Genomic DNA, 72,089 nt, shown 5'->3' with positions numbered 1-72,089 from the left:
ACGCCGTTTGGCTGGATTCCATGTTCCAGGCAATAGAGTTCCCAGCAAGCGTCCCCAATCTGGATGCCAGCTTGACCGATGTGGATGGAAAGGCACTCCCTCTGAAATAAGTCATGGTGAGTTGGAACTGAGCAGGTGTTTAGACAACAGGAGATCTGTTACTCAGCACTTCTGGTTACAAATGACAGAAACCTAGCTAGCTTAAGGCCATGGAGGAATGTGTTATAAGGATAATCAAAAGTGTTTCATGGAAACCAAGACCCAGGGTCCAGCTAAGCTTCAGGGACAATTAAACCAGGGATTTAAATTCCATTAAAAAGTTTATTTTAACAACATAAATTAAGCACCTACTCTGTACTGGGCTAAGAATTGAATTAAGACAAATACACACACACACAAAAAAAAAGCAAATCAAAATACAACTCATTTCACTTTATTCTTTTAATATGAGTGAGATGTGTGTGTGTGTGTGTGTGTAATTATATATATATATATATATCAGGTGGACTTGTCTAGAAAGAAAATTAGCTAGTTATTGGAAAGAAATAAAACCAAAATCAATATATAGTCTTGTCAGGTACTAAAACTCATTGCAGATACATTTAAAATATTATCTTTACCATTCATATGCACTCTGAATAAGGATGGATACACTAAACTTAAAACTAGTGGGAAATTTTACAAGGCAAAATGCAATCGATTTAACAATTCCAAAATGTAAAAGTTTTATAACAAACATATAGAGATAAAAATGGATTTTATATACATCAACTTTCTAAAAAAAAAAAAAAACACTTAAGACATCCACTAGATAGGCAAATGATATAAACAAACAAATTACAAAAGAAAGACTCTAAAATGCAAAGATGTAGGCTGATGGCATTCACAGCATCATAATTCATAAGCAGGAAAACCAAAAACCAATCTATTTAATCTAACCATTTATATATTGTTGGGCATTTAAAGGATGATACATCAACACAATGGCATGTCATGCAACCCTTAAATGTTTACCCAAAAAAAAAGATGAATGACATGGGAAATGCTTATAACATATTAAGTAAAAAGCACATAAGATGCATAATTGTATATAGAGTAAGATATCAAATCTGTTCAAAAATAGGCACAAAAATCTAAAAGAAAATGCATCAAGATATTAAGTCTAGTAATACCTGGGTAGTGATTTTGTTTTCTTGTCTAAACTTTACTATTTCTTCCACCTTCATCAGCCTTCATATTCCCCTATCCCACTTCAAATCATCCTTTTTTTTTTTTTAAGGCAAACAACTATTCTGTCAAACAGACAATGACCTACTTTTTTTAAGAGAAGGAAAGAAAAAGCTAAATCCTAAGAAATCAAGGTAATAGCAGTTGCTGATCTTAATATTGGCGTGGTTTGATTGACAGTGGTGCTGAAACAAATCTATTTGGGGCGTCTTGGAGAGTGAGACCCCCATGTCTTCCGCATCATCAGGACCCTTTGAGCTGTTCAACTACATAAGCTGAGGGGAAACCCTGCCCTTGTTCATGGCTACACTGCCCCAAAGCCTGAGATTCAACTACTGAAAGACCTCAGACCTCCTGTCAATCCCTCATCTGTGGTCTACACAGGGGTCCCCAACCCCCGGGCCACAGGCCAGTGCCAGCCTGTGGCCTGTTAGGAACTGGACTTCACAGCAGGAGGTGAGCGGCAGGTGAGTGAGCATTACTGGCTGAGCTCTGCCTCCTGTCAGATCAGTGGCAGCATTAGACTCTCATAGGGGCACTAACCCTATTGTGAACTGTGCATGCAAGGGATCTAGGCTGCAGGCTCCTTATGAGAATCTAACTAATGCCTGACAATCTGAGGTGGAACAGTTCCATCCAGAAACCATCCCCCACCACCGACTCCATGGAAAAATTGTGTTCCACAAAACTGGTTCCTGGTGCCAAAAAGGTTGAGGACCAGTGGTCTATACAGACCACTAGTGAGAGGGAAGTAGGAAGAGGGCTCTGGTCGGCCACACCCCTGCAGTCTGACTTGGACTCTGCTCATGTTTAGTGGCATCAAACCTTTGTACTTTGTCTCTGTGATTCACAAGGCATAATACAGCCCTCTTTGCTTCATGACCAATTCAAGTTCACTATCTTAGTAGGGCTTCCTTCTTGTTTCTTTTCTGTGCAACTATCAGTCTCTCTAATTTAGAAAGCACTTCACTTAGGACATACTAACATTCCACCTCTCAAAACAGCACATTCTGTTATAAACAGGCTTTGGATACCCCTTATCAGGCTTCAGATAACCTTAATCTTATTCTTCTCCCCTTCTGTAGGACTTAAAGTGCTGTAAATATATTAGCTGCTGTAATCTGATCAAAACTTGGCTCCTTAAAGTTAAAATTTTTAAAGGAGAGGGTGAATGTTCATTGTTTCTACATCATTAAAACCTCTTTGTAAAGTTTACATGTAGATTTCTCTGTCTTCTTCAGTGGCTACCACCCAGTCCTGTGTTACAGTGACAAGTAAAATCCAGGTGTACATGTAGTATTTGTTCATAATATTGACAGTAAAAATAATCACTAATATAAAAAAATATATATTGTTCCTCTTCACGTGGTCTGTTCAAGTGACTCAGAAAGCAGAGTGATGCTTTTCTTTTTGAGCTCAGCACGAATAGCCTGGCCTACCAAGCATCCTTGGTCTTTGAAGAAGCTTAGCTTATAACATAACTCTGTCCAAGGGTGTAGAAGACTATCTTCACCTTATTCTTCTCTTAGCCTCTCCCTTTTCTCCAAATTCTCTATGAAAATATTAGTCACACTATAAAATAGAAGACTATAAAATGCCCACTGAACGTCAACACTGATAAGTCATAGCACATTATTAAATGCTGCTATAAGGATTACTTGAATTACTAGAAGAGCATAACTCTCAATTCAACTTTTAACTTTGAGATCTTTGTAGATTGATATGCAGTTGTAAGAAATAACATAGGGAGATCCCTTGTATCCCTTACCCACTTCCCCAGTGGAAATATCTTGCAATACCGTAATACAAAATCACACCCAGAATGTTGACAGTGATAGTCAGGATACAGAACATGCTATTATCACAAGTCTCTCTCATGTTGAAAGGCATAATTTTTAAAAGCAAAACAATTTAAAGTTTTTAAAATGTTGGACAGAGAGACCAATGGGGTGAGAAATCAAAGATAAAAAAGCAGTTCGAAATGTTGCTTCCATTGAAGAATTAAAAATTCAAAGATACTGAAAAACTGACACAGAATAAAGGGGAAATGGATCTGAAAAGGTCATCCCAAAACAGAATTATTGTAAGTTATTCTATTCATTGTGGTGCCCAAAGAACTAACCTCAAGTGAGGGCAAAGAAGATGTCTGCGCACTTTACCCTACCAGGCATTTATGAGGTCAGCCATAGTCTGAAGTCCTCAGAAACTCTTAACAGCATAACGAAAAGTGAAGCAATTAATATCTACAGAAAAATCAGCACCTTGAGCCTAAAACAAAGGTAAAAACTAAAGGAAGGAGAGGTTTTTGCTTCAGTGCTTCAGTTAATGGCAGTAACATACTACAAATCAACTGAGCTTTAACTTGAAAGAAGCAACATTACAGAGGAATAGATTACAGCCTGTCCACACCTGCTCCCAACTCATCTACAGGGATATTGAAAGAAACAAATGTTTCTTTACAAATGTCTTCTCTTGCATTACAATTTTATTAAGAATTGTTTGCTGTGGGAAAAGGGCTAAATAAGATTAGTAAAATTTTCTACAACAATGCATAGGCGTGTAGTCACTTACCATGCTGATGAGAACGTGCTCCTCCTGCCCTGTAGTAATGATTGAGGAGCCTCCCAGCTGAGCTTTATCACAGGGCCCAGAAATGACTCCACCTGAGGGCTGGAGCGTTCTTCACTTAAAGCGGTACAGCTTCTTTTTAGTTTTCTAGTTATCTGGTCTCAGAGCAGCTGTGTTGGGCCTGAACAACCTGGGATAAAGTTTGTACACAACCACAGATGAACTACAGAGAGCTTATTCAAATCTGCGTCCAACTTATACCTATGTTGAAAAGAACATGTGTCTTTTAAAAATCACCCTTTGGGGTTAAGAATTTATTTAGCATTGGCAGAGAAAAGGAAAGAGTATGAGTAAAATTTGCTACCTTTTTCTATTGCATGAGTACTATATGAATATCTTCTTAAATAAATTTAAACAATCCCTGAATACATAGAGCAAACCAAGATAGTGTCCTTTTTACTTCTGTGTTCTATGCTTGCCTCTCAACCACTACCACATCCAAACATATGTGGTTTCTGGTTTTATTATTATTGTCTTTTGAACTTTTATATTATTATACATAATATATACCTATGTTATTATTTTTTATTAATTACACTAAGAGCAGGTAACACATCTTAACTGATTTCTCTCCTTATATATTTGCTAAAACTTCCTTTATATTCTACTATATGGTCAATTTTTGAAAATGTTCCGTGAATGTTGAAAAGAATGTGCATTCTGCGTTTGTTGGATGCAATATTCTAGATAGACATATCATTCAATCAATCAATCTATTAAATCAAATGGATTTATTGTGTAGTCCAAATTTTCAGTATCAATTATTTCAAAAGATGTGTTAAAAATTTTCATTATAATTGTGAATTTGCCCATTATTTCTTTTTCTGTCAATTTTTGATATATTTTGAGGCTATGTTATGAAGAGCATATACATTTTAAACTATTATATGTTCAAAAACTTTAACAATTTTTTATTTTTAAATTACCTTCCTTATATACATTAATGATTTTTACCTTAAAGTTTTTTTTTTGTTTTTGTTTTCGAGACGGAGTCTTGCTCCGTCATCCAGGTTGGAGCGCAGTGGCGCGATTTCAGCTCACTGCAACCTCCACCTCCCAGGTTCAAGCAATTCTTCTGCCTTAGCCTCCCAAGTAGCTGGGATTACAGGTGCGTGCCACTATTCCCAGCTAATTTTTTTGTATTTTTGGTAGAGACAGGGTTTCACCATGTTGGCCAGGTTGGTCTTGAACTCCTGACCTCATGATCTGCCCACCTTGGCCGACGTTAAAGTTTTATGATCAAATATTAACATTACTACTTTAATACAGTTTTATGGTTCACATTTGAATTATGTATTTTCCCATCTTTTTACATTCTTAGAAACGTAAAACCTTTCCATATTCTCATATTTGGGATGTGTTCTTTGAATGCATGATATGACTGAGTTTTTTTCTATTTTTGTATTTGAATTGGAGAATTCAGCTCATTACATTTAATATAATAACTAATATAGTTGGGTTTAGATATAGAGTACTATTTTATTTTGTGCTGTTTGTCTCCATTTTCTAAGTTCTCTTTTCATCCTGATCTTCTTTTGAATTAATGGCATGTTTTGTTAGCATAGTAACAATTTTATTATTCAGTAATCAAAACAAAATTTCTGTTACTCAAGAATCTTGGTTTCTACCAATTCTTCCTTACAACTTTGAGAAAATGAAGAAACCATAGTGTTCTTTAGCAGTTTTCTCCTGAACTTATTATAAATTACACTTTCTCTCATTTTGATCTTCATAAAGTCAATCCTATCTATCTCTGTCAGTAACTCCCTGAATGTTTAGCATCCTGGTAATTTCATATAATAAACAGAAAAAATAAGCCAGTTCCATTTTATAAAATCAGAATGATATTTATTTTGTTGCTGTATCAAATTTTCTCCCATTGGTCCCAGATATTTTCAGTTTGAAACAAGACGAAGGAAACATCAATAATGTGAGTGTCTCATTTCTAGTCCACTAATGTACTCAGTATCTTTCATTAACTTTTAAAAATTGTCATTCTGACTTGGAGCTATGATTAACTTAGATTTACGTAGGAATTAGAAAGAAACTAGAAAAATCTCTTTTGTAGTGTAATTTAAGAAATGCATCTTATCTTTTAGTAATTCCTTATTTCTTTGAAAGACTAAGTCTTAAAGAAAAAAGTTTCCTCAAGTGATAATAATTGGAATTTCAAGTCTGAAGAGGCCTTCTGGGGTGACAGTTTTTGTGTCAACTTGGCTAGGCTGTGGCACCCAGTTATCCAATCTAACACTAGTCTGGGTATTGCTGTGCAGGCATTGTGGTGGTGTGGTGAACACCTCCAGTAAACTTTGACTTTAAGTAAAGGACATCATCCTCAATAATGTGAGTGGGTCTCATCCAATCAGTTGAAAGACCATAAGAGCAAGATGGAGATTTCTCTGAGGAAGAAATTTCTCCTAAGGATAGCACCTTTAGTTTCAGCTTTAGCTGTTACTCAGGAGTTTCCAGCCTGCCAGCCTGCCAGCCTGCCCTGCTGATTCCAGACTTTATAGCCCCACAATCACACTAACTTATTCCTTAAAATAAATCACACAAACACTACTGCCTCTGACATACTTCGTGGTCACCCTTAGGTTCTGAGAGTGAAAAAATGTCAGAGTGATAAAAGTGTGGTATTTATAGTCACAATTTCCTTGTTCAAAGTTCCTTTCTTGGCCAGGCACAGTGGCTTATGCCTGTAATCCCAGTACTTTGGGAGGCTCAGGTGGGCAGATCACCTGAGGTCAGGAGTTCAAGCCCAGCCTGGCCAATGTGGTGAAACCCCATCTCTACTAAAAATACAAAAAATTAGCCAAGCGTGGTGGTGGGCACCTGTAATCCCAGCTACTCTGGAGGCTGAGGCAGGAGAATCACTTGAACCCTGGAGGCGGAGGTTGCAGTGAACCAAGGTCACATGATTGTACTCCAGCCTGGACAACAAGAGCAAAACTCCATCTCAAAAACAACAACAACAACAACAACAAAACCTTCCTTTCTTAAGTATTTTTCATTGTGAGCCAGTCAATTCACTGGCCAAATAATAAGACAAAGAAAACCTTCTAAGCATAAAAATTTGTTTAAAAAAAAAAAATTATTCAACTCTGAGCAATAATTCTGACTGACATTCTGACATTTCTGAAGTTCTCTTTGGTAATTCTCTGTTGGCAGCCTCATGACCACAGCCAGATCACTCACTGTCCTCTGCCATTCTCTCTGCCCCCTACCATTGCACTGAAACGCCTTTCTCCTTCCTCCTCTATTCTCCTCCCCAACTACTGATATAAATTAATCTTTTAGACTTGCAATGTCCTTAGGAAGATAGTCTAAGCATTAAGAAAAATGAATTACAGTCTACTTTGGATTAATAGCACCTTCTCTGGCCATACATATTTCATCTCAAGTTTTATTCTCGTTCTCTAAGTTCAACAGCTAGATTTTGGAATTTTCCATTTTCCTCATTGGAATACCTAAGGTAAACCAATATGGTAAACATGATTCATAGATGATTGATTGATTGATTGACTGAGGCAAAAAAATGAAACAACCTCCCCCTACATCACACATACACACACAGTGATAGATTTTAAGGGATGACAAATCTGATTTCAAATATTCTACCCTATTGTGCCTGTAAGTACTCTTCTGCTTGTCAGAATGACATCGCAGTCCACATACTTAACAGTGGACTACACTCCCTTTCATTTGGCAGGAACAATTAAGTTCGACCCAATTAAAAATTACAGTCTAATAAACAGTTTTATAAATTAATCAATAGTAGATATAGTAAATATATTTTTAAAAATTTCAGACAGTATTATAACATTCTATATATAAATTATAAGTATACGCACACACACATACTTTCACTCTCCTGAAAGTAATTGCTGTTAGTTCATGAGAAGCTATGAGAAGATTCAGAACTAAAAGAAAAACGTTGATGCAAAGGGAAATTCTCTAGTTATTAAGACTACTAGTTTTCTAATGGGAAGTCACTGTTTGCAAATTTGCTACATTTTTCTGTGGGAGCCTACAGACCAAAGGGGAATCATTTAGCTAGGTATAGCAATGGCAAACAAAAGATCACATAAAAATCAGCAAATAATTTGGAAATTAATAGAGTGTTTTGATGAACACTTTGTACTCCGATATATACATGTATATATATCTATATAAAACTTGGTAAGCAGTTTTGCAAAAATAGTTTGATATACTTAGATAATGAAAGAAAATAGATTTTTAAATTATTGATTTACATAATAATTTACATTCATTTATTGATTGTTGAATATATTTAATATCAATCTGCAAAATGATTGGTGTCATTACAAAGGGCTGAAGGTTTTGGAAATAATCTTTGAGGAAGTTCCCCAAAGGAATATTTGTTTTGCAAATCTGTGGTTGAAGAAGTTTGGGTAACACTTTGCTCCAGTCAAGTTAGTAGGAATATCTTCTCAGAGAGGGAATTCTAGAGTCTGATTGTATATGTATGAAAGCTGAAATCAAAACAATTTCCTCAAACCCTGTCCTGGTGAATATTTTAAGGGAGAAGGATGATTTGTGGGGAACTGAAAGAGAGAGGATTCAGAGAACATTTGTCATGGTTTTGGGACTGTTCTATACAGTGTAAGACATAGAATACTGGGACACTGGCATTCAGACACCAGAAAGTTGATCTCCTGTAAGATCAAGAGATGTCACCAGTCTTTCCCAGGTCTTGAATGACCAACTCTCAGAGCAGTTACTTTTCTTTGCTGTTCTTCTATGGTATCCAGCAATTTTCTCATCAAAATTTATCTTCTATTCCTTATTTCCCTAATGTCTAGCACAGATCCTGGCATGTTATAGCAGGAATTTAATACATCCTTTTGAATAATTGAGCAAAATCATAAATTCTCAAGTGAATGAAAATTGGAAACATTTGCTCTGCATAAAACAATAGTATTCAGATCACTGGAAAGAAGTACCCACCCCCACCACTAGAATCCCCACTTTGACATCCTGCGGTATCTATCACTTTGTGAGCAGTTATTACAAGTTACCAAAGGACCGACCACCTCTGATTACACAATCAAAACCAGTTTCAGAACCTGCAAAGCTGAGGACAGGCCCTGAATTCTGAGGATCTCACCGAACTATGTTGAAACTATCAATATGAAACAAATGTTTGTGTGGGAAAAAAGACCAAATGTCAGTGATTCACATGGTCCTATCTTGCAAACAAAAGTTCTCTGAAAAGAAATTTTGGAGAAAGGAGACTTTTTTCTAGTGAACAGTTTGCAAACCAGGGAGACACAGCCGTTGGGGTAAAAGAAAGGCGATCCCGGAGAATAAAAGGGAGTGTTTGGCTTTTATAGAAAAAGTTCTTGTCCAAGTTTCCAATCAGATGTGTTTATGCAAATCACAGATTCAGACTTGCTCAGTTCGGATCGGGTAATACAGCTGAGCCCTGATTGGTTAAAGCAGATGAGTTCTGATTAGTTAGATCAGGTGAGCCCTGATTCGTCAATTCAGGTAAATTGTGGAAATCCCAAAGGGATGTGGGTTTTCTGCACGCAGAGTAGGTGTGACGTCTAGTCAAGCGGATAGCCCTTATCTCTGTTTAAAATTTGAGCCCAGTTAGCCACTTGGGATTTGACTTGAAGAATTGCTCTTACAGGTTTATTTTTGTTGATAATCTAAATATCTGCATCCTCTGAAGCTCTGTCTTGGTAGAGACCAATTCCCCAAATATTAAGAACATTTCTTTATTCTTACACTCTAACGGCTATAAAGCAATGCTTTCTTCTTTGATTTTTGGGGAGAGATAGGGAAGGTAGAACAGAAGTGGTACTTATCCAAGGTCAACTTGTGTCCAGAGTTGGTTCCTTCCAGTGGGTTCATGGTCTTGCTGACTTCAAGAATGAAGCCATAGACCTTCGTGGTTAGTGTTACAGCTCTTAAAGGTGGCATGGATCCACAGAGTGAGCAGCAGCAAGATTTATTGTAAAGAGCAAAAGAACAAGGCTTACACAGCGTGGAAGGGGACCCCAGCGGGTTGCCACTGCACGCTGGGGTGGACAGCTTTTATTCCCTTATTTGTCCCCTTCCATGTTCCTTTTTTGTCCTATCAGAGTGCCCTTTTTTCAATCCTCCCTGCAATTGGCTACTTTGAGGGTCCTGCTGATTGGTGTTTTACAGAGCGCTGATTGGTGCATTTTACAATTCTCTTGCCAGCTACAGAGAGCTGATCTGGTGCATTTTTGCAGAGTGCTGATTGGTGCATTTTACAATCCCCTTGCTAGCTACAGAGCACTGATTGGTGCGTTTTACAATCCTAGCTAAAGAGTGCTGATTGGTGCGTTTTACAATCCTAGCTACAGAGTGCTGATTGGTGCATTTTACAGTCCTCTTCCTAGACAGAAAAGTTCTCCAAGTCCCCACTCAACCCAAGACGTCCAGCTGGCTTCACCTCTCAATCTTACTCCCTAATTTCTTGCTCTTTTTAAAACTAAAACATTTTTCCCTCATGTTATAAAGGTTCTGCAAGTTCAATATGTCCTTATTTTTTTAAAAAAAAGTGCAAAAAATAAAAATTTTGAATACCTGAAGTCTAACTACCTAGAGACATTTTAATACATTGATTTTTTAATACATTTAATACATTTTAACACATTGACATTATCTTTTTCCTTTGTATAATCTCTTGTAATTCATAACTGAATATACTGAATATATCGCTATACTTCATGTTTTTATTTCAAATTACCAGTATACTATTACACACTTCACACTTCATTTTTGTTGGCTGAAAATACTCTTCTCAGTGGATGAGCTGTAAATCATTGTTTATTTAGGTTGTCTTAAATGTTTCTATTATAAACAATATCATTAATAGCTTCATGTTTATATAATTTTATTTTTTAGGATAAATTTCCAGAAGTTGAAATATAGTGCCAAAAGAGAAGTTTTTTTTTTTTTTTGGAGACGGAGTCTCGCTCTGTCGCTGAGCTGGAGTGCAGTGCCATGATCTTGGTTCACTACAACCTCTGACTCCTTGGTTCAAGGGATTCTCCTGCCTCAGCCTCCCGAGTAGCTGGGATTACAGGCATGTGCCACCATGCCCAGTTAATTTTTGTATTTTAGTAGCGATGGAGTTTCACCATGTTGGCCAGGATGGTCTTGATCTCCTGACCTCATGATCCTCCTGCCTCGGCCTCCCAAAGTGCTGGGATTACAGGCGTGAGCCACCACTGCCGGTCAGGAGAAGCTATTTTAAAGACTTTGACACATATAAAGCAATATTTAAATTCAAAGAACGTGTAATTTAACAATTTTTTTTTTTTTTTTACTTGAGGCCGTCCTTTATTTTGTATTATGTCTTTTGCTGACTTTTTACAAGCAAAGGATGAAGTTACTTCATTCCGTTTTGCTAAGGAGAGACTGTGTCATCCTTATTGGGAGACACCAGGGCTCAAAATTAGATTTTGCTGTTTTCCTAGAGACAGCCCCGGGAACACACTTGTATAATCTTTGGTAATTGGAAATATATCTCATATTGGCCATGTGCACAGTAATTTAGTGTGTATACGGCCAATAAACAAGCCTTGTTTACAGGTCATTACTTTGGACCTCTCTTCTCCCTAAATGCTAAGAAAGATCTGATGACTTAAAATGCTTCCAGTCCATTTGCCTTGGCCTGCAGTGAAAGTCCTAATGAACAATGAAGGAGGTATCGGGCCTTGGGGACTCAGGGATGCGCTCAACAGTTAAGGTCAAGTTTTCCTAGGCTCTTTCCTAGGCAAGTGGATCCCGGGAGCGGCGAAGGGGCGGGACTCCACGTCTCCTAGGAACCGCTGCGCGCTCACTGATTGGCTGATCGCTGCGCAGCCGCCATTTTCAAATCCCCGGATGACGGCTGTGGCGGCTGCAGTCCGCTGACAGGCGCTTTCTGCCTGGCAGAGGCTGGCGGGCATCGTGCCCGTCCCTGCCGGTCTTCTGGGCACCCGGCCACCGCCCCACCCCCTCCTCCGTGCCATGGAGCCCGAGCTGGCGGCTCAGAAACAGCCCCGGCCGCGGAGGCGAAGCCGCCGGGCCTCTGGGCTCAGCACGGAGGGAGTGGCGGGGCCTTCGGCAGACACCTCTGGGCCGGAGCTGGACGGGAGGTGAGTGTGGGGGAGGCAGGGGCCGGGGGGAGGGGAGGGCTGGCCGTGAGTTGGGTGTGGGGGGCAGCGAGAGCGGGGGATGGGGGGGATGGGGGGATTGGTGAGGGCCAGGGGGAGGCGAGGGCCCCTGGGAGGTAAGTGGGGGGTGGGGGAGGTGACTGCGGGGTTCGGGGGAGGACCGGGGCCGCTGGAGATGAGGGTGACACAGGCCGGAGTAACAGTGTGCCTGGCCTTGGCCTGAGGTCGGTCCTGAGACTCCCAACTGCGATTTTCCCTGCCTGTGGCAAAGGGGCGGGCTTACTGAGTCTCCTCTCCTCCTGACTGTTTCTCAGGGGAGACTTAGGAAAAGCCACAATGGTTTTGTTCTCCACACCCAACTGGCTGTAGACTGGAGTTCCCAAATGGCTTTACTCAGACCGAAACTGACATGGTGAGCACCACGAGAATGGGCTTCCATGTCCTAAGAATGAAAAGACTAGGGGATAAGTTGTGAGATGCCTATTTCCATCACAACCATTTTCGTGTTTTTTCTTTTTACTTTTTGTGGAAGTATACATTGAAATGAGAGTGTATGACTCGTGTTTGGCTCAGTGAAATTTCACAGAGCGAAGCTCAGGGGATAGCTGGTGAATTAGGAGGAAGGGAACCAAGTGAGAACAGTATCCAGGAGGCCAAATGAAGAAAGGATTTCAAGAGGACGTGATGAGCTGTGTCAGATGTTATTGACAGGTCAAATAAAAATGAGGATTAAGTAAAATATGAGGATTAAGCTAGATGAGGAATGAAAATTAAATTTGGTAATGAGAAGAAGTATTGATCTTAGATGGTTTCCAAGAATGGTTACAATATCGAACTTAGAGTGTTTTGTAACAGGTTGAGAAGAGAATGTGCGATTTGTTCAGGAAATAATGTGAGTGCCAACACTAGGAATATGGAAATGGAAAAATACTGTTCTTACTATTTAAGGTTTATAATCTAATAGGGAAGAAAGAGAAGTAGGTTAATAATTATAATGTGTGATAAAAGTTATTACAGAATATAGAATTAGAATTCTCTATATTATAGAATATAGAATGCCATAGATTAAAAGGAACACTTAATCCTGACTGGAGAGAACAGGAAATGATTTCCTATTGTAATCCTGAGTCTTTGAGGACCAGTTTAGAGAGCAGATGTTGATGGGTGATTTCAGGCAGAGAGGCATGTAGAAAGACCCTGAAGCAAATGGGTCTGATGAGTTCTGGGTGTATATTCTATTTTATTACTATATTAACAGTACTATTTGTATAGAGGAGAGGAGACCAGTATAGGGAGAAGGAGGAGGTAGTCATGAGAGATTTATGCTAAAGAGGTAAGAGCCACATCATGAAGAGACCTCGTATGCCTTGACAGAGTTTAGGTTTTATCTTCATGGTGGTGGAGAAATACTGAAAGACTTTAAATGAGCCAATAGCACGACATATTTGCATTTTAAAAGATCAGTTTGTCTTCCATGAGAAAAATAAGCAACATTTTGGACTCATCTCACTCTTCATATTTTATGAAAACTATTCCCCAAAAACGTGCTCATATACATAAACATTTCAGGAGATTTGTGGACTCAGCCGTGTATACCAAATTAAAATTTCCAAGTTTAGATGATGGATTGGTAGGAAATCAGTCTGCAGTAGTCTAAATGAAAAATGATGATTGTTCGAATCTGATAGCTGGCAATGGGATTGGTGAAGAGAAGTCTCACTGCAACAGGAAGACAAGAAAGAAGAATAGAGGGAAATAACACAAGTTTGTGGGATAGACTCTTAAAAAAGAATACACTTGATGTGCTGAGGTCAGTTAACAAATAGAGGGGGAGGTCGAACAGACAGTAGAGGAGAAAAATGGTTGAACAAGGATCCAAGAAGGCAGAAAAGGATAGAATCCAAATTCAAGGTGGAGGATTTAGCCTAACAAGAAGCTATGGATGGTACATAATTTTGAAGAATGGGATGTGTCGTGAGCAGGAATTTGAGGACTTTCCCACCAGGCCTCTGTTTTTTGTGTGAGGTAGGAAATGATCTATTCTGAGAAAAGCGTAGTAACACAGGCAAGATGAGGAGAGTGAGACACAGAAGAACCATGGAGGGAAAATGGAGAATTAAATAACTAACATTCCTTTTCCAGAAAAGACGTAAGATCATCTACAAGAATATGTAAAATATTACAAGATAGTATTAATTGTGAGGCAAGAAACAACTAAGCGCTGTATCAGATCCAGAAATCATAAGGAAAATTTATGTATATGATTGTGTGACTATTAAAAAATGTTCTGTAGGCAAAACTCACTATAAACTAATTTGTAAGACAAATATGTACAGTACAATTTACCCACTTAAATCGTACTACTTAGAACATTTTCATCACCTCAAAAAGAGCATTTATAACCTTTAGCTATTGTTCCCCTCCTACCCCTTCTGCCCCAAAACCTAATCTGTTGGTCTGTAGGAATTTCTGTGTTCTGGACATTGCATATGAATGGATTCATGTAATGTGTGTGGCCATTTTTGGTGGGCCATCCTTTGCTTTTGTTTTTGTTTTTGTTTTTGTTTTTGTTTTTGTTTTTGTTTTTTGAGACGGAATCTCACTCTTCTCACCGGGGCTGGAGTGCAGTGGTGCGATCTCGGTTCACTGCAACCTCTGCCTCCCAGGTTCAAGCGATCCTCTTGCCTCAGCCTACCGAGTAGCTGAGACTACAGGCATGTGTCACCACGCGTGGCTAATTTTTTGTATTTTTAGTAAGACGGGGTTTCACCATGTTGGCCAGGCTTGTCTTGAACTCCTGACCTTGTGATTCGCTTGCCTCGGCCTCCCAAAGTGCTGGGATTACAGGCGTGAGCCACTGCATCTGGCCCTGCTCATTTGTAAATTTCTTTTTTTATTGAGTTAAGAGTTCTTTATTCTGGATACAAGTCCCTTATCAGATAGATTATTTGCAAATATTTTCTCTTATTCTGTGGGTTGTCTTTTCACTTTCATGATGTTCTTCGAAGCACAAAAATGTTTTAGTTTGTAGTCTTACTTGTCTATTTTTGCTTTTGTTGCCTGTGTTTTGATGTCATATCCAAGAAATCACTGCTAAATCCATTGTTATGAACCCTTTCCCCAGTGCTTTCTTCTGAGAATTGTATCGTTTTAGCTTTCACATTTAGGTCTTTAATCCATTTTGAGTTAGTTTTTGTATATAATGTGAGATGAGGGTCCAACCTAATTCTTTATCCAGGTACCCCAGCACCATTTTTTGAAGACTGTTCCTTCTCCCATTGAGTAGTCTTAGCACCCTTGTCAAAAATCAGTTGACCATAAACATGAGAGTTTATTTTTAGACTTTGACTTTTATTCCCTTGATCTATATGTAATAGCCCTATGCCATTTACATAGTGTATTGATTACTGTTGCTTTGTATAGTAAGTTTTGAAATTGGGAAATGTGAGTCCTCCTACCTTGTTCTTTTTTTCCCCAAGATTCCTGTGGCTATTCTGGGTCTCCTGCAATTCTGTGTGAATTTTAGAATCAGCTTATCGATTTTTACAAAGGAGTCCACTGGGATTCTGATAGGAATTGCATTAAGTCTTGTAGATCATTTTCAGGAGTATTGCCTTCTACACAGAGTTAAGTAGTCTGATCCATGGACAAGGGATGTTTTTCCAATTATTTAGATCTTTAATTATTTTCAACAGTGTTTTGTAGTTTTCAGAGTGTAGTTCTGCATGTTTTGCTAAATTTATTCCTAAGTATTTTGTTCTTTTTGATGCAGTTGTAAATGGGATTCATTTCTTTTGAAATGGGAAAAGTTCCCTTGTCCCCCACGCAGGGCATGCACTGGGGGTATGCTGGCTTCTTCAGTGCCCTGCTGTTCAAACCTCTAGAGGAACATACAGACAGGCAGGCTGTGGGGCTCCGACCCCACGGCTATGTCTGTGGGTGAATGTTTACAGCTGAAGCCTCAGTGGGCATGTGTTACAGGGTACTCTTTTAGTTTAGCCATCCATAGGTGGCTTGTGTTCGTCAGCTTAATTAGACCCCTGCCTTATTGTAAGGACAGGGGGCTTTCTGTATCCCAGGGTTCTTGCCTTGATGAACTGGAACAGTCAGATCACGCGTTGGCTTGGAGAATGATTGCAAGATTTTATTGAGTGGAAGCAGCTCTCAGCAGATGGGGGAGCCAGAAGGGAAATGGTTTTCCCCTGGAATCAGGTTGCCCGATTCTCCTCCAACCTCCCTGGCCAAGCTCTGCGTCATTCTACCAATCGATGGCCTGCCAGCGTGCCAGTGTACTCCCATATTGGTGTGTTCCTCTTGACATCCAGCCGCCTGCGTGTCTGCCTGCTAGGGTTTTGGGGGTTTTTATAGGCACAGGATGGGGACGTGGTGCGCCAGAGTGGTCTTGGGAAATGCAACATTTGGGTAGGAGAACAGAAATGCCTATCCTCACTGAGGTCCGTGGGCCCAGGCTGGGGGATGGAGACCTAGCGAGGAACCATGCTCTCCTCTACTCAGCACTTCCCTGCCCTGCCTTGTATCACTTTATTTTCAGTTTAATGATTTCAGTTGTATAGGAACACATACAATTGATTTTTGCATATTGATCTTGGATCCTGCTACCTTGCTGAACTCATTAGTTCTAATAGTTTTTAGTGGTTTCTTTAGGATTTACTATGTACAGGGTTATGTCATCAGCAAATAAAAATAGTTTTACTTCTTTTTCCAATCTGTGGATGCCCTTTATTTTTTTCTCTTTCTTAATTGCCCTGGGTAGGGCCTCCTATACAATGTTGAACGGAAGTGGAGAGACTGGAAATTCTTGTCTTATTTCTGATCTTAAGGGGAAAGCATACAATCTTTCACCATTAAGTATGATGTTACTTGTAAGCTTTGTAGATGTCCTTTATCAGGTTGAGGAAGTTCCATTCTATTTCTAGTTTTTGAGTGATTTTTATCATGAAAGGTTTTAGGGTTTTTTTCTTTTGTCTATTGAAATGATCATGTGGTTGTTGTTGTTATTGATGTGTTTCATTAATTGATTTTTTGGGATGTTAAACCAACTTTGCCTTACTGGTATAAGTCCTGCTTGGTCATTGTGTATAGCTTTTTTTATATATTGTTGGATCCATTTTGTTAATATTTTGTTGAATATTTTTGTGTATATATTCATGAGTGATCTGTAGTTTTATTTTCTTGTACTATGGTTGTCTGGTTTTGGTATTGGGATAATACAGGCCTCATAAAATCCATTGAGAAGTGTTACCTACTGTTTTGTTTTTTTTGAAAGTTTGTGAAGAATTGATATTAACTCTTTCATTGTTTGGTAGAATTCAGTGTAAAGCCACCTGGGCCTAGACTTTTCTCTGTGGATAGTTTATTAGTATTATTAATTCAATCTTATCTCTTGTTATAGGTGTCTTCTGATAGTTTGTTTCTTATTAAGTCAGTTTCAGTAGGTTGTATCTCTTTAGGAATTTGTTTCATCAAAGTTATCTAATTTGGTGGTGTACCCTTGTTCATAGTATTTCTTTATAATCCTTTTCATGTAATGTCAATAGTAATGTCCCCTCTTTTATTTCTGATTCTTATCATTTGTATTCTTTCTTTTTATAATGGTCAATCTAGCTAAAGGCTTGTCAATCTTGATCTTTCCAAAGAATGTGATTTTGGCTTCATTACTTTTCTCTGTTCTTCTGTTCTTTATTTTATTTTCACTTTAATCCTTATTGTTTCCTTCTTCCTGCTCAGTAGTCTGAGTAATCTCCTCAGATTAGTCTACTTGCTTTAGGTTTAGTTGGCCCTTTTTGTTTCCAGTGTCATGATTATAGATTAAGTTACTGATTTGAGATATTTTTCTTAATATAGGGATACAGCTACGAATTTCCCTGTGAGCATTGCTTTAGCTGCATCTCATAAATTTTGATATAGTGTGTCTTCACTATCATCAATCTCAAATTACATTCTGATTTCTCTTTGACTTCTTTGAGCCATTAATTATTTAGGAATGTGTTGTTTAATTTCCACATAATTGTGACTTTCACAAATTTTTTCTAATTTCATTACATTGTAGCTGGAGAATACACTTTGTATTATGTATTATGTCTATCCTTTTACATTTATTGAGATTGTGCTGTTTTTATATGCATGTATGTTCATAATTATTATATCTTCCTGATGGATCAATCCTTTTATTATAAAATATCACTCTTTGGTAACATTTTTTCCTCTAAAAGGCTGTTTTGTTTGATGTTAATATAGCTTCTCTAGCTTTCTTGTGGCTTGCTATTTGCATGACATATTTTTAATCCCTTTATTTTCAAGCTATTTATATCTGTGAAACTAAAGTTTGTCTCCTGTGAACAGCACATAGTTGGATCCTGGTTGGTTGGTTGGTTTTGATCCTGTCTGGCTGTCTCTTTCTTTTGATTGGGTTGTTTACTCCAATCACATTTAATGTTATTTATTGATATAGTTGGATTTATGTCTGCCATTTTGTTGTGTTATATATGTCTTTTGTTTCTCTATTCCTCCTTTATTGCTTTCTTTTGCATTAAGTGAGAATTTTCTGATTTGTAGCATTTTAATGTCTTTACTGATTTGTTTCATTGAAACTGCTTTTACTAGGGCTTTTTGGGTTTTGTGTGTGAACTCAGATACCGTCTGGGGTCACTTGCTTTCAGCCTGAAATTCTTCTTATGGTATTTCTTGTAAGGCAAGTCTGCTAACAACAAATTCTCTTTGTTTGTTTGTTTGTTTTTATGGGAATGTCTTTGTTTCTCCTTCATTCTTGAAAGAGAATTTTGATAGTATAGGATTCTTTGATGAAATTTTCTTTTTCTTTGAGCACTTTGAGTATGTTATCACACTGCTTCTGTCTTCCATTGTTTCTGTTAAGAAGTCAGAATCTTATTGGGGATCCTTGTAAATAACAAGTCTTTTTTTTCTCTTGCTGTTTTTAAGATTTTCTTATCTTTAACTTTCACCATTTTTACTATGATGGGTCTGTCTGTGGATATATTTGTGTTTATCTTACTTGAAGTTTATTGAGCTTTTCCAAATGTGTAGGTGGTTGTTTTTCAATAAATTTGGAGAAGTTTCAGCCATTGTTTCTTTGAAGTTTTTTTTTTTTTTTCCGGCTCTTTTCTCTTTCCTCTCTTTCTGGTATTCCCATTATGTGTATTTGAAGGGAAATACGGCAAATAAAACAAAATTTTAATGCAGATATTTAAACCAAGCAGTTCTACCTACAGAAATTTATCTTAACGTAATGGGCAAGCATACATGGATGTATGTACAAGAAAGTATATCCTAGCACATTTGTGTAGTAGAAAGGTTAGAAAAAACAGGAGGAGGAAGTTAAATACATTATGGTATTCTGTACAGTGAGATATTATAATAATTAAAATTTTTATAATTCAGGTGGAATTTATTTGGTATGTTGTATAAGATGTATTTGGGATTTTAGGTTGTTTGTTGGTACATCTCCTCTATATACCTGTGCAAGTTTCTCTGGGGCAGCAATTGTGTTTTCTGTGTAGATACTGCCTATGATATGACAGGCCTCTTAACTTCTTTCTCCCCACCTCCCAGTTCTGGGCAGTAGGCAAAGGTCTTTTTTTTTTTTTTTTTTTTTTTTTTTTTGAGACAGTCTTGCTCTGTCACCAGACTGGAGTGCAGTGGCACGATCTTGGCTCACTGCAACCTCCAACTCCCTGGTTCAAGTGATTCTCTTGCCTCAGCCTCCCGAGTAGCTGGGATTACAGGAACACACCACCACGCCCAGCTAATTTTTGTATTTTTAGTAGAGATGGGGTTTCACCATGTTGGCCGGGATGGTTTTGATCTCCTGACTTTGTGATCCGCCCACCTTGACCTCCCAAAGTGCTGGGATTACAGGTATGAGTCACTGTGCCCAGCTGCCAAGGGTCTTTCTAAAGAACGCTACATGGTTGAGAGCTCAGAATGAGGCCTGCTTTTCTGGCCTACTCTTTTTGATACCAAGTCTGTTCTGGCCTCAGCTTTGATTTACCTAATTATTTTCTGTTTTCTCCTTTGAGAATGTATATTCTTTTAACATTCTTTTAGACTAGAACCCGTAGACAAAGAGTAATGTTTAAAGAGTTTAGGCTTTAAAAGCAGTCACACTTCCTAGGTTCAAATTCTGGCTCTTGAGGACCTTGAGCAAGTTACTTAGTCTCTAAATCTGACTTCATAGTACCTATGTCTAAGGTCCTGAAAATTGGACACAAATAACGTTTAAATAATTTTATTTCTGTTTTTCAGGGCCTTAGGGAAAGCTATAGAACTTTACATATCACCCATATGGCAGAAATATAAATACATACTGATCCTTTTAAGGATTTTATATTTTCTTTTTTTGCAGATTTGAAATAATGCTGTCCATTGGTAGAAAAATAATAGTATGACCTATGATCTACCAATAGTGATAAGGCTTACTCTTTGAATTTTGTTTTTCCAGTAAAATTGATTGATGGATTTGTACAGTGGATATCCAGAGTTAAAGGTATAGTCTTAAACCAATTCTTCACCACTCAGGATCTTTATTAGTAGTAGTAGTAGTAGCCAAAAATGAAAAGCATACTCACAGAAGCTTGTAAGGCCACGTGCTCCCACATAAGTTGACTACATTTTTAGTTTATTGAGGTATGATTTGTATATCATAACATTCTCCCTTTGTAGGTATACAATTCAGTGATTATCAGTAAATTTAAAGAGTTGTGCAGTCATCACCACAATCCACTGTTGGAACATTTTATCACCCCAAATATCCCTGCTCCCACCCCAGCCCTAGGCAGCCACTGATCTGCTTTCTAGCTCTATAAATTTCTATCTTCAGGACATACAAGTGGAATCATACAATGTGTAGTCTTTCTGCATCTGCCTTCTTTCACTTACATCAGTATTTCATTTTATTGCCAAACCATATTCCATTATATGAATATACTACATTTTGTCAACTCCATTTACCGCCTGTTGTACGTTTGATTTGTTTCCAGTTTGGTGCTTTTATGGATAATGCTGCCATGAACATTTGCATGTAAGTCTTTGTGTAGGCTGGGCGCAGTGGCTCACCCCTGTAATCCCAGCACTTTGGGAGGCCGAGGCGGGTGGATCACCTGAGGTCAGGAGTTCGAGACCAGCCTGGTCAACATGGCCTGTCTCTACTAAAAATACAAAATTTACCTGGGTGTGGTGGCATGCACCTATAATCCCAGCTACTTGGGAGATTGAGGCAGGAGAATCACTTGAACCCGGGAGGTGGAGGTTGCAGTGAGCCAAGATCATACCACTGGACTCTAGCCTGGGTGACAGAGCAAAACTCCATCTCAAAAAAAAAAGTCTGTGTAGACATACATTTTCACTCCTCTTGGGTAAATTCTTGGGGGTGGAATTATCAGGTCCGACAGTAAACTTATCACTAACATCTTAAGGAATTGCCACACTGTTTCCAAAGAGTGCTGGATTTTTAATGATGGAAGCCTTCAGAATTTCTCTTTCCTTACTGTTACTTGCTGTTGTCATTATCCCCTGTTCCCTCTTCCCTGAATTTGCTGCCCTAGGCAAGGCCTGAGAATTAATGCAGGACATTAGGATGTCTGGGGTGCTTTGGGGACAGTGTTTGCTGGTTTCTAGATGCTCAACTGTGTTCTAGACAAGATATTCCAAGATGTATATATTAGTTGAGACTCTCATGCAGATGAGAAAACCCTAGTATGATGGGAGACATAGTCTACATGATTGTCAGAAGTGGAAGAAGAGAAAACTCCTTAATAGCAAAGATGCTGAACAGTCAAAACAGTAGTGGATGTCTACTACATCAGATATTTGACCCAAATAAATGAATTGTTTCTATAATAATTTAGTTTGTTTTTGCCTTATTTGCAAAGAAATTGAGAACCTAAGTTGCTTAGCACACCCCAAATGTAAAAAATGTTAACTGCAGAGGATAAATCATACCATTCTAAAAATGTTAACTGCAGAGGATAAATTATACCATTCTTTTTACACGTATGGTATAATTCTTTTTATATGTTTAACATTTACAGATATTCTTTATTTAATTGGAAAAAAATGTTATTTTTAGGATGAGTATATGTACAGTGCTTGTCATATAGTAGGCACCCAATAAATGTTAACTATTTTTAAAATCTTTTTCTGAAACTCGTTTTCATTCTATATCCATTTTTTATGATGAATGCATCTTGAGGGTAAATTATGCATCTAAGAATGCTTTTTTCCTGTTGGTAATAGTAATGTTCAATACATTTTTTGAAAATATTTATAATTTCAGGTCAGGTCTTATCTGTCATGATGGAGGAGGTGGTGACACAAATCAGAACCTCTGAAAACATAATTTGGCTTAAGAATGAATTAACAAGATATTTTTCTTGTGAACAGCAGCTTTATCATTTTAATTATGATTTCTTTAGACTAAACCTAATTTAGTGTAAAAATAGTGTACATTGTTCAAAAACATACCAAATGGTATGAAAGGAAATACATTAAAGGCCAAGGAAAATCTATAGGAGTCAAATCAGGAACTTAATTTAATACACTAAGCTAATTCCTTAATGTATTAGTTTATTTTATTCCTTAAATATTATAATTATTTGGATATATGGAAAAATACATTGGATATATGGACAAAAATTCTTGAAAAGGTGCACTGCCACTTTTTGCTCTACATTTCATCCTTTAAACCCTCCTTTTTAGGAGGTTGTTCTGTGTGTCTTCTGGAAAAACAACTTGCAATCTTAATGTTTTATAAAATCACTTTTTTCCCCACAAGGATTTAAAACAGCTATTACATTTTGAGTCTGACCCTTGTGAAAAATGAGTATATGTCTTTCCAAGATTTGTGAAAGTTGGCACTGTCTCACATACTTTCTGGGCACAGTTTGTTTTTTGGGTTCCTTTTTCCATGGGTATTCAGAATAAATAGGAACTTGTTATTGAAGTGCGAAAAAATAGCATTACTGTAAAGCTGGTTACAGATACTGCTGGAAAGAATTTTATCATATGATTGGAAATATTTTTCCAGTTAAACTTTAGAAAATTCTTAAGAGCCATTTTTCTTTCCAGCTTTCAGTTGGCAAATGCATTCTGAGGTTAGTGTGGTCATTTCTAGGGAATAAAGAAATTAGTAGCTTTGGTTTTGTAATACTCCCTAATGCTTATACCTGAAAGGAAGTATTTACTGAATATTTTAAGTGCCACGGTTAATGCCATTTTGTAATGTAGATTTGTATTGGATTTAAAACAACCTGAGAAATCATAATTGCTTTTTCTTAAGCCAGTGCCCACTATGGCTCCTGCTAACCATGTAGCATACAGTAGCATTTAATACACTGAGAGTATTAATTCCTAGAGTAGTGTTTTTAAGTGTGATCTGTAGACTCATGATAGAGAGGTCCTGTCTTTCCCATAATCTTTTACCATTTGTTTATAGTAATCATCCTATGTATTTCTTGATATGAATTATAATTTATTTTAGATGGCTTTTTTTGTTTAAATACCTTGTTCCAGGGTTTTTCTCAAGAAAAAAATACCATTTTATTTGTTATTGCCTGACTTTTCTGCAGTAGCAAGAAAAGATGGAATAATCAACTTCTTAGGTCGTTTTGCACTAGTAAAGAGGCCCTCAAAAAAAGTTTGAGCTCCATAAGTAGTCTTACTGTGTTTTGATTTTCTCCAAATAATTATTTAGGAAATGTTTGTTTTAAATATCTTAAGATCTTTGCATCTAATTTCTGTTAGTGGCATCATATTTTCCCCAGGTCAAGAACCTTGGTAATAACTGAACAGGTTTAGGGAGGAAAAGGGAAAAGTCTGTCCTGGCAATTTTGACATCGAACCCTCTCTCAAATCAGCTTCTCCTCTCTAATCTTGTTACTGCTGCCAGAGCCCCAGTCACCTTTTGTAAGCAATATTGGAGCTGCCTCCTAACTGAGCAGTCTTGCCTTCTTACAATCCATTGTTCATGTTACTTAAGATTCAATGGCTGCCACACATACTCAAGATCAAGTCCATTCTCTCTGAGTGCAGTAAGTGAGGCCTTTCATGATACTTTAGCCCTTTACTCAAATGTGAGGAACTAGTTGCAGTTTCCAGAATGTAACTCATTTCACTCCACCTTAATGCTTTGTTAATTGCTATTTTTCTTTCAGATTCAGTAATACTTTGTATTAAGTATTAATTCATCTGTGAAGTTTTGCAGACCTCCTCTTTATCTTATAGCCAGTTTCCTTTGTGTTCCTTGTCAAACAACAACAACAGCAGCAAAATTTCTCCTTTATATTTAGCTTAGAAAATTCCAGAAGCCCTTGTATTTGATTTAAGCTTGTATATTTTTGCAGGAAAGACACTGATCAGTGGTGTTTCTATAACTTTCAATGAACAAAGACTATGAGGCTTAAGGATCACATGTATAAACAGACAATGACTTGACAATCCGAGAAGCCAAATAATAACTACTATAATAATTGACGTAAAATGTCCAGGACTTCATTAATAACTGCCAGCTTCCTAATTTTTGTCCCGCTTCCAATTCGTAACCAACCTGTGAAAGCCAGATATATGCTCTAACCAATCACAGTACGCTGCCCCCACTTCTAGTTAGCCTGCCTACAGCTCCCCAGGCCAACAGCCTCCAATCAGAGCATACCTGATTTTCCATTATGAAACTTCACGCTCCTCTACCTGTCTTTTAGTCTCTGTCAAGATGCAAATGACAATAGATGACTCCCTTGTTGTAGCAAGCACTGAATAAATAGCCTTTGCTTTTCTCTTTTGATTGATCTTCATTTATTTCCACAAGGGGAAAAAAAAATCTGTGTTCATTCTACATTTGTTTACATCTGAAGTGATTAATAATAAATATACTTTATAAACTGCCTTTATCTCTTGTGCTGTGTTTTTGTGGTTACTACATATTTTATAAACACAGGTTTATACTTTATAAACATATAGCGGCGTATTTTAGAAAGGTGAAGACAGGTTTTGTCACAGGACTTTTTTGCTTTATGTCTCTACATTGAATGGAAAAAAAAAACCAAAAATCTTTCACTTAATAGTAAAGAACAAAATTCTAATCACATTTTAATCTTGAGATCTTTGTCTCAAATGTAGTTATTCATAGCTTTGTATTTTGTTTGTTAAATTGCAGTTTTAAAAAGTTAGGGATTTACATGAAATGCAGATAATGTGAAGTTAGGTTTTGTTAAGAGTATCCTTTAATTTTTGTTTTTTAAAATACTATACATGAATGTGTTTCTTAATTTTTTGCACTTAGGAAGTTTGTTTGCTGTTTTTTATTTAACCTATTAATATATTTCATGTTTTTTAACTATGTGTATGTTCCTAAGGTAAACTCTGCTGGGTTTGATGAATTATTTTTTAAAATAATCTGTTTACTAATTTTATGTAGGCCCTTTCACTGTAAAGATTATGAGAATGACAAAACCTATACCCTGTTTGTTTGTTTTTATATATATATCATCTCTCATATTACTAAGATTGAATGACAAATCAGGCTACTTTAAACAGTTTTGAAAGTATGGAAAGTATAGCTTTTTATCTGTTTGATGCTCTATTATGCTAAAGTCACTCCTTTATTTATTGTTTGAATTTTCTGTTAACAGATACTCCCTTCGGAGAGGCAGCTCCTTTACATTCTTAACACCTGGTCCCAACTGGGACTTCACTTTGGTGAGTAGATACCTGGGTTTTTATTTCAAGACATTAGATAGAATTAATTCCCCAGTTGTCTTTCAGCCTGTTATACAGCGCAGTGGTCTGTACTTCTCTGAGTGTCTTGAGGAACAGAATTCCTATAACCATCTTTGGCAGCCTAATTTAGTCCTTTTCTGCTAACAAGCTGTAATAACTTTTTGTTTCAAGTAAATATAAAACATATTTTGCAAAGTACTCACATGTATTCATCTTTAACTCTATGCCATCCTTTCTCTTATTCCTTTCAATGTTAAATCTGATAATATATTATGAAACATGAAATTATTTGTATACATCCTCTATTGCCTTTTTTTCTTGGTTGAAAAATATAAAAATGCTTGATTGCATATTATGTATATATATTTAATATATATAATGAATGGTTTTCTGCTATTAATCATCTTAGCATAGAGGGACTCTTATTTTTATAGCAGGACTTTACAGAGGCATTTAATTTTGTGTGAAGTGACAACAGAAAATTGGTTCTTTTTGTGCTTAAAACTTGTTAGCTCATAATACATATATAAATAAAGTATGTACAAATAGATCATGATTCTTATGCTTATTTGGGAAAAATAGCAAAAATGATTCAAAATACAATTTCATATAAATGCATAAGTATGATCATATATGTGCTTTCTTCCCCTCAGTACAGTCTTATTTTGCTAGGCAGTTTCCTCCCCCTCTTTTCTTCTTCTCCATATTAGTCCATTCCCAGGCTCTGCTCTAACCATGTCAACAGTACCATATGTATCCTTCTGTATTTTGCTCATATCATTAATATACACAAACAGGTTCACAGATAAATATACAAGCAGGATTTTTGGTTAGTTGGCTTTTCAAACCTGGAATCATATTATTCATAATTTCTGTATCTTCTGGGTATGACCTAGGGATCAATAAAATATTTTTTGAGTTCCATCACCTCAATTCTGATATATATTGTTCTTTCATGTCTTAGATCATTTTCCTAACGTCTTTTAGCTCAATTCAAAACAGTGTGTTATAATTTTGCTCTGCTTCTTTGAGCATTTCTTCCTGGTGTGCAATCATTTCCTAGGGGATAGATTCTGTTCCTTGTTTTCTTTTTTCATAGAGTGATATTGTGTAGAATTTGACTTTGAGAATTTTCTGTTCATTTTAGTGTGAATTTAGTTTTCAACTTGTACACAAAATCTTGGCTCAGATACCTTTTCTGACTTCACAGCCCTCCTTCGTGTTGTTTTTATGGTAGCTTGCTTTCTGAGACCGCCTAGCTCTATTACTTTCTCCACTTCTATCTGGACTTTGCCTTTCCTTTTTTTCTTCTTCTTCTTCTTCTCTATTGGCCCTATCTTGCTCAATTTTGATTCAATTCCCAGCAGTTTCTCCTTACTGTGGGGCCAGGAAATTGAAGGGAACCCTAACTAGTCACTTAAGAGTTCCCAAGAGCTAAGCAGTGTAGATAACCTGAAAAGTTATTTTGAGATATGGGAGAAGAAAGTGTTACTCATGGGTGCTTATTCAGTATGGATTAAGTACCAGAAATGGTAGATATATACACAGTTTTGCCACTGCTGGCACCAGCAGGGCTGAATGAAAGTGATAAATGATAAGTGGAAAGTACTGCAGGGACATGGCTGTTCACCCTCCAGTTAATCAATCCTGCCTCAGGCAACAAATCTTAATTACTTTGGGCCATGAGAAAAGGATTTTCTTTTTCTAGTGAAGACCTTGCCCCCAAGATAAATAATGTGTTCCTTTAAAAAAAAAAAAAACTGGCTGATTTTATATTTTAAAAATTTTTAGGCCGGGCGCGGTGGCTCAAGCCTGTAATCCCAGCACTTTGGGAGGCCGAGACGGGCGGATCACGAGGTCAGGAGTTCGAGACCATCCTGGCTAACACGGTGAAACCCCGTCTCTACTAAAAAATACGAAAAACTAGCCGGGCGAGGTGGCAGGCGCCTGTAGTCCCGGCTACTCGGGAGGCTGAGGCAGGAGAATGGCGTAAAAACCCGGGAGGCAGAGCTTGCAGTGAGCTGAGATCCGGCCACTGCACTCTAGCCTGGGCGACACAGCGAGACTCCGTCTCAAAAAAAAAAAAAAAAAAAAATTTTTACTTTTTCTCTAACAAGTACCGACAGCCCTTGATTTACGTAAGATTCTGTTCTGAAAAACTTAAGTAGTGTTTTAATAGGGTAGCCACTTCACAGCAGTGATGACTCTGTCAGGGGAGACTGTTTAGACAGTATCTATTACAAAGACAATTCATGAACGTCCCTCCTCAAAATAATTTTCTTCTTAGGGCAGTGGCGCATTCTCATCTACTGCAACCTCTGCCTCCCAGGTTCAAACGATTCTCCTGCCTCAGCCTCTCAAGTAGCTCGGACTACAGGCATCTGTCACCACGTGCGGCTAATTTTTTTTTTTTTTTTTTGTATTTTTAGTACAGTTGGGGTTTTACCACGTTGGCCAGGCTGGTCTTGAACTCCTGACCTCAGACTATCCCCCCGCCTCAGCCTCCTAAAGTGCTGAAATTGCAGACGTGAGCCACCGCACCCAGCCTCAAAGTAATTTTCTTGTGACTATAGCCAAAGGCTTAACTTTTTAAAATTGATTTTTCTAGTTTTCTAGAGTCTTTGTTTTGTGATGTAATATGCATTCCTTTTATATGAGAATGAAATATCTTTTTTTCTTTTAGAAAAGAAAACGCAGAGAGAAAGATGATGATGTTGTAAGCCTTAGCAGCCTTGATCTGAAGGTAAGCCCTGCTGCCCTGTTAAAGAAAAGCATTTAAAAATATGCAGATAGCATTTTATTTCTGTGGTACAAGAATAATGAATGCTGGTTTGGGTTTTTTTGGTTTGGGGTTTTTTTTTTTTTAATTTCGTAAGTGCAAAAGTGAATAATATTAGCTCACAGACACCGTCTTTTTTGCTATTCTACTTCTTTGTTAAGAATGAGGGAGAAACTACTCTCAAAATATTAGGCTATAACTACTGATCGCAAACACAAATGCCTAAGGAGACAGGCTGTAATCTGTGCGAAGGAAGGAGGGACGAGGGGGCCAGTGGTGAAAAGAGAGCCCCAGGTTCTAGCCCATTGTCACATGTAGGACTGTCAAAACCTGGATTTTTAGGTGAAATCTCCTGAATTTTAAATGTTGAGTCCATTTTTCTTAAAAAATACATGCAAGCAAAATAGCTTATCTGTAAGTCATATGTGGTCCATGGGCTTCAAGTATGTGACATAGGATAAACTAACACTCAGCACACACTTTAAAATACTTGAAGTTTTCTTATATGAAATTGTACTTAAGTCCAAAAACCTAGTATCTTTGGAATTACTAACATCATTTTTGCCGGTTGGCAAATTTTATTGTAGCATCTTGGTTTTAGAGAGTCTTTTTCTAAGGTTATAAAAGAGTTGTACATTTTTGAATGCGATTTTTAAAAATGTTTCATATTATGTTTAACAGCAGCAGCTGCTGTTTCTTTTTAAAGACGAGATATTTTCTAAAAGTTAAATTTTTATAATCTGCTCATCAACATTTTAGCAAATCCAGCAAGTCAGTTTTTTTCTTATTTTTAGTACACAGTGTCTTCATAGAAGAATTATGTGTTTTAAGTTTTAGGCATTTTGCAAAACAGTTTTAGTTGCATTTAAAATATCTTGTATTCAAAAAAAGAAAAAAGTATGAAATGACAACCTTGATTATTTTTAGGTATGTTTCAAATCAAATCAAATACATAAATAGTATCTATAGTTTGCCACAGTAAAATACATGCTAAGCTTTAGCAATTATCATCATATAGATTATTTTGAAGCAAATCGTAGATGTCATGTCCTTTCATCTGTAAATATTCCATTCTATTTATTATCTTTATTGTCTGAGATAAGAACTTTTTTTTTTTTTTTTTTTTTTTGAGATGGAGACTCGCCCTGTCTCCCAGGCTGGAGTACAGTGGTGCAGTCTCAGCCCCCTGCAACCTTAGCCTCCTGAGTTCAAGCGATTCTCTTGCCTCAGCCTCCTGAGTAGCTGAGACTACAGGTGTGTACCACCATGCCCGGACAATTTTTGTATTTTTAGTAGAGATGGGGTTTTGCCATGTTGGCCAGGCTGGTCTCAAACTCACAGGTGTGAGTCACCATGCTGGGCCTCAGATAAGAACTTTTTAAAAACAATAAAATACACTTTCTACAAAACAGTACAAATAATAATAATTCCTTAATATCAGATTCAGTTCAGAATTCATGCATTTTCTTGAACCTGTTTGTGTGTTTTTGTGGGGTTTTTTGTTTGTTTAGTTTTTTGGTTTTTGGTTTTTTTGTTTTTTTGTTTTTTTTGGTTTTGGATTCATTTTGTCTGTTTGTAGTCCAAATAAGACACATACATTGTATTAACTATATCTCTTAAGTTTCTTTTAGTTCATTGGTTTCCCCTGTAACTATTTTCTTGGAATTTTTTGTTGTTGAAGAAACATGTCACGCAGGATTTTCCTATATATCTTTTTATAGCCTGAATATTTATGGTTGCATCCCCATGATATCATTGACTGTGTTCCTCTTTTCCCTGTATTTCTGATAAGTTGGTAATTAGATCTAGAGACCTGATCCAGTGTGGTTTTTTTGGGCCGTGTACTTACCTCAAAAAGTATATAATGCCTTTCTGTGATGCTCTCAAAATGGATTCTCATTGCCTACGTGCATTTTTTTCTTGGAGGTTGCAAGGTGATGACATGTCTTTATCAGACCTCTGTTTATTAACTGGAATACTTCTGTAAAGAGAAAATTCCCCTTATTAGTCATTTGATTACTCTGAAGTTCTGATTTACAGTCAGAGCAGAACAAGTGCTTGATTCTTTTCCTTTATCAGTTTTCAAAAATAATGAGTTCTATTCATTATCTTTCTCTGAAAGTAATGATTTTTTTTTCTTAGTATTATGAACTAATGCATATCAATACTTGTTTTACATGGATTCAGTTTTTTTTTATTTTGTTTTGTAGACAAACAAAACAAAATTTGTTTATTTTGTTTTGTAGACAGGGTCTCACTATGTTGGCCAGGATGGCCTCAAATTCCTAGCCTCAAGCAGTACTCCTACCTCAGCCTCCCAAAGTGCTGGGATTACAGGCATGAGCCACCGCACCTGGCCTCATTTCAGTTATTCTTACTGATGCCTCACATATCAGTCTTTGGCTGTTGGTTGCTATTTCAGGATGGTTCCTGTGTCTTTTGACATGACCTTTATCTCACATCTAGTGGCTTAATAGCTTCCTTGCCTTTTAGGATGACAAATTATTGCAGATCCTATTTTTATGCTCTATGCCTGGAATCAGCCATTTCTAAAAGGAGTCTGGCTGCTTTGGGAAATGGTAGAGGCTAAAATCTGGGCATTAGTAGTACTCCCTTCTACTGGATTAGTCATTGTTGGTAGGCTTTTTTAATGAATAGGGCTAGGAGATAAATCTAATTTAAAAAAACAAAATAGGAATTTATGTTGAAATTTCAAATTCAAAGATAAAGGGATTTAACTTAATCTTATCAGTCTTACTATGTAGAGTTCCTTCAACTTCACCAAAAGTCCAGAGACACTGATTTAATTATACATTTGATTTATACCACAGTTCAAAGACAACAGCTTGCATAACTATTAATGATTACTGAAAACGTTTTCTGTTTTCTTGCATTTTTCAGCTTTTTTTAAACCTTTAGGTTGTAACATAGTAGGGATGAACAGTCAAATTACTGTGCTTTTAAATTATTACACTAACTTCTGTGTGTAATTACACCAGCAGCTCATTTGGTTTTTAAAAAATTTTTGTCGTTTAAGAATTACTGCTTTTTAAATTTATCTTATAATTGTGTGACAAAATTATGTAGAAGTTTGAAGTCATTCTACAGAGGATTCTTGTTCCTATTCCTGACTCTTCTACCCTGCTCCCTCTTTCAGATGAAATCTTTTTTTTTAATTTTATGGTTTATTCTTCCACTTTTAAAATACATAAGCAACTATGTATATATATACATATATATATAGTATTCCACTTTATTGGATGAACTGTATGTAGCGTACTGTCTTTCATTATGTTTTGTTTGTATGTTTGCTCTTTGCTTTGGTATATCTTTTGATATTTAGGTAGGTTTGTGTTTTTGTTCTAATGGTTATCTTTATACTGATACCTTATGTAATGCCTTTTGGGCTACTATAAATGGGTTAATCCCTATGAGCAGTATTTTAGTTAACTAGTACTTCTCCCTGCCTTCTTTCTCTTCTGATTTGAAGTACTATTGCTTGACTTGTAGTTATAACTATGCATTTAAGGCAGGAAGTGAGCTTATTTTACTTTTCATGTACATTCACCACTTTCCTCCCATTTTTAAAAATAGTTTGTCAGAGCTTTTAGCCATTACAAGCTATACTGTAGACCCTGCTAACCATCAGGTAGTCTTAGTTCTGTGGGTAAATATATATTTAATTCTCAGCACCAGTCCTCATGTTGAGTCCTTTCTAGTTTTTTTGTTGTTTGTTTGTTTTTTGTTTTTTGTTTGTTTATTTGTTTTTGTTTCTGAAGCTCATTCTCTAGTACAGGGGTCAGCAACCATGACCACAAGCCATATGTGACTGGTCTGTCAATGTTTTGTTTATAGCTGCCTTCGTAAACACTGCAGCATCTGGGCTGAGCAGTTGTGACAGGAACCATAGGACCTATAAAGCCAAAAGTATTGACTCTCTGGCCCTTCGCAGAACTTTGCTGACCCCTGCCCTGGAGTTGAGTAGATTCTCAAGCAGTGTTCGTGGTGTTCCCCAAGTACTTGCACATTGCATGTTCTTTTCAGTTTGTTTGCAACCTTTATACTTGAAGATTCATTTGGATGCATATGAAACTCCTGGCTCACCTTTTCTTTCATTGAGTATATTTAACATTTTACTCCATTGTGTTCTGGCATAAAATATGTCTGTTCAAAGTCATAATAAATATGTAGTTTCAGGTCATCTTTTGTTTTAGCAACTTTTTTTTTCTCGAATTATACTTTTTGGTATATATTCTGTTTCCCCTCTGTACCCTTTATATTATGTTGGATCTTCATCTTTTTTTTTTTTTTTTTTTTTTTTGAGACAGAGTTTTGCTCTTTTTGCCCAGGCTGGAGTGCAATGGCGCGATCTCGGCTCACCGCAACCTCTGCCTCCCGGGTTCAAGCGATTCTCCTGCCTCAGCCTCCCAAGTAGCTGGGATTACAGGCATGTGCCACCACCCCAGCTAATTTTGTATTTTTAGTAGAGAAGGGGTTTCTCCATGTTGGTCAGGCTGGTCTTGAACTCCCGACCTCAGGTGATCCACCTGCCTTGGCCTCCCAAAGTGCTGGGATTACAAGCGTGAGCCACCGCGCCCAGCGGATCTTCATCTTTTAAAATCTTTTCTATTTATTACTTTTTCTCAAAACTTTTTATCTTTTTATTTTTAAAGCCATCCTCCTTTTTTCCCTAATGCATTAAGCATTGTACTTTTCATTCTGAAATAATTTTTTTATTTTTAATTCTTAGTTCTATTACCTCTCATTTCAATTCCTTCTCCAGTCACCTAATTTCTGAGTCTTACGTTTTTTCATAGCTTCTGTAATTTTCTTAATTTACTTCACGCTGTAGAGACATGATTCTACTCCAGTCTCTCTTTCTTTATAATAGTGTTAAGTGGAATTCTTAATATTTCTGTTGCTCATTTTTCAGTGCAGTAAGTTTCCTGTATGGTGAGAATAGGCCAGAATAGCCTTTTCAGCTTCATAACTCTAGAGCTCCCTCTTGTGTTATGTTCACAAGGTGATTTTTGCAAAGTATGGTTTCATCCTTTCTGGGATCTTTTCTGCTCCCTTTCTCTTTTGTCTAGAACTTTTCTTGTCTTTGCTTCTGTTGCCCTGTTCTTCTCAGTCTGGAATCTACTCCTAGGAGTTTTTCTCAGAGAAGTATCAGTTTCGAGAGTTTACATGGGCCAGACTGCTCCAGCACCTATTTGCATGGCATTGTTCTTGCTCTCAGCCTGAGAACAGGATCCTTCAGAGCCTTTCCCAGATTAGGCTGCTATTCTGAGACTAATATGCCATTGAGGCTTCAGGGGAGGTTGAAGGGATTCTCCTGTTCTCCGGGCCATCAGAAAAGCCCCGTGCCATCCCTCTGCCTCATCATGCACAAATGCTAATACTTTGTGGGCCTCATAACTGTCTGGTTTGTCACTCTGCTCATATTTTGAGGTTTAAGAGTAATCTTTCTCTGTGTCGTGGATTTTATTTGTGGGTTTTCCTTTTTTTTTTTTTTTTTTTTGGTTATGCTAGTTGCTCTGTTTTGTTTTTATTTTTTCCTTTAAAAGTAAAGACCTGTCAAAGAATTAACTTATTAATGAGTTACCCAATATTATAGAAAAGCTGATCAAAGGACTAGCACATACTGACATACACTAATCACTGAAGGAAAGAATGGTGGACTGAGATTACCAAATTATATATAAAATATTAATATCCTCATCTGCATCTCTACCTACAAAATTTATTTGCATTGCCATGAGTTTTCTACAGAGTTAACTTTTACCTTTTCAGAGCTATAGAAAACCCTGCTCAGTAACAAATAGTGAATCAAACAAAAGGCTTGAAGTTCTGATGATCCCAGTAGCATTAAACTGTATTTATACTTTGAAAATAATGATTGGCTAAAACAGAGATACTCAACCCTGGCTGCAGGTCAGAGTCACCTGAGGGCGGCTTGTGTAGCAGGAGAAATGTGCTATGGGACCCTATTCCAGACCAATTCCATATATGAATGCAGGAATAGGGGAGGAAATAAGGATAGGTGACATTGGGACCTAGGAACATTTGATTTTTCTTTTTATTTTTTAAAGATACCAGGTGATTCTCCTGTATAGCCAGAGTTAAAAACTAGAATGAGACATTCTTAAAGTTATTACTCCCTCCCCCTATTTTTGCTTGGACTTACATCTAAATACAACAGTTTTTATGTAATAAGCTAAACATAATCTGTTAGTACGATTATTTGATCCCTGTTGCTAGGAGCCATTCTACTTTATTTGCTTCCATGCCTGAGATATATATATCTATATATAAAATATATATATGATATATATATCTATATATAAAATATATATATATTTTTTATATATATATAAAAATAGATACTCAGTAAATATTGAATGAATGAATGAAGTATTAATAATACAGGTCAAATGAATGACATAAGACCTTGGACTTACATAAGCATATAACATGATCATTGTATTATGTATTTGGACTTTGGATATCTTACATGAAGAATTTAACTCTGATGCCAATTGAATTTTCATGTTATGGATCATTAGCTATTTTGTCTTGAAGCTGTGATTGTTTATCAGATTTTTCTCTAGGTAAAATTTCAGCCTTGTCTTATTGGGCTGACTTGCCTCTGTATTATATATACAATTATTCATTTTTAAAAGAACATAGTATTAGTTTTCCAAATGTGTTTCTCAGCTATGTATGTTAGCAACTACAACCTTTCCTTTTTATTTTGATAGGAAAGAGTCAAAAGTGATTGTTGACTTTGTTAATGTGAAATAACACTGGCACGAGTAATACTGAGCATATTTTTGTGACTTTTAAGTTCTTTAACTCTGATAGTTAATGATCATAACACAAACCAGAACACTTCTAAAAAAAGGTTTTAAAGTATGTTCTTTTTCTGAAGCTTCAAATTTAGGATCTCAGTTTCCCTAGAAGTTAAAAGGCTATGTGTATATATATACACACATACACATATATATACACATACACATATATATACACATACACACACACACACACATATACATATATATATATATATATTTTTTTTTTTTTTTTTTTTTTTTTTTTTTTTTTGACACAGAGTTTTGCTCTTGTTGCCCAGGCTGGAGTGCAACGGCTCCATCTCGGCCCACTGCAACCTCCGCCTCCCAGGTTCGAATGATTCTCCTGCCTCAGCCTCCCAAGTAGCCGGGCTAATTTTGTGTTTTTAGTAGAGGCAGGATTTCACCATGTTGGTCAGACTGGTATCGAACTCCTGACCTCACGTGATCCACCTGCCTCGGCCTCCCAAAATGCTGAGATTACAGGCGCGAGCCACTGCGCCCAGCCTGGGGGTTATATTTTGAGTATTGGTATACTCTGCCATTTTTAGATTAAACATAATAATAAGTGTTTTAGTCCTAATAAAATAACATATAAATGATAAATAATTGTAAAAGCATTGTGATTGCTTATAATTATAATAATGTCTTGGCAGTTTCTGACTTAACATTCCAAACACCACTTTGGAGAAACAACCTCTTTAGAACCATGACAGGTAATTTGATAATGTTGCAAGGCACAGATTTGAATAGTGTGAAGCTAGCTGGCATGTGAAACCTAGTGACTTATCTAGCTTACTGTTGCCCTCCACCTGCACTTTGACTTAGCTATGATTTCTACTGGTTGCCTTATAAGATAACAAAACATTGTTTTGCTGTGACAGAGGTCCAAAAAAGAAAGCCAACTGCTGGTTCAGGTGTTGATATAAGAAAATGGTGCTCTTGGCCAAAACTATAAAAGTTAAATACAAAACAATTATTCCCGATTAGTGCTCTGAGAAGCCATTGAACAACACAGAGCTATTTATCTTTAAGTTTAATCATTCCTAGACTGCAATGTATTTAAATACTTATGTCTCCTTTTTAGTATATGAATACATTGTTCTGGCAAAAAATTGAAACTGCTTTTTTAAAGACCTCTTTTACTGCCTTCAACCTCTGAAGTATCCAGTTATTGTTTGATGTTTGTCCAGGTCATTTTGTTTTTATTTATCTATTTTCACACAGTATGTGTAATGACTACAGATATGTGATTATCCTGTATATATGCTACAGCTTGCTTTTCTAAATTTATGTTTTATTGGTACATATAAAGCAGGCTCCCTAATTCTTCTTGGTTGCTATATTGTATTCCATAGTGTGTTAAGGTACCATAATCTATTTAACCAGTCTTTTAAGACTGGCTATTTTTTGTATATTTCTTATTTTTTTCATATTAAACAGTGCTGCAGTTTACCTTCTTGTGCACAAGGAGGGACCATGTTTGTGTCTCTCTTATAGATGTTTAGAAGTGGGTTGCAAGTTTTAGTTTTGTTAATATTGTCTATTTGCCTTCCAAAATGTTTGGCAAATGGATACTTTTCTATCAGTTTATGATAATATTCATACCTGAGTACCCTTTTCAACTCTATATTTTCCCTAGTATTTTAATTTTTACCAACTATTGGGATAGACAACCTGACAGGAAATCAATAAGGAAGTAGAAGACTTAACACTCAGACCAAATGGACCTAACAGACATACAGAGCACTTCACCCAACAACAGTAGATTGTACATTTTTCTCAAGTGCATATAGAACATTCCAGGATAGACCATATGTCAGGCTGCAAAACAAGTCTTAATACATTTATAAAGATTGAAATCATACAGACCATTTTTTTTAAACACACAGAGTGAAACTAAAAAGCAGTAACAAAAGGAAATTTAAAAATTTATAAGTATGTGGAAATTAAACAACTCATTATTATAAACAACCAATGAGTCAAAACAAATCACAAGGGAAATTAGAAAATACCTTCAAATGGAAATGAAAACACAACATGCTAAAACTTACGGAATGCAGCAGAAGCACTGCGGAGAGAGACACTTACAGGTGTAAACACTTTACATTAAAAAGTAAGAAATATCTCAAATCAGTACTCTAACTTTATTCCTTAAGGAGGTAATAAAAAGAAAAGCAGTCTTAACCCAAAGCTGGCAGATGGAAGGAAATTAATTAAAAACGGTGGAATAAATATAGAATCAAAAAAACAATAGAGTAAAACCACAATATGGTTCTCTGGAAAGATTAACAAAATAAACAAATCTTTAGGTAGACTGACTAAGAAAAAAAGAGAGAAGACTCAAATTAGTAAAATGAGAGTGGAGATATTACTACTATATTGTATGGAAATAAAAAGCACAATATTAATAAAAGTACTGTGAATAATTGTATGCCAAAAAGTGGATAATCTAGATGAAATGGACAAATTCCTAGAAACACACAATCTACCAAGACTGAATGATGGAGAGAAAATCTGACTAAACCTATAACTAGTAAAAAGATTGACTCTGTAATCAAAAACCTCTCCACAAAGAAAAACTCTGAATGAGATGGCTTTACTGGTAAATTCTACCAAACATTTAGAAAAGAATTAACATTAATCCTTCTCATACTCTTTCAGAAAATCAAAGAAAATGGAATACTTTCTAAGCCATTCTAACAGATCAGTATTATCCTGATAACCAAAGCCAACACAACAAGAAAAGAAAACTATAGACCAACGTCATTTCTCAGCTGCTGGCAGGTTAGGCATTCACCAGTGGCAGTGACTAAAGCAGCCTTGGTAAAAGAGCGCCCCTGCTGATGGAGTACACTAAACCTTCATGCCTGCCATCGTGGCTCCTGTGCTCACGGGTCTGTTGCACCAGCACTGGAATCCACAACGTAAATCACTGGCACCTTAGAGTCTTCAATAAGCATTAACATGAGAGACAAGGGTCCTTCCACTTTGTGGCTGTTCTCATAGGCCCATCCATATGCCTCTTCTCCAAAACTGATTTCTACCTTTTCATTCTTGGTTCCTTCCAAGCTCCTGACCAATCAATCAGCCACCCCATTTGCCACTGCCCAGGAGCCTGTGTCTGTCTGTATGTCACGCCATTTCTCCCTTCACACAGTGAACAACCAAGTGCACTGCTGACACTGGAAGTGTTCTCCTTTGCCCCGCTCTTTAGGATTACCCCTGAATGGGATGCAGTGTAGTAGTGGTCCATTGTCTGCTCATAGCAACATATGAAGCTAATTCATGTGTGAATGAGGGCCCGAGTTTTCTCTCAGTGGTTTTAGAGACCTACTCCACCCCTAAATGAGGAGTTGAAGGAGAAGTACCAGTGTAATGTACTAGGTTACATGGCAGTCTGGGCCATCTATTCATGTTATTTACTGGTGCCCTTTGGTCTTCCTTAAGCCAATCACAAATGGACCGTTTCCTTTGTATAACAGATTGCTGCTGTACTTCCCAACCTTCTGACTCAGTTGATTTGACCCTGTTTGTTTTGGGCACCTCTGCTAGCACAGTTAAATGATGCCTGTAGCCAGGGCCTCACTCTAACTAGGTCCGCCCCACACCTGGGGCTTCTTTTCAAACCGGAGTCATTTTCTGCCGTGGAAGGCATAGCTTTGCTCTGGAGCCCTAAGGCTCTGCATTGCAATTCTCTTCCTGGCCTTGCCAGAGCATCACACAGCATCTTTGTCTACCATAAATACCCCAACCTTGATGTGCTATACCAGGTCATATGGCCTGAACAGCAGGGCAGTTTGCACCAGAGCCTGGAGGTCCTGCTACAGAGACCTCTGTTGCTCTGGGACCTACTCAAAACTATCACAGCAACATTCCCACATATAGCAGATACTCCCTGCAGAAGATGAAGAGTCCTGCTAGTACTGTGCCTAGGAGATGCAAGGTGCAACACCTGTCCTTTCCTGTACAGGGGAGATCCCAGAAAGCCCCAGATCGTTGGATCTATTAAAACTTTTCCAACATGGCAACCCCTGAATTTTTGTGGCATGCGTTTGATTTACTGGGATATCCAAAATACTTTCCACTTCCTATTCACCAGGTCTTTTTAGTATAATGTTATTAATATAATGGACCTGTATGATGTTCTGTGGAATATCCAGGTCCTTGCTGACTTCGTGACAGAAAACAGAAAGTGAACAGCTTCAGGACATGAGCAAACACAGGCTGCTGTCCTGCACACCTAAAAGCTAATTACTTTTGACCCTTCTTCCTAATGGGGATTGAAAAGAGCACATAGGCCTGATCAGTAACGATAACCATGTAACAAATGCTAGATGATTTGTTGGTCTGCTCCAGTAGACTCGACATGTTGCACAAAGCAGCTGAGGTTAGAACTACCACTTAAGTTTACAGTGGTCCACTGTCATTTACCACAGTCCATCTCATTATTGTAAGAGGCACTCAGATAATTGGAATGAGAATCTAGTGAGACCATCACTTGTGCAGTCTGTAACTTTGATGGCTAATCTCTGCATTTTCTCCTGGTGTGCAGTACTGCTTCTGACTTACCATCCTGGCCCAGGTGTAAGGGGTGAAATTTCAGGGACTCCCGCTTAGCTATTCCCACCATGGTGCTGAGAAGATTATGAAAGTTCTCTCAGCTGCTTTTTCAAATCTTTTAAAGCAATTAACCAAAGCCAGCCAACACTACAGTCATTACAATTACCACTGCCCCTCTCTTGTTCATTTGCCACCACTACTATGTAAGGCATTGCCTCACTACTCGGTGTCTCATCCCTATTCATACCTGTAGTCCTTGTCAGCATTTTACTAGTGAGTGAGTCTGTTTCAGAGTCCCATCCTGTGTTTCTGATCTCTAGGACCAATCTCAGTGTCCATATTTTAGCCTAGGTTCTCCCTCCAGAAATCAGAGCCTAAAACAAGGACTCATTGACAGGTGGTCTTTCTTGAGGTATGATCCCAGGAAACAAGCTGGGGAAGTGAAAGAGAGGAGGCCCATGCACTGTCTAATTAAGTTGTCACTACCGTGGGCAGTGGGGTAGATCTCACTGGAACCCTCTGAAGAGCTGTGTAAAACACACCACAGACTTCTCCTCTCAAGGGACTGAAGAGGGGAGCTTTTATCCTGCAGCTCCTGTGCTCCATTAGTCAACAAGTGGCCTTTCGGGTGTCCATCTTACACACTCATGGCTACACGTGTGCACATGCCACACAGCAGCATCCAAGAAGCCCAGGGTGGAAGGCAAGAGATACACAGTGCAGCTGAGGCAAGGGACTGTGGGGTCACTCCTGTGGGGAGCCAGTTGCTATGGCAATGTCAAATTGGGCTGAGAAAACAGGAGGCTGGGCACAAGACACAATATCGTTTTGTCTTTAGTTTGGGGCCTTAACTGAAGGTCAGGGAAAAATGGGAGGAATCCCATTCAACAGCCTGTTACAGAAGAATAAGTGGTCTTACGTTTTACCGGAAGTTATTCGTTACCTGAGATAAAAAGTCACCACTAACAGTGCTGATATCCCATTGGATTGGCTATTTGTGTTGTCATCGCACAAAAGAACCATTGTTTTGACAATACCAAACTTACTAGCGTATGAGACTATTTTGTTTAAAGTGTGTCTAATAATACTTAATTGGTCTGAACTGATTTTTTTTCCCCCCAAATCAAATTCTTAGTACTAAGCTTGGAGACTGAAATCTACATATAACTTCATTACTAATTTCTTTCATACTCATCCAGTTCAAATGTAACTCTTTTTGTTTTTAAGTTATTACTAGATATTTTGGAACTCTGGTTTCTTAAAAGTTCCACTTTTCAATTAATACTTCCTTTTCAGTAAGATTTAAAATTTTTTTTAACTAACCTATTTTTAGTGAGATACAGAGTATATGCTTGTAATCTTGAACTCTAGAGTTTTAAAATGGAATGTAGTTTTCTCATATTTAGAAAAAGTTCTTAAAACATTTCTTGTGAATTGTGGAATCTTTTTCATATACTTGTATCATTTTAAAATATATGTTTAATTTAGTAATATAAGGCATGAAGGCTGTACAAAGACTGACAATACAGATTTTACTGGTCATATTTTTCCACAAATTAAGAACTTGTTTATGTAGTCATTTATATAATGTCCTTAAAAATACAAAGTTAAAAACAGGTTGACAATTGCATTTCACCATATCTCATGCAGAGGGCAGCAGAGAACTTAGATTTTGTTTTCTCTTTGCCTGTAGTATGGCTTCCCTAGTCTAATTTCCAATTGCTTGTTATTGTTCCAGGTAAAAGTAAATAATAATGCCTAGACCAAAAAAAGTAATGATTATTCCTAAGCTCTAATTTATTTCTAAATTCCAAACAGTTTTTCACTTGAAAGGGGGAGAACAGGTAAGTAATCTAATACTCCTTTTCTATACATAAGAGAAACATTATCTTTACCTTTACATAACTCAGTTAAGTTTATAAATTCTAGATGTTCTGCACAAAAGACGCTAACCAATCTGTGCCTCAGTTATGCCGTTTGTAGAAAGTTATACTGTTTGTAGAAAGTTATACAAATAGTTGCTGTTGGCCAGGCAGGGTGGCTCATGCCTGTAATTTCAGCACTTTGGGAGGCTGAGGCAGGTTGGATCACTTGTGACCAGGAGTTCGAGACCAGCCTGGCCAACATGTTGAAACCCTGTCTCTACTAACATTACAAAAATTAGCCAGGCATGGTGACACACTCGGGAGGCTAAGGCATGAGAATCACTTGAACCCAGGAGGCAGAGGTTACAGTGAGCTGGGATTGTGCCACAGCACTCTAGCCTGGACAACAGAGCAAGACTCTGTCTTTAAAAAAAAAAGGAAAGAAAAAAAACTCTTCTGGGCCAGACATGGTGGCTCACGCCTGTAATCCCAGCACTTTGGGAGGCCAAGGCAGGTGGATCACCTGAGGTCAGGAGTTCAAGACCAGCCTGACCAACATGGTGAAACCCCATCTCTACTAAAAATACAGAAATTAGCCAGGCATGGTGGTGCATGCCTGTAATCCCAGCTACTCGAAGGCTGAGGCAGGAGAATCGCTTGAAACCGGGAGGCGGAGGTTGTGGTAAGCTGAGATCATGCCATTGCACTCCAGCCGGGGCAACAAGAGCAAAACTCCATCTCAAAAAAAAAAAAACAAAACTCTTCTAAACTTAAACAACTGGAACTATTTTATTATCTTTTTACCTATCTCATGTCTTGTTATAAAAAGGCTATAAGTCAGCTAATTTCTCAAACGTTTTTATGGTTTCCTCCTCTATAAAAGTATTGGCAATTTAGTGAACGCCACTAGCCTGGGACTCAGGAGACTTTGGTTTTAAACTTAGTCTACTGTTAAGTCAGCTAACATATACTGAGCACTCAGTGTGTCTCAGAACATGTGCTGAAGGTTTTACATGGGTTATCTTAATCTGGACAGTGTCACAACAGCTGAGCAGACCAGAGTCAGGTCTGTTAAGCCACTGATTAACGAGGTACCTTTGGACAAGTTTCTTAAACTTGGTCAGTCCTAGTTTCCTCCATCTCTAAAACTGAGATAGTAAGTACTTCATAGGGTTGATTAAATAAGATAACGTGTATAGAACTCTAGCACAAAGTAGACCTTAAATTTTTCTTCTATTTTTCACCACCACCCGTTAAGTTTCCTTGTGAGAAAACTAAAGAGGATGGGTGAATGATCTCAGAGGACCTGTTTAGCCCTCCAATTTTATGTAGCATTGTGACAAGGCTCAAGATTCTTGAGTCTAGTTGAACTTCCACATGTTCATCATTCCTTTTTTAGATGCTGTCTACCTTTAGATCCCAAACCTGCACATTCAAAATGAAACTAAGATTTTAGTGTTGGTGAGCTGGAGCTTTTGTGAGCATGGCTGTCATCAGTATACCCTCTCTGTTTTCTATTTCTGTTTCTACATATAAGACTTCTACCTTTGCCTCTTGGGTCCCCAGCTGAAGGAGAAAATGAAAGATACCCCTTCTCCTCATTATCTTGGCTCATTTCTGTCGGAACTAAGTGGAAAAACAGTTTCAAGAAAGACATTGGGTAAGAATCCCAGGAGAACTCCCAGCTGCTTCTTTCCTAACTCCCACTGCACGTAATCCTTTATTCCCTTAGAAACTATGTGGCTGTAAAGTGTGGCCTTACTTAACGCCATATTTTAACTGATGAAGCTAACTGAACTGGACTGCTGGGGTCTAGCCTAGGCTGTTCATATTAGCTCTGAGAATGTGTGCAGATCACTGTTCGTAAAATTAGGAGTCCACAATTGCTCAGGTGCTTCTACTTTCATGCTATATGGAAATATCTTCTACAGTCATGCACTCTTAAGGCCAACCACATCACACATACTGCCCAGGGCAGACTGGACAAGAGAGAGTAGATGATGAAACAGAGCCAATCTCCGTTACTTTAAAAAATAAGACAGAAAGATGAATTATTACCATCATCTCATGTATAAAACACACGTAGCTACAGAAGGGCAGTGGTGGTCCTTCCTGCAAGAAGTAGCAACTCTCCTGCAAACCTTAGGCAATTACTTTTTATAGATTATTCGTCTTTATAAATAGTCTGCGCCCACTATTCTTCTGTATTCACTCTTCAACCCCTGTAATTTGCCTCTATCTTTACTCCACTGAAATAGCACACTTGAGATTCTCATTAAACTTGTAATCACTAAATCTGTGGCTTTTTTCTTACCCTCCTTAACCTCTTTGCTGTAATTAACATTTTTTTCTTCCCTTGGCTTTTGCTTTGTTTCTTTCCTTCTAACTACTCCTTTTGCAAAATTCTTTTTCCCTTGGCTTTCCTCCAAAGTTAGATCCTTGGACCATGTTCTTTTTGTCCAAGTTTTCTCTCCTAGGCGTCTCATTCACTCCCATAGCTTCGATTTTGATCTCTGTATCTGACTCTCCAGTCTAAATCTAGCCTCCAGCCTCTTTTTCAGGTTTTTGTCCAACATTTCCACCTACCAGCAGAATATTTTCATTTGCATGTTCTTCCACTGCCTCAGACTCAGTATATCTAAAATGTAACTTAGAATTTTCTTTCAAAGCTTGTTCCTTCTTATTTCTTGATTTGCACTAACAGTTACCCCTCCTATTTAAAAAATTTTGGGCATCTGTGACTTCTCGCATATATCATTTTCCTTTTTCCCCACTACTCCTACTTTAGGCAAAGTTCTTATTGCCCGATTGTGATTTTTGCATTATGTGTTCAGTCATCTTTCAACCATCTTAAACACCAGTCATGTATATCTTATTACAACATGGCTCTCATTATCTCTCTCACCTGTTGAGTACAGCCATCTGTTCCATCTTTACCCACAGCCCGTGACCTCACAGTGGGCTCACTGCCTCATCCTCCTCGAAATTTTCTCTTGTTCAAATCTATGAAAAGGATTACATTCAAGGCCCCACAGACATATAACATCTTAAACCTCTTCCTGGCATTGTTCCCAGCCATGTCTTAGCTTAGAAAACTACCTGAAGTGGTTTCTACTCCGGAACTCCTGTAGCACTTATTAGCTACACACCTTAGTTTTGAATTTGCAAAAGCTATCTTCTGTTATCTCTTCAAGTGGCCCACCTTTATACAATGGTCTCTTTGGCAGATATGAAGCCTATTTTTTTATTCCCCAAGTATTTAGAATACTGACTTTTATATAATAGATTTCTCTGATTCTAATAAATCCTAAGAATAGAAATATTTTTCCAACATACTAGCATCATATTATAGTTTATAGTATAAAATTTTACCATTCCAAATAGAATAACAAATTTTGTGTTTAAAAGGAAATCTGCTTCACAGCAGGCCTGCCAAGCCAACAAAAGTAGTGTTGCTCCATAGAGGAAAAGATTTAGGCTAGAAATTTGGAGACTGTCGCTGGTCACTGTCATTGTCACTTCACCTCTGTAAGCCTCATTTCTTCACCTGTAAAATGCAAGACGTTTTAAGCAGTCTTTTGACCCTGTTAGGACTATATCAAGATCAGTTAATTCAGTTTAGAGAAGGACCCTGTTATATTATACACGTATATAATATATACATAATTATATGCTATGTATACTATATACATATAGAACAAATCACTTTTGTTATAAAATATCTAGTACACAGATCAAGTTTTTTAAAAATACAGAAAAAATATCTACCTCTAAGTCTAAGAAATACTGAATTTTGAAATCTGAAGTAGCCCTGTTTACCTGTAACCTCATGGGAGATTTTCTTCTGGAAGAGACATAACAGAAGTGCACCTGCTGTATTTACCCTGCTAGTCTTAAGAAAAAGTGGTGGGAACTATTTAAAGACTTAGATAATTTTATAATTGTGAATGTGCTTGCACTTCTGTAAGATAAAAGCAGGTTTCCTGGAAAATTAGGGTTGTCTTCATTATATACATTGATTTAGCCCTATTGAACAAGAATTTCTATTTCCTTGAGTTGTCAAGTTGTCTATACTAAACTTAATCCCAGGCAATAGGGTTTTATAGGAAAAGTCTCCCTGTGACTAAGCACTAGAGTAGATAATGTAACAATTTGTTTTCCTTCTGGAATGCATTTTAAACCAGGAAGAGAAGTTTCTGTCCTACTTGAAGCCAGCTTCACTCGCCTCCCGGGCGAAAGCTGAGAGGCCTAGGTGTGCCTTGCTCGCAGTTAACTAGTCACGTGGTGGTGGCCCCCGCCCCCCCGGGCCCGCTTGGCTGTGGCCCCGCCCCCGAGCCCTGGGGTCCGTGCCTGCTGCCTGAGGCTCTCAGAAGCGTCTGCTACAGCGAGAGGCATGGGCACGTGGCTGCGGAGGGCGGCAGAGCTCTGGGAAGAAAAGCCCGTGTGCCTCTGCCTAGCGTCGCTACGGCGCTGACTCGGTGTGGATTGATTGGAAAGGTTTGAGGGAGTACTTGGGAAGCATGGTGGCACATGATGAGAGTGGAGGTCTCCTACCTATTAAAAGGACCATCCGAGTCCTAGATGTCAATAACCAGTCCTTCAGAGAACAAGAGGTAAGACTTTTAAAAGAAACATTAGGCAAAAGGAATGTTTTCTAACTCCACAGAGCTTTTAAGATTTTTAACAAGGTATTAACAGTATAATTTTAAACTTTTGATCTTGTTTTTAAAATGTGTGTTCTTGATTTATGTGCAAGCTTGAAATGTGTTTAGGGACTGTGGTCTAAGTTTAAATAGTTTATACATAGCACAGCTTGACTGTACACAGCTTTTATACAAAAAGAAAAAGATTTTAAGTGTGTGTTACTCTGGTTACATTTGTCACGTTTCCGATGCTTAATATAGTTGTCGTTGTTTTTTTAACTTGAATTTATATCATCGAGTCTTAGAAACTACCTTAATGGAGCAAGAGGAAAAGAATCCTGTTCTTGTAAATCAATGCTAGTGAACAAACTGCACCTTAAGTGCAGTCTGACCTGGTGTGCGTTTTTCTTCCATCTGATGAGTTCACTTTATGCCACTTTTTTCTTCAGAAAGAGACATGTTAGAATATTTAAACCAATGACTCATTATTTTTACCCTCCTTGCTTTGTCTGAAGTCATTGGTTTTTTTTAGTCTTTATGAACGTTTATCAATATAAATCAAATTATGCCATTTTATGTAATCTTGATTTACTGTTGTGTGATATTCTGTTTATGCTATATATTTTAATATATACTACATTGTCACTTATATGCTAGGGATAGTGTTCCTGCATTCAGTTAACTGTGTATCTCTTGATTGTGGTAGTGGTTTCCGTCTCTGTACACATGTCAAAACTTACCTAACTGTGCATTTTAAATATGTAAAGCTTATTGTATACCCCAGCAAAGTTGCTTGTCATGTGTACACATAAACACACCTTTTGGTAGTTAAAATAGCTGCTGTCTTCAGGAGGTACACTTTTATTTGGTGTGGTTTGGCTTTCGTTTTTGTTTCTTGGTTTTGGTCTTTGCCTGTGTGTCTCGGTTTTCTCAAAATGTATAAGCATTTGCTTTGAGTAGAGCAGTAATCCACAGTCACTAGTGTGAATCCTGCAGCTTATCATCTGTTGGGCCCATTGAAACTGGCCTTTGTTTAGTATCAGGCATGAGCTGTGTTTCTGCCTTACCTTTATTTCTAAGTTAAGAAAACTAGGAATGTTGTCAGGGTTTTAGATCTAGTGACACAGCTCTAAATAATTTGAGTATTTCTAGAAAAGGAATACATCCCATGTGATCATAACTTATTTTTATCTTTTTAAAAATAACTTTTATTTTCTTTTGATTTTAAAGTTTTTGCTTAGTAGGAGAGAAGATTATTTATCTATTATAACTCAGAGGAATAGACCCAGGCGCATACTGGTTTTTTTATTTAGTGTCTTGATATGATTGGTTATAGAAGAGACCCTCCTAAAATATGTTCTGTAACTGGCATCATTAGACGAAAAAGCCTTTCTACAAAACACTGAATTCTCAACAGGATTTTTCCATGTTATTGCGGGATAACCTGAAAAATACTTTAAATTATTCTCAACAATTTTGTTTATAGATGTCCAGAAATTTTTAAGGCATAAAATCTAACTACGAGTGGATTACTAACATTAGTTAATACCCTGATCTGTGGGCAGATTGCTTATAATAATGCATGTGACTGCCTAGCTAACCTAGATAGTCTAATTAAAAATTAACCTAAATTAACAACATAAACTTATGTTAGAGGGTGTTGGACTTTTTTTTCCCTCCAAGTGAACTTTAGCCCTGGTGAAAGGTTCCCTGCAACAGAAAAATCATTGAGCATGTAAAGCTTGTTGGCACTCTTTGTTTATTCCTATGAATTTTTGGATTTTTTTAAAATTTTATGTATGTATTTATTTATTTATTTTTGAGGAAAGTATGGTTCCAGTATCCATATCTGTTCTTTAAGCTTCTTGAATTTGCCGTAACATGTTTCCAGGACTCCACGGTAAAAATAAACAATACTAGCAGCGGAACTATGGGTGCCTTCCATTTGGTGGTGGTGAAACAGTATGCGCCTATTCCACTCACCCTTCATCGCCTCCAGATGCTGCATCTGACCTGTCTAAATACTGTATTAGGAATCTGTTTTGTGACTGCAAATATTTAGGTTTTAATAGTCATACCAAGATTATTAAGATAGTTCATGTGGACCTCTAAAGAAAACTACTTTTGGTTTTGGCTCACATGGGCCAATTCCTAACCTGTATTCTGAGAGACACAGATTTTTGTCCCAATCTTGTAGGTGGCCTGTGAATGCCTAATCCATGTCACTTTTCTACAGAAGTTGCATGTATGAGTCTGTTTTCAAATTGTATATGTATCCTGAAATTAGTAGCAGCATTACACCTTTACATTTCATAATCACACTTTTTGTTATTTTAGTCATTAAAATTGCTCATACTTTTAAAGTATGTATACTAAAAGTTTGTTTTGTATTTGCCAAACATTCTTCACATATGTCCTTTGAGTGAGGCAGGAAAGTTACCACCATTCAGTCCCCAAAAGTATTTGCAAAGTGCCCTCCTCCTTTCTCTCCCTCTCCCAACCTGTATTTCCTGAGTAAGCATCATACTTCCCAAGACATCTTAGATTTGATAAACTCTGAAGAGTAGCATTTCCTTTGTGGAGAACTGAGATTATAGTTGGATTTTTAAAGGACTGTGGAACATATGTAACCACCAAGTACCACTTGGTATTTCGTGTATGCTGCCACCCTAAAGAGACCACATCAACAAAACCCATGTTCGTTTCAGAAGTATGCTTTAGATATATTTACATTCACTTATCTAAATCTAAATTCTGTAGTTTTAAAATATCACATAATTTTGAGTTACCAGGAAGTTAGTAGTTGTACAGTAACTGATCCTATAAAGATAAGAAATTTTTATCGTTAATTTGATTTTATGTGATAAAATAGATATCAAAAATGTATTTCCTGCTAACTAAATTTTCCATTCATATTCATTGGGAAAAGCACCTTTGCAAAGACTTTTAAGTTGAAATTAAATATTGTATTTTCTGGGAAGTCAAATATGTTATGCATGAAACAAGGAAGAAGAGTTAACCTCTGTTCCCAAAAAGCAGAACAGAACTTTCTGACAACTGCTTTGTGCCAGTGAAATGTCGGCATTTCTGACTCTGAGGTAATTCTATCTTCAGTCCAACAGGAGACTCTTTGTGCTGTCTTTACTAAATGGAAAGGAATGCCTGTGCTGGCCCCTGCACACGCGTGTGTCAGTCAGTCAGCACAGATGTACGTGGGGGAGGCATCCACACATGTCCTCAGAAGCACGGCGTGTGCCATCTTATTACATATCGCGAAGGTTTCTTTTGCAGTTCATTTATATTCAAAGTTTTACTTTGGAGTTGATTATTTGGTATGAGGGGTTGATCTACAACTCTGCCTCTTAAAGCCTTCAAATTTCTAAATTCTCTTTGATTACCAAGTTTCCTTGATAGTTCACATTCCTTTCTGATACATTTAGGAGCTTTAATGAGTCTAATTCTTTCTTTGGATATTCAAATTTTTTACATTTCTTCCCAAATAATGTTAACTTTTCCTGTCAGTTTATTCTTAAATTATTAATTAAAAAAAAATTTTTTTTTACCCAAACCAAAAATGGTCAATATAGTCTTCAGTTGTTTAAAGGCATTATTTTTACTCATTTTCTATACCCCTTCCTTTTTATATTACTTTAGTCATGTCAAAGAATTTTTAGAAAAAGTTGCTGCTTCTGTTATTTTTAAATGATGTCTTATTTTTCAGTGATAATTTTAATATAATTTTAAATTATATGTCCTCCTGGATTCTCATCAAAATTATTTTGTCAAGTATGCCACAATTGTCAGAGGCACAAAATACAAACAGTTGTGCTCCATAGACATTATAAAGAATAGACCTGCTAGTTTTATGATCTGGCATTCTTCATTTCAGTAACCGTGTGAGTTACCTACTGGTATGCCTCCATTTTTCTAGCGATAAAATCAGAATAATGCAATTTTTATTAAGTTTCAAAATCTTTGAATAAGTGATGTGTTTGCTATATTATTATTTAAAAGCAATAACATGTAGAATCATAACTATTTCTTCTCAATTTGTGTATACCTTTCCTTTAAGTTAATAAATTACTGAGAGAGGATCTAATTATTTATGAATCCCAGTGTTTATGTAGTAAGTGGATCTAATTATTTACGAATCTCAGTGTTTATGTAGTAAATGGAAATATTCCTAAAATATGTTAGTAATGGCTCAAACTTAATATGTGCCGCACTGTTTCAAGCCGTATTATTCATTTAATCTTCACAACAACTTCATAAGAGAAGTGCTGGTATTAGCCCCATTTTACAGATGAGAAAACTGATGCCGAGTATGCCCTAGCAAGTGGTAGAGCCGGGATTTGTGCCCAGTCAGATTTCAGAGCCTGGGTGCTCTTTTAACTCCTCCCTGCCTTGGCTTCACTATTTTTCAGCCCATTCCAGTGTCAGACATGTTTATTGAAAGGTCCTATTTTCTAACGGAAGTGGTTAAGAATGAAATGGTATAATGTCTGAGATTTGCTTTAAAATATTTAAGTAGGGACAAAAATGAAACAAATTGTTATACCAGACACTGTGGAGGGCGCTTGATAGACACATGGGATCCATTATGCCATTCTCCACTTTCATGTATGTTTGAAAATTTTCATAACAATAAGACTTTTTTTAAAAAAAAAAGTTATTCTCCACATTAAACTAAAAAGTTCTATTGGATTTTAGGATGTAATTTCCTTGTTTGAATTTTAATTTTTCCCCTAATGGAAATATTTGGCCTTTCTTATGCACTTATTATTTTTTGAAAAGTTACTGCTACTCAATAGCGTTCTTATTGTCTTGACAATGAAGAACAACTCTTATTTTCATGTTTCTGTATTTTATAATGTATAAAAATTGTTTTGTGAGAGGGCTTTACTTTGTCCAAGTTTGTATGAAATCATTGCCCCTAAACATACATTTAGTGTCATCTGGTTTGTTTTTATAGGAGCCAAGCAATAAAAGAGTTCGACCTCTGGCTCGTGTCACCTCCCTGGCAAGTTTAATCTCTCCTGTAAGAAATGGAGCTGTCAGACGTTTCGGTCAAACAATACAGGTAAAAAGAGAGAAGGAAGAGTCATGTAGTCAGGGGACTTTATAGAAGCCTGGAATTTGTAGTTTTCCTTGAGCTGTACAAACAGGTTTGCATTATTATACTTAAACAAAGTTTTCTTTTTGGAATATACTACTAAGGAATATTGTTGCAGAACAATGTGTAACCTCATTATATTAATTTGCATCTTATATCAATGCATAGTCTTGGCTAGTTTTTATTCCCAAAAACGTAATTTTAGCTGATAAATATTTAAGATTGGTAGGTGGAAACTTGAATAAATTACTGTTTTCTGCATTGAGAAATTCTCAGAACTTTGTCTTTCTTCACTTTAAAAAAAAAGAAAATGGGAATAATTCTGTTCTTCCTAATCTTATTTTCTCTTTTGTTCACCTTTTCTTTTTTAAGTCATTTACCCTTCGTGGTGACCACAGATCCCCAGCCTCTGCCCAGAAGTTTTCTAGCAGGTCAACAGTCCCAACCCCCGCCAAGAGAAGGAGCAGTGCACTGTGGTCAGAGATGCTAGACATCACCATGAAGGAGTCTCTCACCACCAGAGAAATCAAACGGCAGGAGGTATGCTGGCACTCAGCACCAAGACTGTATTTATTGGCCTGCACTTTAAGAAGACCTGTTTTTTAAATATGTGTTTTCCCAAAAGAACAGCAAATTGATACCAATGGCAAAATTAACTTGGATTTTTGTGTTTGAGCAACAATTCCTAATACATGGTGAACAAAACCTAATGATGGATGATGGTCAAATTAAACAACTCTAATAGGGTAAAATTACCAAACATATGGCAACCTTTTATTTGAGATTCCATTCTGAATTACAATTTTCAGACTGAGTTTGGTTTTTAAGTGCCGTTCAAAATATCAAATAATGTGATTATCAGTTGTATATAATTTTCCTTTCTCGAAGGAATGACCTCTGATGTTTGCTGGATGTTTTTAGGCAATATATGAAATGTCCCGAGGTGAACAGGATTTAATTGAGGATCTCAAACTTGCAAGAAAGGTCAGTAAATAACTTTTTATCAGATGCCCTAGTTTTTAAAAATTAAATTTCACAAAATCTAAAGGATAGTTTTCTTAACCTTTAGAAGTAGAAAAACAGAAAATATCTACTGGTGAATACATTTTTTTAGATGGGGTCTAGACATAGCCTCAAATACAAGTATTAGTAAGAGAGTTTACTTGGGGATTAATACATACTAATTTGTTTTATGTGTAGCAAACAGAATCCACGCTAGCTTTTATATAATTAAGTCTCTTTGTTTCCAAGTATAGATCCCTCATGTTTTCCTCACATGATCTCTCTGTGACACATTTCTCCCCTCTGACAGGCCTATCATGACCCCATGTTAAAGTTGTCCATCATGTCAGAAGAGGAACTCACGCATATATTTGGTGATCTGGACTCTTACATACCTCTGCATGAAGGTTAGATGTGCAACTTAATTGTCATTAAATCTAAAGAGCAATAACGCACGTAATTTTCGGTCTAAACTTCTAATGTAATGCTGACGTATTTTTTAAATAAACCTGTTAATGGTGTTTATGCTTTTTTATCACTTCAGATTTGTTGACAAGAATAGGAGAAGCAACCAAGCCCGATGGAACAGTGGAGCAGATTGGTCACATTCTCGTGAACTGGGTATGTAGTGAGTTATTGACCCCAGATACAGTTTCTTACAGATGTGCCATGTTGCAGTTTCTGATAAATATGAGATTGATTTGATCCCATAACTCTGTTCTACAAACACATAAGGCATTAAAACTAAACAAGTTTACAGTGACATAAGAAATTACAGTCTGTCTAAAAAAAAAAAAAAAAAAAAACTTCATTAATGCTATAGGTTGATTTGTGTTGCAAATATGTTCCTGCTTGGATAGAATTGCCACATTATGTGTGATTATCCGTTGCATTCTTTCATGTATGTTTCAGTGCGTGCCAGATGCTGGGCACTGTTCGAGGAGGAGTCGCTGGGAGTCAATGATGAAAGGCAGTCTCTGCCTTTATAGCCTAGTGAAGGGATAGCCAAGCACATAAACAGTCTCAGGGCTGGTGGCAAATGGAGGACACTCAAGTGTCCTGAGAGCACAGACTGCCGGCGTCTGAGGTTGGAGGGGAGTAGAAGTCATGAGTCTTCACTTGGATTTAGCCAAATTACAAAAATTTGAAGAGCATTTTGATGATTGCTAAAATAGTATTCAGCTTCCATTATTATCTGCCAGAAAATGTCCACAGCTTGTTAAAACTCTCAAGAATAGCTGTACATTTTGTGTTTCATGTTTGCAGGCTTGTTAATGCGCTCAGTTGTAACAGGAACACATCATACCTTTTCTTTTGTTACTCTTCAGTTGCCGCGCTTGAATGCCTACAGAGGCTACTGTAGTAACCAGCTGGCAGCCAAAGCTCTTCTTGATCAAAAGAAACAGGATCCAAGAGTCCAAGACTTCCTCCAGCGATGTCTTGAGTCTCCCTTCAGTCGAAAACTAGATCTTTGGAGTTTCTTAGATATCCCTCGAAGTCGCCTAGTCAAATACCCGTTACTGTTGAAAGAAATTCTTAAACACACTCCAAAAGAGCACCCTGATGTTCAGCTTCTGGAGGATGCTGTAAGTAGTCCCTTAAGTGACTGTTTTGCTTTTTAAGTTTATACACTAGGCTGCTGTAGAACGTTATCTTCTGAAGATGCTGCTTCACATCAGCACAGTGAATTGTTTTGTGGTTTTAAGTACCCAGTGCATTAGTACACTGTGCACTAAGCAATAAGGAGATGTGAGTGCTGGACTTCGCACATTTTATATCTTAAGGGACAGGATTCTCATCTGATCTCACCTTTTCACCTTTGAACAAATCACTCAATTTGGCTAGGACTGTTTCTTGATCTATAAAATGAACAGACTGACAGAATTAACTGATTTCTGGAGTCCCTTCAAGCTTTAAAGTTCTTCCATTCCATATGACATTTTTGCCCTGCGGGAAGCAGGATGAGTTAATAAACTGAAGCTGCTCTGTCAATTTTATTTATCATTTTCAGATATCGATAATACAGGGAGTCCTCTCTGATATCAACTTGAAGAAAGGTGAATCCGAGTGCCAATATTACATTGACAAGCTGGAGTACCTGGATGAAAAGCAGAGGGACCCCAGAATCGAAGCGAGCAAAGTGCTGCTGTGCCACGGGGAGCTGCGGAGCAAGAGTGGACATGTAGGTGACTTCACCGCCGCGGCAGAGCGGCCTTCCCTCCGCCCCTTTAACTTTCACACGTTCATTATGAAGCAAGCTGGTAAGGGTAAAGTCACGACATGGTAAAAGAAGGTTGCCGATTTTAATTTTATATTACCAGCTTGATAAAGCCAACATTTGGTTTCTTTGACTACAGAATAAGTAAGATGTCTTAAATGTCTCAGTGGAGAATCAGTAATACTTTATTCTTTAGTTTTGAAGCATAAATCAACTTGTTTGGCCAGGGGTTTCTTTCTAAATACGATATTAGTTCCAAAATGTTTAATAAAAAAAATCCTTCAAAAAACTTTTAAGAGTTTATCTTATGCTTATGGAAGTGGTTTTTAGCATTACATAACAAATTTCTGAAGCAGATTGAATGAATGCAAATTTATTTTTAAAATGCTAATTATAAAAGTACCTGCTAGAACTAAGTACAGTCATGGAATGGTATTTTTGTTTCATCATGCATTTTCAAAAACCCAATTTGTAAGTTGGAGTTTTGTTTAAAAAATTTGAAATCTGACATCTCTGATTTTTCCCTCATGAGGGAAAAATTTATAGTTACAAATTTGTGTGGGACAAAATAGAACCATTAATATTTTACCAGCTTGCGTTTGTAATCCCTACTTTGTGTTAGAAAACTGTGGTATACAACACTAGTGTTTCAAGTCAATGCTACTACTAGTAGGTCTTTGTGATGCAGAGCATTCACTTAGCTGCTGCTTAATCTGATATTACATACCAGTAAGAAATGTTTTTTTTATTCTGAGATTGGAAAAACTTTCCAAATAGAACATGCATAGCCTTGAAATCACCATCTTTATGATTACTAGATTTGTCACTTAGTAAGAGAGATCTTCAAAAAATAAATCTGATGAAATTAATAATATCAAGTTATTTTAGCAATATATTTCAGTCACTTAAAAACACAAGTTTCATATTTAGAAAGAGTTTGTTTCCCATTTCTCCAGAAACTTTACATTTTCCTGTTTCAAGACATCTTGGTTCTGACTCGGCCCGTCACACGGAACGAACGGCACTCTTACCAGGTTTACCGGCAACCAATCCCAGTCCAGGAGCTGGTCCTAGAAGACCTGCAGGATGGAGATGTGAGAATGGGAGGCTCTTTTCGAGGGGCTTTCAGCAACTCAGAGAAAGGTAAAATGCAGGCCTTAAAATAATGTAAAGAAATAGAAACTCAGAACTGAAGTGAATTTAGTTTTTGCCTTTAAGAATTCTAGAGATGAAATGGCTCCATTGTCCTATACTTGTCACACCCATTGAGTTGTCCAGGCCTTCCCATTTCAAACACTTACAGGTGTATCTAAGAAATAATGCATAGGCTTAAGTATTCACATTGACATAAATAAATTGCCATAAATTGACAGTCATGTTAAGATTGTATGACCACTTTGTCTGGAATAAACCTTTTTTTAGCCTGATTTCTCTTTTTTTTTTTTTTTCCAGCTAAAAATATCTTTAGAATTCGCCTCCATGACCCATCTCCAGGCCAGTCTCACACTCTGCAAGCCAATGACGTATTCCACAAGCAGCAGTGGTTCAACTGTATTCGGGCGGCCATTGCCCCCTTCCGGTCGGCAGGCAGTCCGCCTGAGCTGCAGGGCCTGCCAGAGCTGCACGAAGAGTGTGAGGGGAACCACCCCTCTGCGAGGAAGCTCCCAGCCCAGAGGAGGGCATCTACAGTTTCCAGTGTTACTCAGGTAGAAGTTGACGAAAACACTTACAAATGTGGCTCTGGCATGGAGATGGCAGAGGACAGCAAGAGCTTAAAGACACACCAGACACAGCCCGGCATCCGAAGAGCGAGGGACAAAGCCCGGTCTGGTGGCAAACGGAAAGAGACTTTGGTGTAGAGAAGGCTCTGTGTGTTAACTGGTCGAGAAGACTGTTTGTTTATAAATGTGTACAGTTTTGTTTTCTTGTAAGGGGAGCATTATAGGATTACCTTATACCAGTTGTAACATTTTCATTGTTTTTGGTTGTTCCTTTTTCTTTTTTTAATGGCAGCTAAAGATATACAGATTACTGTTAAATTGCCTTTTTTTAAAAAAAAGATATTTTCTTGAATTATTTAGAACATGTAAGCCTGGTATTTTTAATCAAACAAAATATTTATGAAATGGGTTTTCTCTTAATTCTGGATTCATCATGGCTTTCTGATACCAATTGTAATATTTACAATATTCACCAACTTAGAATTTTGCAAATCCTGGAATTCTGCCAGTGTTTCTTTGATAAGCCTTGCATGCAAAATTTGAAATTTTAACATTGGCACCCAAAACCTACGTGGAATGTATGTCTGGAGTATTTCAGACTTTACATTGAAACATAATTTCCTTGGAAAACAAACCATAAGCCTGAGGAGGTTTTTAATTTTATCAACTGGAATGCTTTATATTAGTTTGTTTTTCACTGTACATTCCTCATTTTACATTCATTTAACCTGCCGATTATTTAATTTTTTTTAATTGTAAAGTAGTTTTTAGCATTTGCTTTTATTTTTTTACTTTGATGCCTTTTCAAATTGGCATGTCTCTAAAGTATTTTTCTTCCTGATTAAAAATGTGTGTGTATGTGTGTGTGTGTGTATGTATATATTTTTTTAATCACATTAACTTTACCAAGTGAAACCAAGCCATACTGTGTTTGAGCCAATTAAGAAAATTGCCATTTTTAAAGTGTAGCATTTCAGGGTAAAGATCCATAAAATGACTTGATGTATTCTAGACTACTGAAAGAAAACCACTTCAAAGATTTTGTTGAAAGTTTTAGTGTTGTCTGAAAAGCAAGAGGGAAGGTGATTGGTAGTGAGCTAAAAGAAAAAGAGAGAAAAAGAGAGTAGTTTTGTCTTCAGGTAAAATGTCTGGTTGTGCCAGACGTTTCACAAGTGTGAAAGGAGATAGGAGAAGCTCAACTTGAGGGCGTGTAGTAAGTTGTAGAAGGCTCGAGGGGACGTGGACTTATTTGCCTTGGTTTGCAATACCTGCAAATAATGAGTTTGAAAAGAAACAGTGAAATGTGTTAAAAATTTGACCATATTAGATAAATTTTGGTGGATTTATTCATAAGATGGAAAAAGACTGGTGAATCTTTTATTACAAAATGTTTCTGTTAAAATGGGATATCATCTTTGAAAGGGGGGAGGAGGAGTAAAAACCCGATTATAATGGTGATCAATTCAAGTCAGTGTTGACTATTCTGTGAAATATATTTGGCCAGTGGAAATGATAATCAGAAAAGACTGTAAATAGATCCATCCAAATGATTTCTCTGTACAAATGAATGATACTATTAAAAAAAAAAAAGCACACACATAATCACCCTGAAGGTTTCTTGCCTGGTGGCTATATTGGGGGCATTTGGCAAAATATGCTGGTGTGGCAAAGGAGGTAATGGTAAGCCTCACAAAAGTTAGTAGAAATTGTAGTTAAACCTTTGAAATTCATTCATGAATCAGTGAAGGGTAGGTAAGTCTTGTGTTAGGAAATCTTTTAAGAACATGGTGTAATCAGACACAGCAATTGAATTGAAGATAACTGAACACCTGTTACTTTCTGGATAGGATAGTAAGGGTAGTGGCAAAGCATCCTGATTAATTTCAGATTTTAATTTAAGTACCTCAGGTTCTTGTCTTTGGAAATTCACATTAAAAAGTGTTTATTACACCAATGATTGTGATCTGCAACACCAGAAAGCAAGATTTCTAATCATTTCTAGAGGTGTTGTGTAGAATAGTTACTCCAGAGTTAACCTTGATCAGCTCCTGGCATTTAAGAAGCAAGTAGTAGTTCAATTGTTGTTAATGGAATGATGTTTTATTTAAAACTGTATCTTCCTTTGGTTCCCTCAAGGGTCAAAATAAGATCCAGTATCTAAGTCAATATATTTAAATGAATATTCTTCAGAAATAGCGCCTGTGTTTGAGAGCAGTCAGTGATTTAGCCCATTAGTTCTCAAACCTCTTCGGGCGTCACAATCCCCAGAGGTGCTTAAAGAAAAAAAAAAAAAGTAACTGGGCCTCACCCCTAACATCCCCCCTGCAGCCCCAGACACACCATATTACTGAGTCCAGATTGTGGGGCGTCGGGTAGAGGGCTGACTGGCTGTGTGCAAGCATCCCTCCTAGCAATTCCGGTGCTGTGAATTCCTTGTATCAGCACTGAGTATTCACTCATCTAGCCAGCCCGCTTTGGGTAACTGATAGATAGTCAACATACAGCCACCATATTCCTAGTTTTTGCCTTAACCTGTTCCGAGTCAGAGCTGAAGAGAGTCTAATTTCCCTGCCTTTTTACCTTTCTCCAGTGGGTGTGCTTATATATTTTCAGCAAAGAATAGCCTCTGCCCTGCAAATCTTCTTAAACTTCATGGTCCTTCTCAGGATGTGTGCACGCACAGTGGTAAGGGAAACGGGTCATCTTGTTAGCCGTCCGTGGATCACAGGTAAATCACCCTGGGATCTGTCAGGACACAAGTGACCCATCAGATGTGTTCAGCGACTTGTGGTAGCTGGGTCTACTTTGTATTTAATGCTTCTCTCAGTATGCAGACAGCACGATATTTGTTTCAAATATATATGGCTATAATGCTAGTAATTAATTGTACAAGCATCAGAAAATGCCTAGTTAAGGCCCCCATCTGTAAATGTTGATGACGGAGGCAGAAAGACCTAAAGTGGCAATGTTACAGTTTGTCTTCATCATACTCCCCACTTTAAATTCCTGCCTATCCCTAGAGCTGAAACTGGCTAAGAAGTAGAAGTATACACTTAGGAGTCGTGGGGGTTCAAAGTAGATGATGTCTCAGCCTTCAAACGGACTTTAATTTAATTTTTTTTTTTTTTTGGAGACAGAGTTTTGCTCTTGTTTCCCAAGCTGGAGTGCAATGGCGCACACTCAGCTCACTGCAGCCCCACCTCCTGGGTTCAAGTGATGTTCCTGCCTCAGCCTCCCAAGTAGCTGAAATTACTGGTGCGTGCCACCACACCTGGCTAATTTTGTATTTTCAATAGAGACAGGGTTTCACCATGTTGACCAGTCTGGTCTTGAACTCCTGACCTTAGGTGATAAGCCCACCTTGGCCTCCCAAAGTGCTGGGATTACAGGCGTGAGTTATTGTGCCTGGCCCAAATGGGCTTTTTAAAATTGGCATGAGACAACACTGATGAAAGAGTAATACCCCTTTGTCCATGCAGTCTAACTCGGGTGGGAGGAATGTCCTCAAAAATAAATCTCCCTAGACCCAGAGAAGTTTTCATTTTTTCTGCACTCGGCAAACCCCAGGACCAACAGCAAGACTGAAAACTTCTCCCAGGTGGACGGTTACTCGAGTCCACTTGTACTTACACTTAGAGCATGCGTATTTGAGATTCTAATAAAAGCTCTGGACCCTCTCGCCAGGAAAATGTGTGTACATCTACCACATGACTTCGGAGCTTCAGGGGTATTCCCCAGACCTCCCTGTGGAGGCAAAGTTGAGATCCTGTTGTCTGTCCTGACCAGGACTCCAGGGAACCTGCTGGGGAGCACGGATTCACTTTGTTCCTATGGGTTCTCCATGCACTGACATCACATTTGTTACATAAAGAGTCAAAAACATGAATCTTTCACATTTCTCACTGGTCTGCTAAGTCACACTTGTGACACGTTCGGCCGTGCTGAATATGTTTCTTTGGGATAATATAAAAATATCAAGTATGCTTTTGTAAAGTAGTTTCAATTTGATACCACATAGCCTTAGCTTCAGAATACTTCCCTCTTCTGAGACCTGTTCACTCAAGAAACGTGCCTGTTTTCTTAGAAGCTGGGCTGCTCGTGAGACGGATGAATGCAGACCTGAGTGAAACCAGGTGCCTTTCCGAAGCCTGGAATGACACCGTCCTGCACGGAGACGCACAGGTGTCTCATGACAAGTGGGGCATTAATTTAAAAGTGCTTGAGACAATTAGAGCTCATTAGGATAATGACTACCATGGATTGAAACATCAGACACATTTAAGCCCATAGCTACATAATGTTTCTTTACAAAATAAAAATTTTGATTTCCTTTGGAGTATCTCAGGGAACCAATGTAGGGCTTTGAAAACTGGTTAATAAAGGAAAATCAGGCATTTATCCTACCGTTTCATCTATGCGTTATCCCTCAGAGCAAGCAACCAAATAGCTAACATAGGGGAGATCCTCTGCATAGCAATATCCCAGCTAATAAACGAAGGAATGGCAGAGTATCACCATCTCATAACCCTGACGCATTGAAGGGTCATCAGTAAGGGCACAGAACACACAGACCACTACCTCCCAAGGGACCTGCATCTCAGCTAAGTCCTGCCAAGGTCACACCTGAATCTGATCTCCAGGAAACTAAAACAAGCAGAATTTCTTCAACGAAATAGAAACTGGAAAAAAAGTCATAGATTCCCCTCCATCTCTCTAAGAGACCATTGCAATGCATGGCCCTTATTTAGAGCTAAAACAAACTTTTTAAATAAGAAAATATCCAGCACTGAGTGTATGTTTAAAGTCAAGTAGTTACTGTTAGATTTTTGTGTTTAACAATGGCACCGTGATTAGAGTCATAGAGGCATTTACTGAAATGTTTGCGGGTAAAATTGAATGACAATTGGGATTTTCTTTGAAATTACAAAGGAGGAGAATGGTTGGGACAGAAATGAAACAAGATTGGCCGTAAGTTGGGAATCACTGAAGCTGGATCAGACACACACAGAATTCATTATACTCTTTACACACATTTGTGTGTATATTGGAAATTCTTTACTAAAAAAACGGAAGTAAAAACAGTGTGGTGGCACACACCTGTAGCCCCAGCTACTCAGAAGACTGAGGTGGGAGGATCGCTTGAGCCCCGGAGTTGGAGCCATGACCCTGCCTGTGAATAGCACTACACAAAGCCTGGGCAACACACCGAGAAACCACCACTTTAAAAAATGAAAAGGAAAGAAAGAACTTGTGGAATTCCAGGTATCTAAAATGCTTCCAGTTCCTCAGCCTCCCCGCAAAACCCTCAGCCTTTGCTTTTCAAAATACTGCATTTGCTATCTACCATCTCACAGAAACTCAGACCTTCTGCCTCAATTTCACACTTGCTGCCCTCTCCATTACAACTTGGCAGTTGTATTAGGCTAATCTGGATTCTGGCTTAATTAATACAGCCCCCTTCCTCCCTCTCCTCTCCTTCGCCCTGTATCTCTCTCTACCATGATTTGTTTCCTTTGCCAACTCCTTTTTCTCTGCCACACAAACGTGGCTGCCACACTCCGTGTGAGCTGAGGCAACGAGAAGACACCGAGGAAGCTCCTCAGTCCCCCAAGGAAGCAATCCACCCAGCCCGGCCCTGAGAATTTCACCAAGGGTCAGTGCGCTAGCTGCATTACTGTCTTCTAAGAAAGGAGATAGCGTTGCAATACCTGGAAATGTTTGCTGTTAAGTAGACCAGAAAGTAAGGCAAAATTAGCTAGATTCAGAGAAATCTGATAATCTCCCATAGAATCCAGATTCCTCAACAGCTGCTGCTGGTGGATGGGCTTTTGTTTTCCTCTTTCACTGGGCAGGACAAGCAGGGACAGATCTATCAAGTTAGACCTGGAAACCCACATGGATCACTTAGTCTGATCCCCTTTGCCAGCTGAGGAACCTGAAATCTACAGACATCAAGTGAATTGCTCAAGATCAGGCAGCTGGCTTGTGGCAAAGCTGAGATTAAATGTATCTGAGTGCCCCTGTATTTGTTCTTCCTTCCCTCTTCCACCTTGTGCCACCAGGCACTGGCTTTTCCGCTCCCGTCCAACCTGCCCTCCCTCCAGCCTGAGATGTGTCCCCCCTGCCCCACTCTACCCTACCCCAAACTCCCAGGCCATGCTCTAAATGCTTGGCTCAGTGACCCCCTCCCAGGGCAAATCAGCTCTTCAGCATGCATGCTCCCCACCCCCGATTCTCCCCCAAGCACCGCTATCCAGGGTCAGCCTCCTAAACCTGCACCCCCTTCCCCCTCCATCATCAGCTCACATGACTGCACTCCTGCCCAGATGACCCTGCTGCCTTTGCACGCTGACTCCCCAGCATCCTCTAGGCCACCCCCACCCCCACCTTCCTCTAAGTCACCCCCAACCCCAGCTCTCATTTTCAGCAGACTGCAGCTTGATGAATTGCCAGGGGTAATTTATTACCAAGGATAAGTCATCAGATGCAACCTCGGCAGCACCTAGAACACCTTCTCCTCCACTCTTGGGCGCCAGCACACTCTCATCTCCTACCGCCCTTGCCTCTTCTCCCTTTGGACCTCTGCTCTTCCAGACCTCTAAATGTTGGAAAGCCATAGCTCAGTTCCCAGACATCTTGCTTTATCTACTGGGGAGTTTGATCCATCCCATGGCTTTAACACTACCAACACCTGACAACTTCCAAATTTACATCTCCCCGGTTCTGACCGCTCCTCTGAGCTCCTGACTTGCTACCCAGATCCCACTTGACACGTCGTCTTGCAAGTCTAATGTGCTTCATGCTTAACAGGACCTGAGAGGACTCTAGCTTTTCCATCCTGAATCCTCTCCACCCCTGGTCTTCCACATCTTAGTAAACGGTGCCACTCTCCACCCACTCTTGATTCCACTACTTTACTCATGCTTCCTGACCACTCCATCAATAGGCTGTGTCACCTCCGTGATGCATCTGAATGCTACCACTTCCCACCGCCTTCATTGTTCCAAACAGTATTAGCTGCAGAAAGCTCTGCCTGAAGAATAGCGACAGCCTTTAACTGGTCCCCAAACTCTCACCATTCTTTAATCCATCCTCCATATAGCAGCCAAATGATCTTTCTAAAGCAAAAATTAGATAATCATAAAATATCAATTTAGTAAAATATTAGAGCTTTCAAAATATTTTTTCTGATGCTAAAAGTTACACATTTTTATCATGGAAAATTAGGAAAATCAGGAAAGTATAAAAAAGAAGTTACCTCAATAGAATGAGAACACAAGCCACGAATTATGAGAAAATATTTGCAAAAGACAGCCTGACAAAGGGCTGTTATCCACAATATACAAAGAACTCTTAAAACTCAACAATAAGAAAATGACCTAATTAAAAAATGAACAAAAGACCTGAACAGACATCTCACTAAAGAAGATATACAGGCTTGGCACAGTGGCTCACGCCTGTAATCCCAATACTTTAGGAGGCCAAGGCAGTGGATCACTTGAGGCCAGGAGTTTGAAACCAGCCTGGCCAACATGGTGAAACCCTGTCCTTACTAAAAATACAAAAATTAGCCAGGTGTGGTGGCACAGGCCTCTAATCCCAGCTACTTGGAAGGCTGAGGCACAAGAATTGCTCCAGCCCAGGAGGTGGAGGTTGCAGTGAGCTGAGATTGCACTACTGCACTCTTGCACTACTGCACTATTGCACTTTGCCTGGGTGACAAAGTGAAACTCTGTCTCAAAACAAAAAACAAAAAAAAAGAAAGAAAGAAGAAGAAGAAGAAATACAGATGGCAAATAGGCAAATGAAAAGATGTTCTACATGATATGTCATTAGGGAATTGCAAATTAAAACAACAATGAGATAGCACTACACACCAATTAGAATGTCAAGTTCCAAAACACTGACAACATCAAATGCTGGCAAGGATGTGGAGCAACAGGAATGCTCATTCACTGCTGGTAGGAATGCAAAATGGAAGCCAGTTTGGCAGCTTCTTTAAAAAACTAAACATGCTCTTACCCTACAATCCAGCAATCTTGCTCCTCAGTATTTGCCCAAATTAGTTGAAAACTTATATCCACACAAAACCCTGCACACAGACATTTATAGCAGCTGTATTCATAATTGCCAAAACTTGGAAGGAACCAAGATGTTCTTCAATAGGTGCTATGTATGGTCTGAATGGGTCCATGAAAATTTATGTATTGAAACTTAATGGTCAATGTGATAGTAGTAAGAAGTGGGGCCTTTAGGAGGTGATTAAGTGATGAGGGCAGAGCCCTCACGGATGGGATTAGAGCCCTTAGAAAAGGACTGGAGAGAGAGAGAAGATTCTTTCCCTTTCATTTCTTCTGCCATGTGAGGACAAAGTGTCCACCTCCTCCAAAGGATACAGCAACAAGGCACCATCTTGGAAGGAAAGAGAGCAGCCCTCCCAGACACCAAATCTGCCAACGACTTCATTTTGGACTTTCCTGACCCAGAAACTATGATGCATGAATTTTTTTTCTCTATAAATTACCCAGTCTCCAATATTTTGTTATAGCAGCACGAACAGACTAAGACAGTAGTGAATGGATGAAAGAACTGTGGAACATGCAGACAATGGAATACAATTCAGCACTGAAAAGAAATGAGCTATCAAGCTGTACAAAGACACAGAACACTGAATGCACATTGCTAAGCGAAAGAAGCCCACCTGAAAAACCCACTTCCTATAAGACTCCAACTATGGGACATTCTGATAAAGGCAAAACTATGGAGACAGCGCAAAGATCAGTGGTCGCCAGGGGTTGGGGAAAGAAAGGGATGAGTAGGCAGAGCACAGAGGATTTTTAGGGCAGTGAAACAATTCAGTATGATCAGTATGATGCTCTCATGGTGGATCCACGTCATTACACACGTGTCCAAACCCACATGATGTACAATACCAAGAACAAGCCTTCAGGTAAACTGTGGACTCTGGGTGACAGTGATGCGTCCATGTGGGTTCATCAATTACAACAAATGCACCATCTGGTGGGGATGTTGATGGTGGCGGAGGCTTGAGAACTCTGTACTTAGCACTCAATTTAACTATGAACATAAAACTTCTTTAAAACATAAAGTCGATAAAAAAAAAATATCCAGACCCAGAAAAATAGATGGCATTAGTACACTTCCTTCAAGTCCTATCTATGGAGATCAAAACTGGAATGATACCATACAAATTCTACAAATGCTGAATGTAAATGCTTAGCAAAGCGGCCCAGGCTGTTTCATCTGGAGGTCTGGGCTGCAACCTCTCACTCTCAGATAACAACTACTTAGGAAAATTCTACATCCAAAGGCCCAGGAGCCTCAGGGCCCAACCCCAAGCCACCCTAACCTGTGCAGGTGAACCTTTCACTGGGGTGGGCGGGGAGCGGAGTTGCAAAAGAACCAGGTAAAAGGCAAGGACTGGTATTTTCTTAAATCACAGACTCAGCAGCAGCACCCTGATCTAGGCGATGAGGGAACTTACAGCCTCTCCATCCTCCCCCAGGCAAGTCTGGGGGTATCCCTGGGATCTGCTCCAGGTAACCTGGAGTTGACCAACCTGGGGACAGATTCCCAGGTTGTCTTTGTATCTCCTCTTCCCGGCCTCATGGCAGAGAGGAAGCAGGTCGCCTGCTGCAGTCAGAAACACAGCCCTCTCCTCTCTCCAGCCACTATGAAGTTGCCCAGAGCTGCAGCCCCAGACTCCTCCCCAGCACGGCTGAGCGATGAGATCAGGAGGGTCGGGCTGCAGCCTTTGGCTGGTGCATTTCTCTCTCCCCTGCAGGCCCCACTCTCCACAGTTCAAACCACAACTGTTCATTGAACGTGACTTGAGAAGTTGGCGCCAGGCCTCCCTCCACGCCTGGAAACTGCTGCAGGGCTGGAGAAACGTCTACTGTCTGACATCACTTACCTTTGCCAACTACCATCACGGGGCCTCGCTGTCCCCACCCCTTAGGCAGACTCTTAGGCAGGTTCTCTTTGTCTTGGGCGATTTCCAGGTGTGAGCTCAGCCCTCTGCTCCCTACCCAAGGTGGGGGAAGGGAAGGGAAGGAAAGAAGCCAGGAGGGACTGTCAAGGAGGGGAGAGGGAGGTCAGGAGGGCCAGGGCCCCCCAGGGCAACTCTGATAAAGGGGAACAAGACATCAATGGGGCTGACGTAGGCTGCATGCCTCTCCTGTTTTCTATCACATTGCAAAACCTCACACGTGCCTCTCTGTACACCGGGCAGGAGGGGTAGGATTAGCAGAATGCCTCTGCCCACTAGGACTATATAATCCAAGACAGGCAGCTCTGAAACAGACAGACCACAGAGAGTGGCCTCAGCAGCTCACACACCATGCGTACAAATGAATAGATGGCGTGTTATTTTCCATCCCATCAAATGCACATAAATGTGGTGGCAGATGGAGCCGAAAGCTCAAAGCAGTCTTTAAACTTTCCAGCTCCGGCAGGCCCGTGAGTCCCTCGGGTCCTTTGCAGCCTCCGCCGATCCCGGCGGGTAGTACGCTCTTCCAAAACAAAGGAAAATGACACATGGGCATATAAATACACATGTGTGCACACCCTAGCTGAGAGCAAGTGGGGAGGGGACCCGAAAGCCACGAAGCTATGTTCGCCTGCAGCGAAGGAGCATGAGACAATCTTTTCCATGATGGAAACGATTTCTTTCATTCTGGCTGGCCCAACATTACACCCGGGTCCTCCAGGGCTGAGTTTCTCCAGAACTTTGTAATGAACCTCTTGGTTGCAGTAACAAACAAGTTAACCATTGACTTAACAGGATTTTTACAAAGCAGGATAAATTTTTTGTTGTTTTGGAAGGTTCTGGAATGCGGGCATACTGGAGAAATGACACCCTAACTCCAGCAGTGCCCAGCATCTTGAGTCTTCTGACCAGCCAGGCCAAGCTATGCCTTTGCTCACTGTGGTCCCCCTGCCTGGAGGGCTGTGCCTCCCCACCCCAACACCCTCTGCCAGGATCCCCTGTACCCTTCCACATGCAACTGAGCCTTCCCTTCCCCAGGCAGCCTTCCCTTTCCCAGGCAGCCTTGCCTTTCCCAGGCAACCTTCCCTGAGTCCCTGGGAAGCCCATTCTTTGCTGGCTGGGCCCCACCCCATGCTCTGGTCTTGATTCCTGCCCCCCAACATTGAACACTTCCCAGGTTGGTTGTCACCCTCTCTACAAGTCTCCAAGTCTATTGGTCTGTGTGTCCCCCTAAACTACCACTTTGTGTGACACAGAATGTGTTCAAACTTGTTTGCTGAGTGAGCTGTAAAGACTGACTGATTTCAGCTCTGCATGAGCCAGAGTCCATGGCTCAGTGAACAAGCTGCTCAGGGACTCAGAGCCTCTCAGACCCAGCATTCCAGGAGCCAGCCTTCCAGGAGGCCTCAGAGGACCTCACTTCCCAGGATTCACACACTTCCCACAAGGTGTCAGGGCTGGTACCTTAGAGCAAGGCCAACAGAGTAAGAAAAAAGTGACAGAATGTGACTTCGGAGGTTACACCATAAGAGACATTTCTGCCTCTGCTTACCCTGTCCAGGACCTCCTGCTCTGGAGAAAGCCAGTGTTCACAAGGATCCTTGAGCTGCCCTGCAGAGAGGTCCAAGACAAGAGAAACTGAGGCCTCCCACAGACAGCCAGTACCCACTGCCTGCTACAGGAGGGAGCCCCAGTCGAGCCTTCAGATGATGCAGCCCCACCTGCTGCTATCTGGCTGCAACCTCATAGGAGATGCTGAGACAGCCATCCAGCTGAGCACCCCCAGAGAAATGGGGAGGAATGCCTGTTTATTGTGCTTTGAAGCCTCAATTTTCATGTAGTCTGTTGTGCAGCAATGGGTAAGGGCTCTAAGTCCTGAAAGTTGGCTGGGTTGTCACTATGGTGTGCGCCACTGGGAAAACCAGGCCAGAAGAAGCTCATTAGACCTCTCGAATTTGGCCCAAACCAGAGAGGATAAAGAAGAAGCAAATCTCAAGAAGAGGCACCAAGACCTCATTCCCTGAGGCCCAAAACAAAGGAGCAGGCCAAGCAGGCCACATAAACACTCATCAGTCGTGGCTTGCAGTCTGAGGCCTGAGGCCGACTGCCCTCTGTTCTTGGATCCCATGTCCCAGGGGACACCAGCAAATAAGCTGACCTTGAATGTCCCCATCTTACTCAACCTCGGTTCATTTCACAGCAGGGGAAACAGACCCGGGAGGGAATCAGTGCATGTCTAGCAACAGCTCCTGGGCGGCCGCGGACGTAGGGACAAGCACAGTTCCTGCCTCCAGCTCAGTGTGGGCCACACTGCTGCCCTGGCCACACAACGGGCAGTGTGGAACTCAGTCACTTTTCCTCCTTTCTCCCTCCCACTCCCTCCCTCCTCCTTCCTCTGTCTCTTCTTCCTTCCCCCTCATCTCTCTTACACTAGAATGCTTCTGATCATCCTAATCCCCATGCATAACAACAGTGTAGGCTTTGCCAGATGCACGAGGGTCATGGTTCAATAGAAACACAGTGAGAGCCACCGCCGATTCACACCCACTGTCTCACACAGCCCTTCTGCTCTCCACAAGGTGCAGGAAAAGAACCGTAAGTGGAGGCCAGCAGACCACAGCCTGTCCCTTCCTCCCAGCCCAGCTCTGTCCTGCACAGAGAGGCCTCGCGTGTGCCCTGCCCTCAACCCCATGTCTGTCCACGTGCCCTACACACCACACAGCCAGTCCCACAGTCAGAAGCAAACACAGGAAGGGAATTCCAGCTCCCCTTAACCCCCACCAGAAACACATTCTAAAAGTGGGGTGGATGCTCTGACCGGCATGACCTCGTGCCCCAGCAGGCCCTGGTCTCAGGGGATGTGGAAGGGCTGGAAAGGCCCCTACGGCCTCCACAGTGAGGGCCACTGGGAGCAGAGGTCCAATGTCCAGGTCTCAGGAGAGGACTTTTCCAGGTACTTTAAACACGACCCACTATTTTATTTAATCCTCATGATGATTGAAGGTTTGACACTTCAGGGATGTGCTTAAGGTTGCCCAGTGGGCGGCAGAGCCAGGGGCCACACACAGCTCCACCTGGTCCTACAGGCAGTCCGGATGCTGAGCCTTCCAGGTGCTGAGGCCAATGGAGTGGGGCAGGCGGCCCAGCCCATGCCCACAGGGGAGGAGAGGAGGAGAAGAAAGAGGCTTAAGGTGGAGTCACTGCCGGGCCCTACCATGCCACTCAAGCCCAGAGTCCCGGGACGGATCAGGACAGAGGGGCCAGAGACAGGGCTCTCAGCCAGGAACGCAGGCAGCCACGGGACTGCGGGGATAGCCCAGGCCTGGCACCCCTGGCCCATCCTGCTGCTGATCCGTTCTGCTTCAGGTCCCAGCATGTGTGAGCAGCCATGGGGCCGTGCGCAGACAGTCAGGGTCCCCCTCACGGAGGCCCTCCTGGGCTCTTTCCCACCGTTGATCTGCAAGGCCCCAGATCGCCAGCCTCCAGGGAGAAACTCCTCCATGGTTCAGCCGTGTGCTTGCTCTAGAAGGGAGAAGCAAGCTTCCTGGACGTGACAGAGCAGCAGCATCTCTGGCCCTTCCAGGGCCCCGCTTGGTGCTGTCTTACTTGGAAGGCCCAGAGTTGCGTCAGTGGCTGCAGTGACAAAGCCCAAGGGAACAGTCCAGAGGACACTCTCGTCTGCCTGTGCCTAAGGCGGCTGGGAGCCCGGGCACGTGTGAGGGGACAGAGGTGAGTGGGTCCCACCAAGCCTATGCCAGGGAGGACAGTGTTTGGTGCAAACGTTGGCAACACGGTGGCTGGAAGGAGCCTGTGATCATCACCCATTTTTCCCAGTTTTAATTCCATGCAATCCCCATGATGCTCTATTGCTTCCATTTACTAGCGTTATTTTCATTAATACAAGTAAGCTCTTGTTGTCTGTTTCTGCATCACAAGAAAATGGCCAGAGAGACGTTTTCCCTGAGTTTCAGGGTCAGGCTGGAATGGTCTGACCTAAACTCACTGGCTGGGTAGTTTTGAAATCTACTCTGGGAAGCTTGGAGGGCATTAGCAGACATCTCAAAGAGACGGGCACTGGCCCTCCGCAGCTGAGTACCCCAGTCTCTCGCCAAGCGACTGGGATGGGGCATGAGGATTACGTGTCAAGGTGCTGTGGACAGAGATAGCAAATAGGGGCTTCACATATTGGCCCCCAGTCAGAAGCTGCAACCCCAGTGCTCTGCTCAGAGTGGCTGGGATCCAGCTCTGACTCCCATGGGGCGAAGTCCTGGGGGTTAACTGACTTAACTGCGCTGAGCAATTCTCCCAGGAAAGGCTGGGAGGCTGCTCATCTTAAGTCCGTGTTCCAGATCTGAATTTAGGAATAAATTTACACTAACCCGTAACCACTTCTCTCTGGGTCCTTCTCATACGACCTGATTTTTTTTTTAAGTGTTTCACTGCTGAAATGTTTGAAGTCCATGGAAATGCCAAATAGTACAACCAAAATGAAAGGAATTCACACGGATTTAAGAAAAGTTTCTCAGCTGCTCAGCTAACACCGTGAGAGAAGGTATCAGCCGCTGGGACTGAAATATTTAAGCCAAGATGCCCTCTCGCCTGCACGGCTGGCTGCGGGCTCTCCCTCTCCCACACACGTATCTCAGGTAGCCCCCTCACCCACATGCCCCCTTGACAAGGAGACGCTCTGTCCTTAGACGTGTTGATTTACTCAGCTAAGCACAGGCCTGGGAAACTGTCCAGTGAGTGAGTCCTGCCATCTAAGGATCCTTAGTCTCTAAGGACAGTCATTGCTCCCTCATCCATCTGTCCTTTGGACCCCTCTAGGGAGCTGGTGCACCTCACCGAAGTCCCAGGTTCAAGTCCCAACCTGTGAGTCTCCGTGATCATCAGCAGGTGTCACCTGGTGGTCCCCAGGGGACCTCTAAACTCAGCTACCCACTGCCCTGGGTCTGGCCAGGACCCCAACCACCCCGCCCTGGGGGCCAGTCCTTGCTCCCGCTGCAGTCTCTGCAGAAAGGGCTCCACCAGAGCCAGTCGCCTCCCAGCCGCTGAGCTCCTGGCCTCTGTATGCAGGAAGCATACCCGGGCAGTAAGATGCAGAAAGGCCCAGCCTTGGGAAAAGCCCTCACCCTCCTGCACCCGTGCATGAGACTTCTCTCTAGAGAGACCTCTAGGGCATAAAGGGGCTTCCAGAAGTGACTTAGCCCAAGCTCCTGCAGAGCCCACGCAGGTTTACCAGATGACCTTCCTGGGCATCTACCCTGAATTCCTCCTGGACTTAAGTTTATCTCAGTTCTCCAGCTGTCCTAGACCGCAAGGCCACTCAGTGTTCTCTCTTCTTTCCTTACCTCGGGACAGACGGCACCCACCTCTTCTAGTCTCCCTGCTTCCTTGCCTCCCTTTGGGTAGGGTGAAAATCTATGGGTCACGGACAAAAAATGGCCCCCCGTGCTTTTCTTGATGAGCGAAAGCAGAAGTGTTGAGGCCTCAAAGAATTTTTGAAAATCTCTAGCAAAATGAATCAGAAGATTTGGAAGCTGTATCTTCAGAAAGTCCCTT

The 72,089-nt window shown here is 39.4% G+C and overlaps 2 protein-coding genes across 3 annotated transcripts in view; one reads left to right on the top strand and one right to left on the bottom strand.

Moving 5' to 3' along the window:
• TUBAL3 (tubulin alpha like 3) overlaps positions 1–4,602 on the bottom strand; it is a 17,432-nt gene extending 12,830 nt beyond the window's left edge. The window contains exons 1-2 of the mRNA XM_021943008.2: positions 3,799–4,602; positions 1–101 (exon numbers count right to left, since the gene is read on the bottom strand). The exon at positions 1–101 is cut by the window's left edge and continues 143 nt beyond it. Coding sequence (XP_021798700.2) covers positions 1–101; positions 3,799–3,801 — 104 coding nt within the window. The 5' untranslated portion in view covers positions 3,802–4,602. The remainder of the gene's footprint in view (positions 102–3,798) is intronic.
• Positions 4,603–11,731: 7,129 nt separating this feature from the next.
• Positions 11,732–58,120, top strand: NET1 (neuroepithelial cell transforming 1). Of its 2 annotated transcripts, XM_021943009.2 has the most exons (12): positions 11,732–11,996; positions 25,676–25,742; positions 28,447–28,506; positions 51,437–51,544; positions 51,950–52,117; positions 52,499–52,561; positions 52,890–52,986; positions 53,124–53,200; positions 53,908–54,165; positions 54,591–54,761; positions 55,754–55,940; positions 56,250–58,120. In XM_021943009.2, the coding sequence occupies exons 1-12, from the start codon at positions 11,869–11,871 to the stop codon at positions 56,654–56,656; spliced, it is 1,791 nt and encodes a 596-aa protein (XP_021798701.2). In that variant the 5' UTR covers positions 11,732–11,868; the 3' UTR covers positions 56,657–58,120. The 2 variants fall into 2 exon arrangements, with proteins under 2 accessions (XP_021798701.2, XP_031508406.1); XM_031652546.1 differs by lacking the exons at positions 11,732–11,996; positions 25,676–25,742; positions 28,447–28,506 and adding an exon at positions 46,139–46,434.
• The last annotated feature ends 13,969 nt before the right edge of the window (positions 58,121–72,089 follow it).

This window comes from Papio anubis, chromosome 11 (assembly GCF_008728515.1).
Source record: "Papio anubis isolate 15944 chromosome 11, Panubis1.0, whole genome shotgun sequence".
Classification (NCBI taxonomy): Eukaryota; Metazoa; Chordata; class Mammalia; order Primates; family Cercopithecidae; genus Papio; species Papio anubis.
The sequence above is the reverse complement of the archived record's forward strand: the minus strand, read 5'-3'. Positions and strand labels throughout refer to the sequence as shown.

What these genes read in the sequence shown, in the direction of transcription:
- NET1 (XM_021943009.2), top strand. Translation starts at nt 11,869, where the DNA reads ATGGAGCCCGAGCTGGCGGCTCAGAAACAGCCCCGGCCGCGGAGGCGA. An exon ending in GAGAAATCAAACGGCAGGAG is followed by an intron (nt 52,118 to 52,498) that starts GTATGCTGGCAC and finishes GGATGTTTTTAG; the next exon opens with GCAATATATGAAATGTCCCG. An exon ending in TTTCAGCAACTCAGAGAAAG is followed by an intron (nt 55,941 to 56,249) that starts GTAAAATGCAGG and finishes TTTTTTTTCCAG; the next exon opens with CTAAAAATATCTTTAGAATT.